At 33.6% G+C, this 72,089-nt stretch overlaps 5 protein-coding genes across 8 annotated transcripts in view; 1 reads left to right on the top strand and 4 right to left on the bottom strand.

Moving 5' to 3' along the window:
* LOC107886917 (indole-3-acetic acid-amido synthetase GH3.6) overlaps window positions 1–1,590 on the bottom strand; it is a 2,473-nt gene extending 883 nt beyond the window's left edge. The window contains exons 1-2 of the mRNA XM_016811017.2: window positions 1,029–1,590; window positions 6–934 (exon numbers count right to left, since the gene is read on the bottom strand). Coding sequence (XP_016666506.1) covers window positions 6–934; window positions 1,029–1,360 — 1,261 coding nt within the window. The 5' untranslated portion in view covers window positions 1,361–1,590. The remainder of the gene's footprint in view (window positions 1–5; window positions 935–1,028) is intronic.
* A 15,696-nt stretch (window positions 1,591–17,286) lies between these two features.
* Window positions 17,287–18,114, bottom strand: LOC107887776 (uncharacterized). The gene has a single exon (XM_016812005.1). The coding sequence runs from the start codon at window positions 18,112–18,114 to the stop codon at window positions 17,287–17,289; it is 828 nt and encodes a 275-aa protein (XP_016667494.1).
* A 30,188-nt stretch (window positions 18,115–48,302) lies between these two features.
* LOC107886919 (G-type lectin S-receptor-like serine/threonine-protein kinase At4g03230) lies at window positions 48,303–52,729 on the bottom strand. The gene is made up of 8 exons (XM_016811019.2): window positions 51,016–52,729; window positions 50,345–50,809; window positions 50,111–50,269; window positions 49,787–50,004; window positions 49,485–49,695; window positions 49,144–49,381; window positions 48,919–49,069; window positions 48,303–48,822 (listed from the first exon to the last, which is right to left on the bottom strand). The coding sequence occupies exons 1-8, from the start codon at window positions 52,412–52,414 to the stop codon at window positions 48,514–48,516; spliced, it is 3,150 nt and encodes a 1,049-aa protein (XP_016666508.2). The 5' UTR covers window positions 52,415–52,729; the 3' UTR covers window positions 48,303–48,513.
* Window positions 52,730–54,510: 1,781 nt separating this feature from the next.
* Window positions 54,511–59,312, top strand: LOC107887777 (uncharacterized). The gene is made up of 5 exons (XM_016812006.1): window positions 54,511–54,689; window positions 57,426–57,729; window positions 57,819–58,121; window positions 58,954–59,053; window positions 59,200–59,312. The coding sequence occupies exons 1-5, from the start codon at window positions 54,511–54,513 to the stop codon at window positions 59,310–59,312; spliced, it is 999 nt and encodes a 332-aa protein (XP_016667495.1).
* A 2,189-nt stretch (window positions 59,313–61,501) lies between these two features.
* Window positions 61,502–65,791, bottom strand: LOC107886920 (G-type lectin S-receptor-like serine/threonine-protein kinase At4g03230). Of its 4 annotated transcripts, none has more exons than XM_041089034.1 (8): window positions 64,478–65,791; window positions 63,608–64,114; window positions 63,303–63,446; window positions 62,979–63,178; window positions 62,693–62,903; window positions 62,311–62,548; window positions 62,023–62,173; window positions 61,502–61,972 (listed from the first exon to the last, which is right to left on the bottom strand). In XM_041089034.1, the coding sequence occupies exons 1-8, from the start codon at window positions 65,703–65,705 to the stop codon at window positions 61,964–61,966; spliced, it is 2,688 nt and encodes an 895-aa protein (XP_040944968.1). In that variant the 5' UTR covers window positions 65,706–65,791; the 3' UTR covers window positions 61,502–61,963. The 4 variants fall into 4 exon arrangements, with proteins under 4 accessions (XP_040944968.1, XP_016666510.2, XP_040944969.1 ...); XM_016811021.2 differs by having other exon boundaries at window positions 61,502–61,951; XM_041089035.1 differs by having other exon boundaries at window positions 63,303–63,443.
* Window positions 65,792–72,089: the final 6,298 nt, after the last annotated feature.

The raw sequence follows: 72,089 nt of genomic DNA, 5'->3' as shown, positions 1-72,089 counted from the left end.
CTTACCAGCATATGTTGTGACAACAAGCTCATAGTCTTGTCCAAGTTTGACATCAACAAGATCGACCAGTTGTTGTTTTTCTTTGTCATTCAGGGCGGTTGGTTCAGAGATGGAACCGGTTAACTCATCTTTCCTGGTCACCGGCAAGAACTCGAAATACGCCATGTTGGGAATAAGGGTGTAGGATACCTCACTAGGGTTGCAAAGTGGGTTGAGATTAATCCCGAAGTAACACTCGGATGAAGCGTACATGGTGCAAACAAGGGGGAGGGCGTTGCTGTAATAATCTAGTGCAGGAATGTACTGTGACATGGTTCCTGTAACGATAACATCTATGTACTTAGTCTCAGGCCACAGTCTAGTTATGATTCCTTTCCATGGCCCTTTGCTACATTCTGCCTCAACAAAATCAGCAAGCTTGGGGTTAGGTTTCAGGATTTTCATGACAGCTTCCCTTACAGATGGATCAGTGATTTTAGAGTCTATAGTTCCTGTTCGAATATCTTTACAAAGAAGACTCCAATGTTTTTCGAGGAACTGGATAGCTCGAATGAAACCAGAAGCGAAAACTGCACCGACCCGAACGACATCTTCGTTTTGAAAAAGGCCACAAAGCAACTGAGAGTACATGCTCTGGTAAGAATCTAGGCATAGAATGGTTTCCTTGGGGCTTGTATAGTTGGTGTAGGGATCGTTAGGGCTATTCTTAAAATGTGAGCTTTTATAATAGCTAGTTAAGACTGGACGAGCCACTAGTCCCCCTGGGGTCTTAGCTTCTGATTTTACGAACAAAAAATACATTCCTTTCCCTTTATCCAAACCTGGAAGAAATTGGCTCATCACAGGCATCAGCAAGCTATAAAGCAGCGATCTCCTCCCCAGTTCCTCTTCTATCGTCGGCATCAGTTTCCTCTCACCAGCAGATGTACCAGAACTACCATTAAACAATCCCATGCAACATCATCATCATCACAAAGAAACATATACATATAACTGAATAGTATTTGAATACCATCTTATGAACTCACCTTGTTAAGAACTCTGATATAGGTTGAGAGCAGAGAATTGGTGAAGTATCACCGTTGGCAATACGCTCAATATCTGGCTTTAAATCTTCATACGTGACGACAGGGATCACCTTCTTGAACGTTTCTCTATCAGTACACCCGTTAAGACCATATCTTTGCAAGTACTCAACGTTGGCGCTACGAGAGAGAATTTCGGACAGAACTCGCCTTTGCACTTCATCAGCATCAGCAGTAACATCTTCAATAAACTTTAACACCTTGTTATTGTTTTCCACGACGATATCATCAATGCAATCCGCAGAGTCGGATAAGATTTTGGGAGCTTCTGGCATGGCTTTTTTTGACACAGAAATAAACTATAAAAGCAAATAATAATATATTTAATGAATGAAAAGAAAGGTATATATTTGTGCAGCAAATGAAGTGAGACCAAGGAGATATATATAGGCCAATCAAGGTGGGTGTAACCCACTAATCCCTAGAAAATGTTTCAATCAAACAGTAATCAATGCACTAACCAAAATAAAAAGGCAATATCGTGTACAAATAGTATGCTTGTAGTATTTATTTTCGTCTTCGTTTTCCTATATATATATAAAGTCGAATTTGACTTTTCTCCATTACCAAGGAATGTTAAAGGCGTAAGGAAGGTGATATTGTGATATATTATTAATTAATAAAGTGCTGGGGTTGTAAGGAAAAACCAGGAAACAGTATACAAGGAAGAAATCTCCAATAAAGTGAAATCAATGATGGGAAACCGTAGAAAGTAAGTGATAGGACGGGGCAATCTTGGGTGAACTTGTGTGTATTGTTTTAAAGTACAAAAGTTTTGGGTACTGGGAAAAGCTAACTGGCCACATGCGTGCATGTATCGCGGGTGTTATTAAAAAAACCGGCAGTGGCTTCAAGCTTCTGCTTCAAGTAAGCTTACGTGAATCCCTCCACGCAGACACTTCAAGTTTAAGTATTTTCATAGGCACACCATTGTAAAATAAAATAAAACTCCTACTTTACAAGCTATGGATTAATTTGGTTTATGACCCTTTTTAGCATTAACTTGACAATGAATCAAAATATATTTATTTTGATGAGGAAATAGAGTAAGTAGTTTAAGAAATAGTGCCGTCCAAATCTTTTATCTTAGACATTCGCCTAAGAACTTTGATTATTTGTAGATACAATCAATTACTTGAGAGATTCACCACCTAATAAATGCATTATTAAACAAATACTTCCATTACCGAACACATAAAAAGTATTGAATTTTTCGTTTGCCATAGATTACATGTAAGCCATTGAAAGGATGTGGATGGCAATGTAAGGTCACTATAGAGAGTTTCATGTTAGCTGACAATCTGAAAATTGACAAGAAACAAACCAGGGGTCCCTTGCTCTCTAAATTAAGCTCAATCAACGCTTGCACGTGTTAAGGCTTGGAATTCTATAGAAGTTTACTGCTACTATACAGATAGCTAGCTAGGTAGACGACGGGGCTATATACTATCTTGTAACATACATAAATGACCACAAAAGCTATAATCAAAATGCACCACCAATGTAGACTTTGTGAGTGTTGTTGATTGATTGATGATCTTAACTAAATAGCCGTCGTCCAATTTGCAATCCCACTCAATTATATATGCAACTTATGTAATGCCCCTATATATGTATTCATTTTCATAATCATCAAAAATGTTTTACTATATATATATTAATTTAATTGGAGATTGCGTACACTTTGAGGAAATCAAAGATATGGAGATCATTTTACCAAAAAATATAGGAAAGTAACGTTACAGTTATTAGATTATCATATTGCCTTACATGCATGCATGTATATGTATATATGTGATAGAGTATGTGACACATATCGAATTTCCGATTTTATACTGCTTCATTTGTTCAATCAAATAGCTTGTGGACTCCTCTTTTATCATTTTTTTTTCTTTTTTGGTTATTTGTGTATTATTAGTTTATGTACACAATAATTGATTGTTCAAGTTTATTAGTTGAGCTAATCTTGACTTTTTAACATTTTCTGTTTCTCTTATTGCTTTTTTTTAAATGAAAATTAGTATGATAACAACTTGGTAGAACTAGGAAAGGCAAAGAACATAAATAAGTTCCATTCCTTTATATATATATATATATAGTTTTTTTCATTTTATTTTCAGAAATTTACTTTGTTAATGGGTTTTTGTTCAATTTGAATATACATGATCTTTTAATATTTAGAGATTAAATTTAAATATTAAAGTCTAATTAATAACACATTCAAATTTAATAGGAGTCCGGTTAATAATATTATCAATTGGAATTTAATTTTTGAAATTAAAAATAAAAGATTAAAATTCAAATATTTGAATATTACAATGATGGGGGCATCAATAAACCAAAGCAAAGATCAATACGATTAGTTGTAATAGCTTAAAACAAAATTTTTAAAAAATATATTTCTTTTGTTAATTAAGAAGGTAAATTAAGAATCGATTGGATAAGTGAAGTGAAAAAAAGTTATGTTCATTGACATTAATCTCAAGTTTCATCTATAAAAAAACCCTTAAGCCTCTATCTTTATTAAAAAAAAATAGAAGCAATTTACATGGGTTGATGGAATTATAGTGATGAAAACGTGAAGCTAAATATTAACAAGTGTTGGGTGTAGTTGTAAGGTATATTGCATTCTTAAGGAAATAATGTATGGTTGAAATTTAGAGATGAAATTGTTAGGAAGGACAATCCCGAACCTGAATATGGACAATAAAACTGACATGAAAAATACCAAAAACAAATTTCATTTCAAGATAAAATTTAAGAATTTAGAAAAACAAAAACTAGGCTTAATGCACCAAGGTGAAACAAATATGTAAATATATATAAAGTTTATGTTAAAAATAAATAAGGTTTTAGTTGAAATGGTAAAATTGATATTTTTAAGATATGATGTCTTAGGTTCAATGGTTTTAACTTATTTTTCAATCGAGTTAATTTTTAATTAACTTATAACATTGACTCAATCAAAGACAAAAATATAGTATTCATAAATAGATAATTAAACATTTTTTTTAGGTTTAAACGCCCAAAAAAAGCCCTCATAAAATAATTTTTAAAAAACTAATTAAGTCCCTAATAAAAAACTGCAATCAGTTGAGCCATTAATTAAAAGTTAGTAATCAACTGAGTCCTTGAAATATAATTTCTCGTCGAAGCCCTTGACTGGCCGTTTAAGTGATGACGCGACAATAATGATGGCAAGGGACAGGGCGGGTCAAATTTTTGCCTGACCCTGAGCTTAAAAAAATTTAACCCACCCTGAGCTCGGACTTGAAAATTAATTATATACACAACATTCTGATCCTACTTGACCTGAGTTCAAACTTTTTTTTTTTTGAAATTATGATTAATTAAATTCAAAAATTATATTTTTTAAAAAGACCATGCTTGAGATGACTAAGTAAAAAATATATATTATGTCATAGAAGAAAAGAAAAGTAATGAAAATGAGAGGGAGACTTGGAAAAATAAATTAAAATGGGAGGAGAAAGAAACAATGTGAAATGGGAGTAAAAGTGGTAAAATGGCGTTGGTAGTGATAAAGTTTAAGGATTTTTTTAACCTAATTAATATTAAATATATAAGGGTAATTTTGTAAATATCTTGAGGTGGGGCAAATTCATGCTAAACCCGATCCCGACCGGCCTCAAAACCTGATTTCAAGAAAAAAATCTGACCCTATCTAGTCGGATCAACTCGAACCACGTTGGTTTTGAAATTTTTTGTCATCCTTACATGACAATTGACATAGTGACTGACATAGAAGACTTAATTGATTTTTTTAAAATTTAGGAGCTTAATTGATTTTTTAATATTAAAATTATGAAAAACGTATTAATTTCTAATTTTTTAATAATTTATATAATTTTCTATAATTTTTAACATTTTTATAATATTTTAATAATTTCTAAAAGCTTTTTAATAAAAAAAATACCTCCCTTTTTTTTCTTCCTTCTATGTCGTACCTCAATCTATTTTTATCAACTTCCCTCAAATAATATCAAAGCCACTAAACACTAAACTCATTATCAATCAAATTCTTACAAGTCCGATCACCATCACACTTTAAACTCGTTATTTAATTATTATCTAAATTAAAGACTCCAAACCTTAAAAATAAAAAGAAATCTATAATTTTTTAATTTCCTTTTTATAAATTTGTAACTTTTTAATAAGTTTTATAAATTTTTAATCATTTTAACACGTATATATATACTTTCTTATACTTTTTATAATTCTTTCATAATTTTCATAATATATTCAAAAATATTTTATAATATTTAATAAATTTTATAATTTATAAATTCTCAATTTTTTATAATACTTTAATAATATTTAATCTTAAATAATTAAACAATCAATTAAGATATTGTAAAATGATTAAAAATTAATTAAGCCCTCCACATTAATATTTTTCAAATCAAACACCACATTTATAGCATCATTATTATATTTCATGTTAGTTATCACATTAATCACCTCGTTAACATGTCAAAAATTTTTAACATAAAATTATAATTAAAAGTCTCAATTAATTGCTAGATTACTGCAATTTTCAATTAGAAATTTAACTAAATTTTAAATTAATTTACAAGTAATTTTTTAACGTTTAAACCATTATTTTAATAAAATAAAAACTTGTAAAAGAAAAGAGAAACCGATTTAATTTTATTATCAACAACGAAAGATGAGTGACAATCAAGTCGTTGACTTGAATAATCCCCACATACCGCCCCCTTCTCCGGCTGTTTCCTTTGCCTTTGTCACAGTCGCTTTCACATCCACGTGTCTATAGTCCGTTGGCTTTTCACACGCGCGTGTCTTTGTTTTATAAAGAAAAAAAGGGTTTGCTTAAACAGGTGAAGAGAGTAGTCGCCCCACCGAGGCGGAGTTTGCCTTCTGCTCTGCTTACCTACACAAACAAATTACATAAGACGAAATGAATCTTTAATTGATAGGTTAAAATGCGTTGTTAGTCCCTGTACTCATATTGAATTTGAGATTTAATCCTTGTATTTTAAAAGTTAAAACTTCAATCCTTCCATTTTTTTCCAATTTAATTAATTTTCTACTAAAATTTGTCAATTTATTATGGTTATTTTCTGTTAATCATATGGCCTGTCATATGAGGATAGCCTAATGAAAATTCTAATTCGACAAATTTTGACAGAAAATACTTATAATCTTAATGACAAGATTGAGATTTTTAAATAAAAAAAATAGGAGAACTTAATTTCTATTAAATACATGGACTAAATCTTAAAATTGTCAAAATACAAGGACTAACAACATATTTTAACCTAATTAATAAAAGAGATATGTAATTTTACGTACTTACCAAATAAATATCCACTACCGGGAATGTTTTGGCTAATCTGCTTGGTTTAGGTAGTGAAAGCAAAATTTGTTAATAATAATAATATCCATAAGGACTTAAGTTAATCTCTCTTAAAAAGAAAAATAAAAAGAGTTGAGTTATTAATCAAGAATCCTAAATTTGGCATGCATATGTTATTATCCTCTCAAAACAATAATAGTAACACTATCCAATTATCTTACCTGAATCGGACAATTTAATAATATACAAAATGATAATTGTATTAAAAATTTAAGGGTAAACTTCACTCAATTATTGGTAAGCTTTTTTTAGTCACTCAACTGTGAAAGGTTATAAAATGGTCATTAAACTATTCGATTTTTTTTGTCACCCAACAATTCAGATTTTTCTTTTTTGGTCACCAACCGTTAAATTACTAATGGAAAGATAACTTGACAACTTTTAAAATTAGCATAATAGTAACTTTAACCCTCAACATTTATACGTGTCAATTAGTCTTGATTCCAAAAAAATTAACCCTCAACATTTATACATTGTGTAATTTGGTCTCTTATTTTTTAAACAGTTTTACTTCTATTAGTGACATTGGAGGTTAATTTTAAATGAATGAGAAAAGATGAAAATTATTATCTTAGATTTTTTTGTGTTTCATTTTTTGGTATATTTTCGATCAAATTTAGTTGATAAAGTAGAGATTAGCAACATGAAAAATAATGTCGTGTAATGCTCCAATTTTTAGTGGTATCAAAAAAGGTAGTTTTGGAATCTCATTTTTGTAAATCAAGTAAGTAATTATTAAAAATTAACATTTACTAGGATAATATAAAAATGTATTAAAGTTTGGTTAAGAAAATTTGTCAAATTAATAGTTAATTAAGGTCTATGGACTAAATTGTAAAAGTCCAATCGCTATAGAGTTTAAATTGTCAAAAAGCTTGAGGACTTAAATGACAATTAGATGAAGGTTTAAAATGGTAATTAATCTATTTTGCAATAGGAACTAGTGGAAGATGATGGAAGATTCCACTAATTCTTGATTAAAGATGAATTAAATTAATTAAAACATGATTAACTTAATCAAAACCAAGTTAATTAACATTTAAGCATAATATAAAAGGGCAAGATAATGGATATTTGTCATCTTTTTCTTCTTCTCTACCATCCAAACATAAAAAAAACCAAAGGAGAAACCTTTTGTTGCTTCAAAAGCATTCGACCATCAAATATTAAGGTGATTCCAAATCCTTCTCTTGTAATTTTTATGCATTTAGAGTCATGGGAGTTTGATTTAGCTAGCCTATGTACTAATTTCTAAAATTTGTTAAAGTTTGTGAAAGTTTTCATTGTTGATTTCTTGAATAATTAGGCTTGAAATTGATAGACATTTCTTCATAATTTTCAGTTCTAAAAACAAACATTGAAGAGGGTTTTAAGCTGGTTTTTCAATTTTTCTTCATATATGTCAAATCTTCACCCGTTTCTTGAAATTTTTAAGTTTTTGTGATTGTTACAATTAGGTCCGATTAATATTTACCTTGGTTTTTGATTTTATTGAAAATTTTGGAAGTTACCATTGATGGGTTTATATGATTTTAGTAATTAGATGATGAATTTGAGGTGTTGATGGGTATTTAAAAGTATTTTATTAATTTTAAGAAAACATGATTTAGAGATTAAATTGAAAAGATGTTTAATTCATGGAAAATTTTGAATTTTATGGAATTCATGGGATTTCTATTATCATGTATAAAAATTTCTAGGTTTGGAAAGAAGATTAAATTTCATGAATTTTATTTTCCAAGCCTAAGGATGAAATTGAAATTAATCAAAAGTATAGGGGCAAAATGGTACTTTTGCCTAAGATGTGAATTGGACTGAATTAAATTGATGTTAAACTTATTTATATAGATTCAGAAAGATCAAATAAGGAGTTAGATCGATGAAAAGAAAAAGTATCGGATTAGTAGATTTTTGTACACGAGCAAGTGTCGAGGTAAGTTCGTGTAACTAAATTGTGTACATTTATATGTTTAAATTAAACGTTGTATATGTGAATGTTGAATTGTGTAATTGTTATGTTTATGAAATTAATCATATATCCGAAAATGTCCGATAAATATTAAATCCCGTTTGAATACATGAAAATCGATTGGATACAGGGCTCTCGTATTGTTTATGGTCTTGCATATGTTGTAGACACACCATAGCTCAAAAGAGTGTCTTGTTATTAGCTCTCGTGAGCTTTCCGTTATATGGTTCTTGAAAGCTTCTCGTTATAGCTCTTTGGAGCGTCTCGATAGTTTATGATCCTACATGTGTTGAGGACACACCTTAGCTCTTATGAGCATCCTGATATATAGCTCTTCGTGAGCTTCCCGTTAAATTGGCTCTTTGTGAGCTTCTTGATATGGCTCGTTTGAACTTCCCGACATATGACTATCCAGAGCTTCCCGATTAATGGCTCTTCGGAGCTACCCGTTATAGGCTTGTATGAGCTTCTCGAATACAGCTCTTATGAGCTTTCTGTTTTAGCCCGGATAAGCTTCCCATTTATGTGCTTTTATAAGCACTCCTGGGTATGAGTTGAAGGGTTTACCATATTATACACTTCGTGTGTACTGCCTATGTATCCATCGATATTTTAAATGATTCAACGAGTAAAGTTTCGATATGAGATGATATAAATTCAAGATGAGTGACTATGAGAAATACTTGATATACAAAGATGTGATATGTACATGTTCATTGGAAACTGGAAGTGATAAATATATGTACGTGGAAATGGAATATTGATGAGCTCATCCATATTTCTTGGTATTAATATGAATTACATAACTAACATGTTTGATGAGGATGTATATGTGTTTAGGTTATTGATTACATTGATTTGGGTTTACTATGTATGCTTACTTTAAATGAACATGATTGGTAAGTTAAATTCCTGTTATATGAACTTACTAAGCATTAAATGTTTACTCTGTTTTATTTCCTCTGTTTTATAGTACTCGGAAGCTCGTAAAGGTTGGAGCGGGTCGGAGCAAGATCACACTATCCTTCAGCTCTTTTTGGTATAAATAGCAAACTTTAATTAGGATATAATGACATGTATAGGTTAAATTGGTCAAATGTTGACATACACATGTTTTGGTTGTAAATAGCCATTGGAATGGCTTATAATGGTCATGTTTTGATATATTTATATGGTATTATCATGTTTGAGGTATGAATTTGATTATGCATATATGCATTTGGTATCTAAGTAAGTATAAGTTTTGGAATGACATAATAATAAATTGTCTACTGGGGAGCCTAAGGGCACATTGATTATATGTGTAAAATGTCAAGTTTAAGACTTGGTTTTGGCTTGGTTTAAATGTCTTGAATTGGTTGGTGAATGTGTTAAAATCGCAAAATCACTGCAGATGGTCCCTTTTCTTCTTCAATTTAGGCCTATCGGAGGAGTTGTGACTTTCATGCTTTGATGTCACAATACCCCTTTCTAGGCAATGTTTTCACTCATATTCGGAACTCTAATGGCTCCCTACAACACTCAATCAACCGTTGAGTTCTCGATGGCACATTTGGCTATCTTGGGTCTAAAAAATAACATAAAATACATAAAAACTATATGTTAATACGAAACCTGAAAATAACTAAAAAGTAAAGAAAAGACACTTGAACTGCTTAAGAATAAACTCCTTAAGTGTAATGGGGAGCCTAATTTGGCATGTCAAATTACGACAGATAACCTATACACAAGTTTTAGTTCCATAATAAATTTATTAAAACACCAAATTCACAAGTATCAAACTACTTACCTTTGCCACATTAATTTTACTTACCTCATATTGCTAATGCCCAATTGTAGACTTAATAGAACATGTTAAGATATACGGAAATATTGATAAGATACACCAAAGTGGCATTATTCCTCACACGGACATATGGATATCACTTTGCACCGAAGTGCCACTCATTTGCACTGTCACTTGTACTGTAGTGCCGTTTTTACTTGCACCGTAGTGCCACTATCACTAGCGCACTTATTCACTTTCCTAATAACATTTCATTTATATCCTACTAGTTCTCATTTGTCTACATGGGCATTTCACACACAATATTCACCACATTCATTCAGTAACTAAAAATAGTTCCAATTTTACTTTTTTTTACAATTTAGTGTTTTTTTTCTATATATGATTAACTATCATCAAATTTCACTCAACATTTATTTCATCTACGTAAAATAATTCACTTAATACTTCATATCACTATTTAATTCACCTATTTATATTTTTCACTTATTACAATTTAGTTTTTGTTTTATAAAATTAATCACTTACACACATTTTCAATTTACCATATTAATACACAACACTTTCAAATACATTTTTAAGTTCTAATGTATCATATAAATATTACTAAAATAAATTATCATGTTTTTCATTTAGGGTTTAAATCATACAAGGTAAAAATTCTTAATATACTTACATCAAAATACTTGGATGGATGTTTCTTCTTCTTACTTTATTCCTTTGCAACTCCCTTGCCTTTATCCCCAATTTGTTCTTCACTTTTCTTCTCTTTCTCTTCAATAACATAATACACATGCATAGCATTCAATATCAAAACAATAATCACATACTATTTTTGTTGGCACAATTTTTGGATAAACGGGGTGAACTTGAATTTTAAAAATGAAAACGAAATGGGAATCGCCACCAATCCTTTTTGATAAGGTGTGATCGGGCCACCTTGAAAAGTAGTTATTTTTAATAAACAATTTAATTTTATTAAAACAACGATTTTGGTCCACGAAATTCAAAAAAATGGGTTCGGGAGTCGGTTACGTACGATGAAGGATTAGTACCCTCTTAACGCCCAAAATTGGTACCTAGTTGATTAATTAAAGTCTTAGTGTCGAAGATTGGAAAACTTTAAAGAGATTTAACATACGATCCTTTATTGAAATGTAGAAAATTTTTGGGAAGAGAGCATATTTCACGTTGATCGAGAATGAGAATTATATCTAGTAAATTAGGACACAATGTCTTGAATTCCCGATACGCGAATGAATGCCATAATTTACTTATTTAAAAGATACTTAGCTATCTCGGATTTAAAAAAGGTATCGTGCCCAGTAAGTTAGGACACGATCTTTTCTTAAGATCATTTAAAACTTGAGAGAAAAAAAAAAGATCATGCCCAGTAAGTTAGGACACGATTTCTTCTTAATTCTCGGGGTCGTTTAAAACGTGAGTTTGAAAAGATTCGTGTATTTAGATTTATTGTGAAAATTGAAACCCAGTAAGTTAGGGTACGACCTTCTCGAATCTAAACATGAGATTTTGCTTATTCAAAAATCATAATTTATGTATTGAATAAAATTAATCTAACACGAAATAGTAGAAAAAAAATACTATGTTAACACTCGTAACAAAACAATAATGAATACGATGATACAAATGATAAAAAGCAAATCAATTATACCATAACAAGTGAATAGATGAATAATTAGGACAATCTTTTAAAATAATAATAAACATATGCACAAATAAACAAATAAACATCGAGTAAAACAAAACAAAACAAATAAATAAATAAAATAAAATAAAAAGTAAAAAAGGGTGTGTATATATATATTTTTTTAAAATTATAAAGGCTAACAAGTATATATAAATTATGAAATATATGTACATACATGTATTATAAAAATGTATATATGTATATGTATATTTTAAGATTACAAAATATATAAAAAGAATATATGTATGTATACTTAAAAATTCTTAAATATAAAAGATATCTATGTATATATATGAGTTATAAATAGAAGAACATATACATGTAGATATATATATTATAGAAATGCATATATACATATATGACAAAGTTTGAAATAAAAGGGACATAAATAAGAAAATAATAATAGTATCAATATAATAAGACAAATATTTTTGATATTTACATAAATAATAATATAATAACAATAACAAATGATAATAATAACCATAATAATATCAAATTTACTAATATTATTAATAAAATAGCTAAAATAATAAAACAAACAGGCTAAATTGAATTTTGAGACGAAATTCGGGGTTTAAAATGCAAATAAAAGAAAAAAGGGTCCCAGGGACCAAAGTACAATGCGCTCAAAAGGGTAGAGGGTCAATTTGGAAAATATCCCAAGCCCTATGCATAGGGTTTTGGCGCAGACTGAAATGAAATACGCGAAAAATTACACGGCTAAATTTAAGAAAATAAGAGGGACGACATTGCACGACAGCGCGAAAGCGGAAGGACTTGGCGCATAAATATCCTTCTTTAAGAAAACACGCAGATCCTCCCCCCAGGGTCGGGTCACCGCGCGGGTCAGGGCCAAAACGGCGTCATTTTGGCACCTGACCCTGAATAGCAAAACGGCGCCGTTTAATATCTTTTATTTAAAGCAAAAAAAAAATTTCTTAATGTTTTTTTTTTAAAAAAAACTTCAGAAAAAGAAATGCCCTCTCCACTCCCCTTTCTCCGGCCGAATAGGCTACCATCAGCCCTGCCGTAGAAGGTGGTCGGAGGCCTAATAGACGATTTTTTTAAACCCCGCTTCAGGGACCAGCTGAGGGCCAAGCCCTCATGGCCCTAGGGCCGTAGAAAGAAAACCCCAAGCGCCACCTTTCCCGTCTGATTTCGGTGACCCGAAGGAGGGCTCCGGCAACGACACTGGTGGGGCGATTCAGGTATGTTTTCCTTTCCCTTTTTCCTCTATTTATTTCGTATGTAAAAAAATAAAAAAAATGAAGAAATAGACCGAAAGAAAAAACCAATCGGAAAATATAAAAGGAATCACCTTTAAAATTGTTTTCTTTTTTATTTCTTGAATGTTCGTGGAAAAAAAGAAGAAAAAAAAGACCCCCATTACAGTGATGCGATTTGGCTTTTATAGCCAACACTGAGTTATTTATACTATTTTCCTTGCGTGCTTTTGTTGTTTGCGTGTCTTGCAGGTGACGGCGCAAGTGGGGGACGACGACGTGACCGTGGTAGTGGCAGACGCGCGGCGGTGGCGGCTGATAAGTCAAGGGTCAGAAGACCCTAGGTGCGGCGCACCTAGGGTTAGGGTGGCTGCTTTGTTTCTTCTGAAAATGGGCTAGGGTATTTTGGGTATTGGGCTTTAGATTTTTGGCTTGAGGTAGTTAGGCCTCGGGTTTGGGTTAGTAATTGGGTTAATTTGGTTGGGCCATGGGTTAAAATTTTGTAAATGGACAAGGACTGTTTAATAATTTGGGTTTATTTTTTGGGCCGGGCATAATCTAAGCCTTACAGCTGCCCCGCTTTGCTCATTATCGTGTAACGAAAATAAAGAAAAGATTAAGAAAGACCAATTTTGCCTGGTCTCGCCCATGCTTAACTTGTTCTGGTGCTTTTCTTCCTCAAGTAGCCTCCTTCCGATCTACTGTGCCTTGTTACTTCGATCCACTCTACTGCCACTTCAGAGAGATATAACTTGTAGCTTCAATCCACTCTGCTGCAACTTCAGGGGGACAAAATTTGTGATTTTAGCCTGCTCCACTGCAATGTCAGGGAGATAAGGTTTGTTGCTTCAACCTGCTTTGCTGCGACGCAACTTCAGAGGTAAGATTTGCTATCTTCAGTCTGCTCCACTGCAACTTCAATGAGATAAGACTTGTATCTTTAACTTGCCTCACTGCAACTTCATGGGGATAAGGTTTGCTATTTCAACCTGCTCTACTGCAACTTCAGAGAGAAAAAGTTTGATATGATCTGCTCTATTGTAACTTCAGAGAGATGAGATCTGTTATGGTAGATTTAATCTGTTCCACTAAAACTTCAGCGAAATAAGATTTGCTATCTTTAATCTACTCCTCTGCAACTTCAGGGAGATAGGATCCATCATTTTAATCCGCTCCACTGCAACTTCAGGGAGGTAGGATTAGTAACTTCAATCTGCTCCACTATAATTTCAGGGAGATAAGACTTGTATCTTCAACTTGTCCCACTGCAACTTCATGGGGATAAGGTTTACTATTTTAACCTGCTCTACTACAACTTTAGAGAGATGAGATCTGTTATGGTAGATTTAATTTGTTCCACTGCAACTTTAGGGAAATAAGATTTGCTATCTTTAATCTGTTCCACTGTAACTTCAGGGAGATAGGATCCATCATTTTAATCTGCTCCACTGTAACTTCAGAGACGTAGGATTAGTAACTTCAACTTGCCCCACTGCAACTTCATGGGGATAAGATTTGCTATTTCAACCTGCTCTACTGCAACTTCAGAGAGATGAGATATGTTATGGTAGATTTAATCTATTCCACTACAACTTCAGGGAAATAAGATTTGATATCTTTAATCTACTCCGCTGTAACTTCAAGAAGATAGGATTTGTGGTGATTCGATCTGTTTTCTACGGAACATGACCTGTATAATGAATCTAAGTATGCCTAATGATTAGGATGGCATGATAAAAAATGAATCAAATGCTCCTAACTAAACATGTATGAATGATGTTTGCACGAATGCAGAATGTCACTTTTTCGAGAATGATCTCTTTTAACGCTTAGGTTGTCGTTGCTCGAAGGTTATTAAGGTTTTATCACTGATGTGCTATAATACCTTCTGGCTGGCATCTCCAAAGAAACACTTAATTAGATTGCCCCCCACTGTAAACTTCAAAGTTCAATCTACTGGGATGCAAAAAGTTGTACCATCATCCTCCCATTGTAACCCAATGGTAAAAAAATATGGCTTTTTCTCAATCCTCTCCTATCACAATTCAAGGATATAAAATGTGAAGCTCTTTGATCGTACATCATTCCCAGGGTGTCGTACCAAATGTTTATGCACAACTGTAGCACTTTCTCTTCTGAGAAACCTCTCCTTATCACTCGGTGATCATTGCTTGTTTGTTCATTAAAGTCTTATCACCGACACAACATTTTGTTCAATCAATGTTTGGTGGCAACAAAAACCCAAAAGGATAGTCTTAATTTAGACTTTTCCTTCTTAGATATTTCAAACTTTAAACTAGGTGTGTTCCAAACAATAGTCCTCTTTCAGGTTCCTATATTATTTAGAAACTTCTAGAGTAATATGCAAAACTTCCCTTGTGAAAGTATTCAATCCATTAATCGTTATTTCAATGAAAAACGTTTGAAAAAAATTGTCACAATGGACAAGATGAAATTTTATTGAGAACAAAGCTTGAGATGAATAAGTTAATCAGGATAGCAAATTTTGCTAATATACGAAATAAGTTGAAAAAGATTATTACAATGGACAAAATGAAATTTTATTTAAAGCAAAGCTCGAGATGAATAAATTAATCAGGATAACAAATTTTGCTAAGATTCAAAAAATGAACAAGATAAAAACAGGTGCCTCGAATATCGTAGCATGAGTTTCTCTAAACAAACTTATTGAGACCTTTCTAAGTTTGACATGTGTTTGGGAGATCTATAGTACTCTGTCGATGCCCCAAGATGTCACTTTCCCTTTCCTGTTGATTCAGGTATAACAAGATCACCACGTGCCCTTATCTGAGCAAAATTTGAGCTGCTCTGATCACTTCACGTCCCATTCTGATTAAAATTTGGGCCACACTTTTTGGGTTTTCAACTCACCCCTTTTGGTCTCAAAGCGCCTTTTGTGAGTTTTCACTTTGACCTCTCATTTTCTTTTAATTTTTATATCTTTTTTTTTCAAAGCGCCATTTGCGGGTTTTCACTTTGGTCGTTTCCTTTCTTTAGGTGAAGTACTTCTTAACTGAGTCCGATTTTACAGGGTTTGGCAGGCTTTTACCATCTATCTCACTCAAGATCAAAGTTCCTCCAGAAAAGGCCCTCTTTACAACATAAGGTCCTTCCCAATTTGGCATCCATTTTCCTCTAAAATCCTTTTGTAGAGAAAGAAACTTTTTCAACACCCGGTCCCCTTCATGAAATTCCCTTGGATGAACCTTTTTGTTGTAGGCTTGCATAATTCGTTTTTAGTACATCTAACCATGACGAATAGTTTGTAACCTTTTTTCTTCTATTAGGTTCAGCTGATCATATTGAGATTGAATCCATTCGGCCTCATCTAACCTTAGCTCAGCTAACACCCAGAGGGAAGGGATCTCAACTTCAATAGGTAACACTACCTCGATCCCACAAACTAGAGAAAAATGTGTTGCCCCAGTAGAAGTCCTAATAGGTGTTCGGTATGCAAGAAGAGCGAAAGGTAATTTCTCATGCCAGTCCTTGTAAGTTTCAGTTATTTTCCCTGCAATTCTTTTGATGTTTTTGTTAGTTGCTTCCACGACACCATTCATTTTAGGGCGATACAGTGACGAATTATGGTGCCTGATCTTGAACTGACTACAAACTTCCGCTATTAAGCTGTTGTTCAAATTCAGCGCATTATCAAATATAATTCTTTCAGGCATTCTTTATCGACATACAATTTCTTTTTTCAAAAACTTACTAACTGCTGACTTCGTGACGTTAGCATATGAAGCAGCTTCCACCCATTTAGTGAAATAGTCAATAACAATAAATATAGAACGATGCCTATTAGAAGTCTTTGGTGATATTAGCTCGATGACATCTATTCCCCAAATGGAGAAAGGCCATGGAAAAGTTATAACATAAAGAGGTGGAGGAGGTGCATGGATTTTGTCACCATAAATTTGGCATTTATGGCACTTTTTGGCATAATTAATGCAATCTCTTTCCATAGTGGACCAATAGTACACAAATCTCATAATCTGTCTGGCTATTGTGAAGCCGTTGGTGTGCGTTCCACAGGTACCTTCGTGGACTTCTTCCAAAATTTTCTCGGCCTCTGCAGTATCCACACATCTCAACAATACTTATCCTTTCCCCTTTTATACAAAATCTCTCCATTTAAGACATAATCAATGACTGGTCTCCTCAATATCCTCTTATCATTTTCCATCGCCTGGTCGGGGTATTCACGATTCTTTACATATTGCAGTATGTCTTGGTACCATGGATGGTCATCATTTTCCTCATCCTTAATACTGTAGTAAGGAGCTGGAGTCTCATAAATGCTGATTTGAATAGGCTTCATGCCTTTTGATTTGTTCACTTTGATCATAGATGCTAGAGTGGCTAAAGCATCAGCCATCTGATTTTCGTCTCGTGGTAAATAATAAAAAGTGATACTATCAAACTCCTCAATTAATTTCAGAACCAACTTTCGATAGCTGATTAACTTTGGGTCTCTCGTTTCCCATTCTCCTTTGAGCTGGTATATTACCAATGCACAGTCTCCGTATACCTCTAGTATCTTAATTTTTCGCTCTATGGCTGCCCGAATGCCCATAATGCAAGCTTCATATTCAGCCATGTTATTGATACAATCAAAATCCAATTTACTGGTAAAAGGATAATGATCTCCATTAGAGGACACAAGGACTGCCCCAATTCCATTGCCTACAATATTCGAAGCTCCGTCAAAGTTTAGCTTCCAAGGGTGATATTCGTGGGAATCCTCTTCAGTGGTTGCCATATACATCAAGTCTTCATTCGGTAAATCAAAATTCAGAGGTTTATAGTCTTCTAAAGGTCTGCTGGCCAAAAATTCTGCTATCGCACTCTTTTTGACAGCCTTTTGATTTACGTAGACTATATCAAACTCGAAGAGTAGGATCTGCCACCTAGCCATCCTCCCTTTGAGCATGTATTTCCTCAATCTCCGTGTTGTCTAGATCAAGACACAACATAATTTTTCAATGGGCGAATATCTCATTTCACAGTTAGTAAATTTCTTACTGAGATAATAGATCACTTTCTCCTTTTTCCCCGTCTCATCATGTTGACCTAGCACACATCCCATGAAGTTGTCGAACACCGTTAAATACAGGATCAGTGGTTTATCTGGCCTAGGCGGCGACAACATTGGAGAATTGGACAAGTACTATTTTATTTTGTCAAAAGCCTCCTAGCATTCTTCATTCTACACATCTGGATTATGTTTCTTCAGAAGACAGAATATGGGGTCACATTTCTCGGTCAGTTGTGAAATGAACCGAGCAATATAATTCAGCCTTACTAAGAAACCTCGAACTTCTTTCTGAGTACGTGGTGGAGGTAAATCTCAAATTGCCTTGACTTTGTCTGGGTCGATTTCGATCCCTTTTTCACTGACTACAAACCCAGAAGCTTTCCTGACCTAGCTCCAAAGATACATTTGGCTGGATTGAGTTTGAGTTGGAACTTTATTAATCTTAAGAACAACTTTCTTAAGACTTGCACATGTTCTCTTTCCGTCTGGGATTTTGCGATCATGTCGTCAACATATACTTCAATTTCCTTATGCATCATATCATGGAAGAGGGTTACCATGGCTTTTCGGTATGTGGCTCTCGCATTTTTCAACCCGAATAACATCACTTTATAATAGAAAGTTCCCCATAGGGTTACGAAAGTGGTTTTCCTTATATCTTCAGAATGCATATTAATTTTGTTATATCCCGAGAAACTGTCCATGAAGGAAAATAGTGAGTGCCCTGTCGTGTTGTCCACCAGGATGTTGATGTGAGGCAGGGGAAAATAATCTTTCGGGCTAGCCTTATTTAAATCTCTATAATCTACACACATTCGTACCTTCCTATCTTTCTTAGGGACGGGTACAATATTGGCTACCCATTCCGAGTATTTGACCACTTGTAGGAACCCAGCATTAAATTGTTTTTGAACCTCCTCTTTTATTTTTAGTACAACATCAAGCCTCATCCTCCGGAGTTTTTGCTGAACTGGCTTGCAATCCTCTTTTATAGAAAGTCGGTGAACTACAATGTCGGTATTTAATCCAGGCATATCATGGTATGACCATGCGAAGATATCTTTGAACTCTTAAAGTAACTTAATGAAGTCTTGTTTTGCTTTTTCAACTATGCATGTTCCAATCTTCAGCACCTTTCCTTCCTCTAGGGTCACAATCTCCACCGTCTCCTTGTGAGGTAAGATTTGTTTCTTCTCCTACTCTACCATCCTCAATAAGTTGGAGATAGGTTACAATATATGTTATCTTCAAAGTCAAGTGATCCCTCTAAACACATATCCCGTTCAAAATGATTTTTCGAGTACATATTAGAGTTACTCATATCATTAATATCTGGGGACCTGTTATAGGTACCAAAGAATATACAAAGAATGTATGAATTTAAGAATACTTATTTATGTGGTATGATCATGAATTAATGAAAGAATGATTTGGAAAAAAAATCCAAGAGAATGAAATAATCCAAAATAACTATTCGTGCAAAAATAATGAAAGAATCTTGAAAGAATATCTGCTAAAAAATAATCGCAAAGATATATTTCATTAAAATAACGATGTTCAAACACAAGCCCATCTCACAAAAAGTTTCCATTGTCTTTAGGCTAAAATAGCAAGCATGTTTTGAATATTACTCTGATAAAGCTCTAAAAACTTCAGGTATTTCTTCTGCAGTCCAATTATTTAGAACACTCCCAGATTCATAGGGACGAATATCTAACATAATCCCTTCTTCACTCGTATCTTCATGTGCGGCATTGATGCCCTCTTTCATTGGCACACTTCTCTCAAGATGAATGATTCCCCCTGATACAAAGGTTTTGGATATGTGAGGAATTATCATTGGTTCCCATTTAATTTCCTCTCCACTTAGGCGTGCCCTTCTTCTTTCTTGCCTTTTTTCCAGCTCTTTTCTTCTCTGCTTTATGTTTGGCTTATGTCCTAAGCCAAAGCGATATTATTTTTCCTTCAGCGCTGGGACCTCAATTCTTCCTTGGAGACACCTCCCTTATCGTTTTCCGGGTAAAGCTCCTTTTCCCACCAAAAATTGTAACCCTATCTTCGTAGTCTTGGATATTTTCGGTATTAGAATTTTACTCCCCTCAGAAATAAATGTTGCGTTTACAAACTCCAAAGATCGAAATGAGCATTCAACTGCTTCATCATTAATTTCCACGTATGACGCATCATTAGCTACAGCTACTATGATGTCTTCTTCGGTGTTTATTGTCACTAGCCGACCTTCTAACACCAACTTCCGCTTTTGATGTAACGATGATGGTATAGCCCTCGCCGAATGTATCCATGGCCTTCCTAATAGGCAATTATAGGAGGGCTTGATATCTATTACGAGAAATTCCATCTCGTAAATAGTTGGGCCGATCAATAAGAGTATCTCGATTCTTCCCATGACATTCCTTTTTGTGCCATCGAATGCCCTCACTATATTTTGGCATGTCTTCATATGCGAACTATCCACAGGCAGCCTGTTAAGTGTGGATAGGGGCAATACATTCAATGTTGACCCGTTATCTATCAAAACTCCTAGCAAAGTATACTCATTGCATCAGGTGGTAATATGCAAAGCTTTAGTAGACCCCATGCCTCCAGGTGGTATTTCATCATCGTTAAAGAAGATAAAATTATCGGCACTTCTGTTGTTGACCAGCTGATCTAATTTGTTGACAGAGATGTCATTGGCCATATAAGTCCCGTTCAGCACTTTCATCAACGCCCTTCGATATACCTCTGAACTTAAGAGCAAGGCTAGCACGGATATGCGAGCTGGCTGTTTATACAGTTGTTCCACAACACTATACCCATTGTGTTTCAAGAATTTGAGGAATTCCTTGGCTTCTTCCTCTTTCATTGGCTCAATAATAGGTAACACAGGCTGGGCTATTTTTTCCTCATTTTGCTCTGTTACTATAGCATTTCCCTTTACCGGCTCGACCGAAAAACTTATCAAGTTGTAGCGCTTTCCACTACTCGTATAAGAACCCATGCCTTGATCCTCTTTAACAGTACTGGCTAAAATTTCCTTTCCTTGAACAGTTGTGTTGCACTCATAGTTCCATAGGACTTTCTTGTTATCTTTGTAAGGGAAGGCTGCAGGATTTTTAATTATTATCTTTGACGTTACTGGTACTCCCGCCCCTTTCTTCCTTGGCTGCGAGATAATGACTACAAGAAAACTTATTTTTGAAACCCCTGACGTTGGTTCCGACGAGCATATGCTTCCTCCTTCCTCGACTTCTTCATAGAACTCCACTCCCTTATCGTCCATCATGCTTTAAAATAAGGCTCTGAATTCTGTACACTCCTGAATCTCGTGTGCTTTTTCGTGATGGAATTCACAATAATTTCACGTCTCTCTGCATCTCTCATCTAAATTCGAACTGATTAACCTCATTTCCACCATTTTCTTCTAGACCCATTTCAAAGGGGTTCTTATTTTCGCAATATCTGCCTTGATTTTCCTCTCCATGTTCCCATTTATCATGTTTACCCCTTTATCAGCATGGTTAGGTAATGGATTTTCCACACTCGATGAATCATCGAACTTGACAACACCCATACTGATGAGCCTTTCAACCACCTTTTTAAAAGCAGTACAATTTTCTATTGAATGCCCCGTAATCCTCACATGATAGTTGCATTGTGCATTAGCGTTGTACCATTTGGGGTACGGAGGTTGTAAGGGCTTTAAGTAGAAAGGAGAGACAATATGTGCATCAAATAAGCTTTTATACAACTTCTTATATGGTACCAGAATTGGCGTGTACTGAGGCTTTTCCGTGTTCTGTCTTGTGTCGAATTCCTATCTTGATGAACCTTGTTGATTACTAGCCACATTTCCTGGTTGGTTCACATTAATCGATTTCGAGTAACCCTTATTATAAGTGCTCATGTTGTTCACATGTTTCTCATTTTTCCTTGGAGCCATCCTTCGGTTACCTTCTCCAGCATCGATTCTCCCACTCCTTATGGCGTTTTCAATCATTTTTCTATTCATGACTATGTTAGAGAAGCTTTTCATGGCACTTCCCAACATATGAGTGATAAATGGTGTCTTCAGTGTGTTAATGAAGAGATTGTCATATCTCTTTCTAGGAGATGTGGCTGAACTTGAACGGCAACCTCCCTCCATCTCTATGCTTATTGCTTGAAACTTTTGTTTAGATTTTTCTCCTTATTTTGCAGGGTAATGCTTGTGCTAAGTCCCTCCATGAACTAATCTTGGTACGACTTAATTGATTGTACCACTTAGATGCTGCCCCTGTGAGGCTATCTTGAAAGCAATGTATAAGCAGTTGGTCATTGTTAACGTATCCAGTCATATGCCTACAAAACATGAAAATATGAGCTTCTGGGCAATTGGTCTCATTGTATTTTTTAAATTCTAGCATTTTGAACTTGTGGGGAAGTACCAAATCCAGGACCAAACTTAAGTCTTTAGCATCAATCCCCTGATAATTTTTAGTACTTTGCATTGCTTTGAATTTTTTTCGAGCCATTTACATATTTCCTCCAACTATTTTGGCAATTCTTCTTTTGTTTTCTCTTTCTCATCCACTTCGTCGAAATCGGGGATGATAAGATTGGTAGGGTTCTCTCTGGGGTTAGAACCTAATTCGGCTTGGAAGTTTATTGGCATTGAGGTGCCAGCCTAAAACTGCTGAGGCCTAATTGTAACAGAAGACCTACGTGGGTGTACATCAGCTTGGGGCTGTACATGTGGAGGAGTAAAGCCTGGAGGGTAGAGGGGTTCATCATTATCTTATTCTTCATCATTAACTATGGGGTCCTTTCCTTTGTCATTTCCCCCAGCTAACAGTTGTGTTAGCTGAGTCATCATGCTCCTTTGAGACTACACCATCTTTTCTGCCAAATCTTGCTAAATTTTTTCTAGTTGCTCTTACATTTGGTCTTGCATCTCTTTTTGAAGCTGTTCAAGTTTTTCTAATCTTTGATCCATGTTCTTCGATTTTGCCTGAGTACCATAAGGGTGTTGGTTTTTCAAGTTAATTGAAATAATTTTATTCAATTAGGATCTTTTAATGGTCGTTAATGCATATGATGCGATGCAATGCATAAAATGAATGCAAAAAGGCGTCAATTCTAATTCAATTTCATTTTGAAAACTTTACTAGAAAATAAACTTCTTTACATAAGATGAATTACAGATAAGGCTTAGCCCTAATGCTTAGTACTCTAATCTTCTTAAGTAACGAGGCTAACTCTTGTCCCCGATCTGATTCCAACTCATATTTCATGCTCAGCATATCGACTTGCACTGCCAAAGTCTGCAGGTGATCAACTACCTCTCAAATCTGAACCACGGCTTCTTCCATAATATGATCTCTATTTCTGACTTGGTTCTGCAAGTTGTGCAGCTGTTCAATCTAACGATCTTTATTAGCTTCCAGGTACTCAATCCGGATCTCACAATTTTGTAGTGTCGTTTCTAACTCTTCTATCATTTCTCTCATTTCTTCGATCTTGCTCAAGCTTGCTTTCAATTCCATCACAGAATTCCGATGTCGATGTCGATGGAGAGAACCTCATTTCGTGTCTAGACCTCTTAAAACTTCCTTTCCCAGCTATCGGCCTTATCCTTTTCTTCTTGAATCTTTTCACACCACTGCTCCGAAGTTTTTCCCAACCTAACAGTTCTCATCGATAAGCCCAGGTTCTTATAATCTGTCTTCAAGCTATCTAGATCCTCTACAGCTTTAGTTTTCCCTTTTCTAAATATTTCTGCCTCGAGTTTCTAAACATCCGCATCTAATATCAAGTTTATATTTTCTTCTTCCATTTGCTCTAATTTCTTTTCTAATTCTGCATTTCTTCTTTCAAAATATTGTTTTATGATTTCTAGTTCAGAAGGGACGACTCGCAAATGTTCCTCTATCGACTGACTATTTTCGTGACTTGGCTCGAGAATATTATCATTAATTTTTCTAACCCACCATTCATTATACTCAAGAGTTGTCATTGGGCTCACGGCTAATCTCTTCATCCGACGAGTCTGGTTCCACGCATTAGATATTTCTCAAATTTTCTTTTTATAACCATCACCTTTGTATGAGAATTCACACTCGGTTAGTCCGTGAGTTACGGGTATAAACTGTTTTAACATATACTGCATAAGCACTAGCAACGGGGCATAACCAACAGCTCCCCAAATTCTCAGCAAGGGAACCTAGTCAAAGTCGCCGCATCGATACAAAATCTCATCTGGAAGCAACCACGGGGCTCTCCATTCGACGTCCTCTTCACGCAGATTCTGCAGAATTTCCATCCATTTTTTCTCCAAGATGTCATCCCTCCACAGTGTAGCTACTATCTCTTTCAATGGTGAATAATTTTCAGAGAAGACCCGATACGAAACCTTATCAACCTTTTAGAAGTGATTGTGGAATCATGCGAGTAAAAGCTGTGTACATCCGATGAATCTACCTTCACCCGCTCTCTGGCAGGCATTTTACAACCACGGGGCTCTCTGCCAAAATCATTGGGACCAGTGTAACCCTCTTATCAAGTCGATCAAACAAGTTAGTGACTGCCTCATCAATATGTCTCAAAGCCTTGGGGAATACAACTAAGCCGTATATGCTCAAAGCAAAGACGTCTACCCTCTTCCTTGTATCTGGGTGTGCTAAAATTATATCTTTCAAACTCTTCCAAGGAATACACTTGCTATCCACCTTCTGTTGGATTCGAGCTGTAACCCACTGCTCACTCATCCCGGTTATGTTCATCAGCCTTTTTTTTAAGAAGGTTGGTAAATTTACAGCTCTCGAGTAGACTCTATCAACTTGAATGTTTGAACATCGAAGTAAAGCCATGCATTCTTTTACCGTAGGTACCAAGTCGACTTTTTCGAACGTGAAACAACTGTAGGTAGGGTTCCAAAACTTTACGAGAGCCCAAAACAGACGCTTGTCTACCTTCATATCTAGCAGATACGGTAAATCCCCGTAATTTGAATAGAATAGCTGTTTGACCTCCTCGTTTCACTAGTTCTAGATTTCCTTCAACTCTTGCAAATAGTTCTGAGTTACACTAATAAGGGTAAAGTCCCATAATTCTAATACATATCCTTCAGCCAAATTATTACATTTCTCGTATTGTGTCGTTTCTGACCAAGCTCGAACGGCGGCATTGTCTTCCATCTTATCAAGAAACCCCTTTTCCATGACAAGCTTTCTATATAACAACCGAATATGAACTAACATATTTTATGATGAAGTGTCATGTAGTTGAAATATCATGCATTCCAAGTAAAATAGAAAAAGTCAGTATCAGGTATAAACAAGCAATCCAGGACAATCCAGAAACAATAAAACACATATTCGGGTATCTAACAAGATTAATATGTAGTTCTAGCTAGGGTGAGTTCCTACGGTTCACTACATGCGACTTGGCTTCTAGGGCAAAGGTACCCGAACCGACAGATTCCTCGATCCTCACCCATTATAGGCTCATATAGACCGAGTTCAGTTAAGGGGAATACATTTTCCTATGGCCATGCGGAGATGAAAATCTCACGAACACATAGGTACGGATGTATCCCGAAAGCGATTCACTATCCCATGCGGAGGTGAAAACCTCACGAAGGCGTAGTTTCTCACTCCCACTTAAAAGGGTGTGATCAACGGTCATGCAATGCAATGTGCAGAAAGATACCAAAATTTAAACTAACACAACAATTATAAACCACAATGAAGAATATCATAATAAAGACGGATGAAATGCAACGAGAGGATCGTATATTTAAATCAAGTTTTTAATTTTGACAAAAAGACAAAAAATAATCAATCATGGCTTGACTCTCTTATTTTACTGTCCCCAGCGGAGTCGCCAAGCTGTTGGCACCATTTTTTGATAAACGGGGTCGACTTGGATTTTAAAAATTAAAACGAAAATGGGAGTCGCCACCAATCCTTTTTGATAAGGTGTGATCGGGCCACCTTAAAAAGTAGTTGTTTTTAATAAACAATTTAATTTTATTAAAACAACGATTTTGGTCCACAAAATTTAGAAAAACGGGTTCGGGAGTCGTTACGTATGAGGAAGGATTAGCACCCTCGTAACGCCCAAAATTTGTACCTAGTTGATTAATTAAAGTCTTAGTGTCGAAGATTCGAAAACTTTAAAGAGATTTAACATACGATCCTTTATTAAAATGTTGAAAATTTTTGGGAAAAGAGCATATTTCACGTTGATCGAAAACGAGAATTATATCTAGTAAATTAGGACACAATGTTTTAAATTCCCGATACGCGAATGAATGCCATAATTTACTTATTTAAAAGATATTTAGCTATCTCGGATTTAAAAAAGGTATCGTGCCTAGTAAGTTAGGACACGATCTTTTCTTAAGATCGTTTAAAACTTGAGAGAAAAAAAAGGATCATGCCCAGTAAGTTAGGACACGATTTCTTCTTAATTCTCGGGGTCGTTTAAAACGTGAGCTTGAAAAGATTCGTGTATTTAGATTTATTGTGAAAATTGAAACTTAGTAAGTTAGGGTACGACCTTCTCGAATCTAAACACGAGATTTTGCTTATTCAAAAATCATAATTTATGTATTGAATAAAATTAATCTAACACGAAATAGTAGAAAAAAAATACTATGTTAACACTCGTAACAAAACAATAATGAATACGATGATACAAATGATAAAAAGCAAATCAATTATACCATAACAAGTGAATAGATGAATAATTAGGACAATCTTTTAAAATAATAATAAACATATGCACAAATAAACAAATAAACATCGAGTAAAACAAAACAAAAATAATAATAAATAAAATAAAATAAAAAATAAGAAAGGGTGTGTATATATTTATATTTTAAAATTATAAAGTCTAACAAGTATATATAAATGATGAAATATATGTACATACATGTATTATAAAAATGTATATATGTATATGTAGATTTTAAGATTACAAAATATATAAAAAGAATATATGTATGTATACTTAAAAATTCTTAAATATAAAAGATATCTATGTATATATATATGAGTTATAAATAGAAGAACATATACATGTAGATATATATATTATAGAAATGCATATATACATATATGACAAAGTTTGAAATAAAATGGACATAAATAAGCAAATAATAATAGTATCAATATAATAAGACAAATATTTTTTATATTTACATAAATAATAATATAATAACAATAAAAAATGATAATAATAACCATAATAATATAAAATTTTCTAATATTATTAATAAAATGGCTAAAATAATAAAACAAACAGGCTAAATCGAATTTTGAGATGAAATTCGGGGTTTAAAATGTAAATAAACGAAAAAAGGGTCCTAAGGACCAAAGTATAATGCGCTCAAAAGGGTAGAGGGTCAATATGAAAAATATCCCAAGCCCTATGCATAGCGTTTTGGCGCAGACTGAAATGAAACACGCGAAAAATTACACGGCTAAATTTAAGAAAATAAGAGGGACTACATTGCACGATAGCGTGAAAGCAGAAGGACTTGGCGCATAAATATCCCTTTTTAAGAAAACACGCGGATCCTCCCCCTAGGGTCGGGTCACCGCGCGGGTCAGGGCCAAAACGACATCGTTTTGGCACCTGAACCTAAATAACAAAACGACGATGTTTAATATCTTTTATTTAAAGCAAAAATTATTTTAAAAAAATTCACTTTCTCAGTGTTCTTGCAGGTGACGACGCAAGTGGGGGACGGTGATATGACTGTGGCGGTGGCGGCTGACAAGTCAAGGGTCAGAAGACCCTAGGTACAGCGCAACTAAGGTTAGGGTGGCTGCTTTGTTTCTTCTGAAAATGGGCTAGGGTATTTTGGGTATTGGGCTTTAGATTTTGGGCTTGAGATTGTTGGGCCTCGGGTTTGGGTTAGTAATTGGGTTAATTTGGTTGGGCAATGGGTTAAAATTTTGTAAATGGACAGGGACTTTAATAATTTAAGTTTATTTTTTGGGCCGGGCAGAATTTGGGCCTTACAATTTTCATGCATTAAAATGAAATTAACATGAATTCCTAAAACAACTCCATCATCCTACCTCATTTACTTAAAAGCCTTAACTTTTCTTCTCCAACTTTATCTATTAGCCAACTTTGTCTATTAGTTAACTTTGAAAGAAAATAAGTTCACTATGTAGTTGTCCTCTTAATTTTTACTAGCAAATTATGGAGAAATTTGAACTTTGAAATTTGGAAAGGGTTAAAAATGGTAGGGGAGGACTAAAATGAAAGAAAAAAAAAGCTTGAAGTAGATGGGGAAAGAGAGACGTGAGTGAGAAGCTAAAAAGATGATGATGATACACTCCTTTTCTTTTCATCTGTCTTCTTCTACAACTTTCTAAACAAAAATCTATCCATCTCTTTTTATTATTATTAGAATAAAGTCTAATCATCATCATTTTCATGTACCATCATGGTTAATTTGCTCTTTAAGTCCTCCCTTTTTTTCCCATCCATCTAATTCCATCATATCTTGCTTTTAAGTTTTACAGTATAGCCAAACACTTCTCACTCTATTACAATTTAGTTCATTCCTTAATTTAATTTCTCTAAATTCAAATGTCTTTTTAATTTTCTATAATACTTAATTATCCTCTCCACTAATATTAATATTTCTATTTTTATCTTCTTTGAAAATTTTGAACACATATCAACCCGAATTGACATTGTTCTCTTCTAAACAAATGTGAGGATGTTACAATTTCAAGTTGCAAGTTATCACACTTTTCTCACGTATCTATGTGGAATGAACTAAGAACTGCGTGGTGTTGCTTGTCTTGGATTTTAATCTAACCATTAGATATATTTGATGATAAAATAAGGTATAGGTAGCCTCAAAGAGCAATGAAAGCATTGCAGATTAGAAATCTAACAATTAAGAAAAAGAATAAATGGTCCAAATGTTTGGCTAAAAAAAATACAGGCCTTCTTTTGGATAAAGAGCTTTTGTTTTTAACACATTCAGAACATCGGTCTAAAAGATTTTTTTTTATTCATACGTCATCAAGTGAATGATGCCAAAATATTGTCAGTATTTGTGAAATCAGGACTTTTGGAACACATCAATCTAAGTCTTTTGCTTTTTAATGCCGGTAAAAGTGAGTTCTTTTTAGTGTTCACTCCATGCTCTCTCTTTTTCGGTTAAAGATCTAATTTGTGAATATTTTTACTGTTTTTATAAATTGTGATAGATAAATGACAGTATCTATTATCGTTAAAATTCTATCGACCACCAGTAGGTTCTCTTGAAAAGTAGGTAGACTTTCGTTGACTTCTTAATCTATTTCATTTTGAGAGTATCTCAAAATATTAAATAATTTCACGAGTTGGTTTGGCACTCATTTTGCCTTAAGTTTTATATATATTTTTATTTGTTTTCTATTTTTTAATAAGCCTTAACTTTTAAAAGTTTTTGTGTGCTTTTATAGCACATTTTTTACTTTTACTTTTACAAGTGATTTCAGGGATGATTTTATTGCTATCCTCTCCAGTTTGGTAGATGTTTGGTTTTTTTGCCGATTTTTGCCTGCCACATTGGACCATTCGATGCTGATTTTTTATCGTATTAAGTGCTTGTAATCACTCTAAATATATCTTACTTGAGTTGTGCAGAGCCAATTGTCAACGTTAAATATAGAAAATAAATATTTAAGTTTTTTCAATTTGATACTTGAACCTCATGTGATGGCCTGATGGTACTTAGACAATTGATGCTTAGACAATAATTGATGGTGAACACCCTTGTCAAATAGGCCATCACATGGGGTTAAAATAAAATTTTCACCAAAAAAAATAGAAAAAATAGTATTCAAGTTTATTGTTCAAGTTTTACTTTGTTATTATAATTCACCAAAAAGAATATTTAAGTTTTTTTTCAATTTAATACTTGAGTTTCTTTTTCATTCGAGTTAAGTACTTAAGTTTCATTTCAATGTTAATTTGGTTATTGAGTGTTTTTTTCTCAATTAAGTATCCATGTTTTTGTATTAAAGCATACGTGTCAAATATTCATTGGACCATTTGGTACCGTTTATTCTAAATGCTAAATGAAATATTGAAACCAAATTCAGGTGAAGAAAATTTCGATCATAATTTGTTATTGAATACTAGGGTTTTTGCTTCATATAAATTATCTTTTAGAAAATATTTTTTAAAAAGAATATAAAGATTGAACCCCATGTGATGACTTGATGGTCAAATGTGTTCACCATCTCAAGTGTAGCATGGGTTCGAGTCCCGCTAGTTATGTTTGCTATTCGGGTACAGGCTTTACCCTGTTATTATAATTCACAAAAAAATAAAGACCAGGAATATTTTTAGAAAAAGTAGAGAAATATGAGTTCTGTTGTTTGGTAATTTTTTCGGAAACTTTTATCCTTACAAATTTCAAAAGGGCATTGAATTGCCGAAAATTTAAACATTAAAATTTGGTGTTTAATATCCAACAAATTTACTACTTCAATTATGATTATGAAAAGTTTACCTTTTCTTCTTCCAATTAATTATATATATTTTAAATATTATAATAATTAGTAAATATTATTTATATCAATATAATTATTGTTAAAATAATATTTTTAATTTATTAAATTAATGTATTAATTATTTAAAAGTTATTTATGATTAAACTATTAATTTTTAATATTAATATTTCATATAATTTGTTATGAAATATGCTAAATAGTTTTAGTTTAATAATAATATCAAAAATATTATATTAAATTTGAAAAACACAATAATATTATTTAAAGTATTATTTTAATATTAATATCACATTAATCATATGGCTGAGATAATAGAGAGGAGAGAGATTAAGAAAGTAGTTCACATGAAAACTATGGAAAGCCATAAATGAAAAGGATAGTGGTGAGCTAGGAGTGATCCTTGAGTAAGGACAAACAAGGAAGTTGTAGTTGGAGGAGAAGATCCTCTCTCCATACTAGAGGGAGCATTTATACGTGAGGGTGACCTTCATTTGACGAGGGATTTTGACACACGTAAGATATAAGTCTCATCATGGTCGACTACTAGACAAATACAATAACTTTTAAGAAGGTGGAGATAAGATCATAGTATGCAAGATCCATGTGTGATATGAAAAGAAAGATCCAACACTTGTTCTTGGCAAGATAGCTTCAGAGGGTTACAGGTGTGCAATATACGTGTTTTGAATTCCCAACTCTAGCGAAGTACCGCCCCTAGCAAAGTGAGGTTGTAATAGTGAAGCCCGATTGGGTGAGGTACTAATTATAACACACAAATATTTAAAATATCATAAAGTATTATAATAATAATTAAATTTACTAATATTTATAGTATTAAAATATTAATATTTTTCTATGATGAAACATTTATTATTAAATAATGATGAAATATATATATTATTAAAATAGTAACATAAAATATTTTTTTGATAAAAATATCAAGAATACTATTTATTAGCAAACAAAATATTTTAATATGATTTGGTTACTAATCTAAATCCGAATGCTCGCTCGTTATGCTTGGAGTATAAAATATTCAAACTCAAATCGGGTTTGATCACGAAGAAACCAGAAAATTATTGTTTAGATATCGAAATTAAATTGTATATTTTTACAATAGTAAAAATATAATTTTACTATTTTAATAGCTTATATCTTTATAATTTTAAAGAATTAAATAAACTTTTATCATTTTTGGAGAGGTAAAGTATAAATTTATTATTAATTTAAAATTTTATAAATTATAAAAATTTTAAATGAAAATATTTTTACTTCAGAGGAAATGGGGACACGCGAACCCCCGACTCCACCCCTTTTTAATTTGACAAAGTCTCTTTTCTTCAATTCTATAGTATGTTATTATTATTTTATTAAATAACATCACATGAACATTGAATATATAGTACTATATTCTAATTTTTTAAAAGAAATGTGCTACCTAAAAAAAATATTAATTTGTTTATGTTTAATAACATAACATATAAACTTACTAAAATCTTAAATAAAAAAATTCGAGTGAACTTTAATAGATTTGTGTTAATCATTTTCAAAAATAGACACGTTTAGGCAATATTTGAGATTTACATTTTCAGTTGAACCAGACTTTAAAACTCTATACATTATATATTCCTTCAATTCAAACTTGATCTAGTTTGATGTCTGTTGAACTAATTAATAAATCGACTAAGGCAACTGCACCTATCAATTAATAGTATAGTTATAGTGAACACAAATATCATTCCCTCGATGACTACAATTATTAGTAATTACTATCTTTCTATTATCTAACCTAATAATTAAATGAATCAATTAAAACTAGAATTAACTGACTAAATTAACTACGAGTGTGTCAAAGAAATAAAGCACGAAGATAATCAAATATCGATCGATTGACTAAACAATAGCTAGGTAAGAATCCACTTAAAATCCATCTAAAATTCTCAATCTAATTTATGTAATTTATTTACTTAGTTTCCTTGATCCTTAGAAATACCTAACTTATTCTAATATCTCTTTCGAACATAAAAGCAACTAACTCTAGGTTGATTAATTGAAATTTATTTCTAATTAAAATTTCTATTATCGCATTACTTCATTTTATGAGTTCCCTTATTAGATTTGTCTCTAATCCGATAGATTTATATCGTCTTATTTTTAGGATTGCATGCAACTCCACTCGACTATGCAAGATCTAATCACAAGGGTCTATTCAACCTCAAACTCATGCACATCAAATATGAATTAAAACTCTAGAAATATTAACCCAAGAACAATTTAGAATTCATTGTCGAAAACAAAAAAAACTAAGATTTTATTGCATAAAACTGGAAATCAAATACCAGAATTCATCTTAGGGTTCATCCTCCCTAAGTATTTAGAAAATTAGTTCATACTTGCAAGAAGAAACACCAAAAATACAAAATAACCATTGAAATAAAAGAAACTCGTGATAACTTCCTCGAAATTCAGCTTGGAATCTTCAATCTTGTTGGAGAATTGTTTCAAAATCAACTTTCAAGGTGTTCTTTTGGGTAGTTTTCGTGCTAAAATAAGACGACTGCTATTTTCTCCTTTTATTTTCTTATATATCCTTTCTTAAAGTGCCAACAACCTACAAATCAGAAATCCTTGATGGTATCGTACACGGTTCTAGAAAGTTAAACACCCTGGCCATACGCCTATGTGGCTCACACGACTCTGTGAAACATTGCTGCTTGTGTCTAGCTTCTAGACTACTCCAATGTTTTGTTTTTTACTCCTATTGCTCCTAAGGGCTCCATAAAGCTTCAAAATATGAATTTAAAAGATTAGGAGTATATCATTTACAATCAACACCACTTAATCACCCAAAATTGCACTAAGATTGAGACTACAATATGTTATTTTTGACACTTATCATAATCAGAGTTATAAACATCTTTATTGAAAATTGTATTTATATTCAAGGTCAAATATGCATCGAATTTATACATAAAAAAATAAAGAAATTCGGATAATATACATGGAGGATAGTTGTCTAGCTGGTATGAATGCAGAGACTTATGGGAGAGGACAAAAGCAAAAATCAAACACACGTACATGGAGATGATATAAAGCTGATAATTGAACCGTGTTGAAATTTTGACACCCCAACTACTGACTACAAAATTTGTCCCATATTTCCGAACAAGACAATGAATGAAACATCAAATATGCAATGGCACACGCCATGAACGCCCATGTTGTATCAATGATCCTTAAGGCAAAGCTATCCATGTGAATATTGGGTGGAAGATCAATCTCCTTGGGAAAAAAAAGCCATGCTTAACGGGTGTTGTCACATTTCCGGCAACTTTTTATCTTTCTGGCAAAGCTATCCATGTGAATGTGAATGTGAATGCTAATCTCTGTCTTTTCCGATCAACATGATCCCCTTGCTAACTTCCAATAGGCATTTTACCCTTCGATATGTTCTACTGTGGATGCTGGGTGGGTACCTGTCTATATCTACCAACTGTTACTAAACCCTTTGTCTGTCAACTGCAATAGCATTTTTAGGCCACCATTCATGTCTTTCCTGCATTTTGTTTTATTCGATATTTTCAGCTAAACTATAAAAAACCAGGATTTTGTGTTTCTCTGTTTATGCATGCCGGTCATTGAAGATTAACGAAAGCAGATTCCCCATATATGGTGCTGTTGGTTTGGAATTTTTGGTTCAGTTTGGCTACTCTCTATATTGATATGCTATGAAAGCCAATGAAGCACATGAAACCTACACGAATTCTCCACCAAGGACAACGACAATTCGTATCCTCCTTCCAGTAGAGTCCACCTCCCTTTCAATAGAAATTTTTTCCAACAACTAAATGCGCAACTCATTCTTTTTTTATGTAAAAAAAGTTTGTATCAGCAAAAATATTTTATAATATTATCAAAATTTAATTCATTTTACATAAAATTTAACGTAAAATGAGTTAAATTTTGATAATCATCATAAAATAAACAATTATAAATAATATAACTATGTATAATTCCCCAACTATGCCTGGGAAATCATTTTATATATTTTTTAAAATTTACAAATAATAATTATGTGGACCAAAAGTAATAAATATCAATAATGAAATATTAATAAATTTAATTAAAATATATATTTTTTTGTCACTCGTAGTGCACGTATATATATATTTATTACTTTTAGGAAATATTAGAATGCTATCTCTAATTTCGTTTTTGGTATACATATAATCATTTATATCAATTGAATTTAATTAAATTAAAAATATTTTTAAAATAAAAGATTAAAATGACAAATAACTGTGTTAGACATAGATTGTTTTAGATCAAATTATGATTATGGCCTCTCTATTATATTTAAATTTAGGATTTAGTATCTATACTTTAATTTAATATAATTCGGTTCCTCTATATAATATCAGTAGTTAGTTGAAATAGTTGATACTATTAATTTTTTTTAGTCAAAATGTTGATGTCGTTTTTTTCTTAAAAATACCCTTTTCCACTTCATGCAGAAATATATATTGCGGTAAAAAGTTTTTTTTAATAGAAAATCACGTACTTAATTTAATTGGACCATTTTTTTCTATGTGTCAAGCACACATATATTATGTCTAATTTTAATTCTGTAAAATTAAATTAATTATAAGAACATTTTAATAATTAATTTAATTTGTGTGACAGGTTAAATATAATCTCAACTTTCTTTGAGTTTCGATTGTTCCAACCATATGGTGCAACATTGTAGAATTCTATAACGTTGGTAGTGACATTACAACATTTCTAATATTACTAACAATGAGTGGCATTTAGCAATGCATTATTACTACTCGAGTTGCAGGACGTCATAATGTGACATAACCTCTCTATGATAATATTATAATATAATAAATATATCCTCTCTCTCTTTTCATGATATTTAAATTGAACACAACTCATGGAACAGTCATACTTGTATAGTCTAATATTTTATTTCTTGAATCCCGAGTTGACTAAAATAAACAAATGAATCTGATATCTCATGTCAACTCATTTATGCATGACCATGCATTTCTAGTCCCATTCAATTAATGACTCAAGATACTGCTCTATTATATAGGAGGTACAAATCATGTATTGATCATTCATATTCCGCTACATAGCCTGTGGTATGCCCAACAAAAGTTTTTTTTTATAGTACAACCATTTACAAAAGGCGTTTGACCGTGGTGAGGATAAAAAAGAACTTATGAGAAATTAACCGAAGGTTTCAAAGCATGTAATCATGTCACTATCTTTAAGGTTCTATTCACCCTACCTATACTTTGGTGTGCAAAAGAGTTACTAGGAAAAGAATTACGTTTTGAACATTGAGCGGAGTAAGGGCGAAGCTAGAAAACTTTTTTAAGGGGGTGAAATTAAATTTTAAAATTTAATACTCTATATCTTTACAAATTTTAAAAGATTAAATTAAATTATTATTATGTTTAGAGGGGCTAAAGTGTAATATCTTTACTAATTTAAATTTATTATTATGATTTTTATAGAACTCAGTAATTTTTTATATAATTCTGTGTCTTTTTTGTTGTTGCAAATGAAAGTTCATTTTCATGTCTTTTCATAAAGACATAACTATCAAATATGCTTTTTTGGATAGTTACATCTATTATCAATAAATTTAATTATTCAATATATACATTTGAATAGTTATAATTCTTTGTTAATTAACCAAGTAACATAACTTATCACTATAAATAGTGAAAATTCTTGATCAATAATTAAGTATAATATTTCAATTTTTAAGGATTGAAGTGGATTGGGATATAATAAATTTTCCCCTTTAAAATGCTGAAATTGTTGTTAAAATTTTGTAAAATAAAATATTATAATATGTTTCCAAATTGATGCAACTAATTGCACTAGATTTCACCTGTGGGTCCAACTATTCGCTATCCCTTCCATAGGGACGTGGTCTTAACTTCCTTAATTATTATTTTTCAACAATTTGTTTTTTATTTTAAAGATTTAATAATTTTAATAAGTAAATTTATAAAAATATTATACAAGTAATTAAAATAAAAAAAATTAAAATGTTAAATATCATCCACCGAATATATAAAAATAATTTATCATTGTACTGTTGAATTTCATGTAACTGCTTTTTTTACATTCTAGTATACATCAATTTATTGTATTTAATGAAATCAGAAATAATAATTTGACCACGCATGCCATAAACTTGACCTAAACGCATAATTAACATACCCTAAGCCATCTTCTATTAGGTAAAAAAGAAAAGAAAAGAAGAAGAAACAAATTGAAATATCTTTGAATAATCAAATCAAATATTAAAAAGGAATATTGGCATTGGAAGTTGATTTTCCTATAATAAGAGGGGGACTGTGGGTGCAATTATCAAAGGCAAAAGGTAGGGTCATAAAACGCAAAATTGCTTATGAAATGGAATAATGGAAACAAGGTCCCAATAATGCTGCTTGGATGTTGGGTAGGAATTAATACTTGATCCAAATTTTAGAGTGGTAATGACATGGTGGATCACCAAAAACAAAAACAAAAAAGAGTCCAAAGGTTGACAACCCTTTTTCATTCCACTTGGATAAACAGAGATTGTTTGTTCTTTTATTCAACAGTTTGTCCAACATGATTGGGTTTTCTTTTTCTTGGTTTACATTTTATTAATCGAGTTCATTTCCAATAAAATTATTATCTCTAAACCCAAACCAATTCAGATGGAACAAATAACCAACCCCCCCTAGAAATTTCACATTACCCTTAAGCTAATAAACAAGGGTTGGCGTCGAGTTGTATCATCTGCTTGTCATTTCATGCATGCAAATTGGCTGGCAAATGGGGCCATGTAGCTCTCCAAATATCGCTTGCCACCTTGGACTTGCATAATAATATCACTAAAAAAGATAAAATTGCAGACAGGTGGGGAGCACATTAATAGGGGAGTTGAGAATGTAAACACAGGCTTACAGCTTATAACAACGGTGTTTACCTTAATGGGGATTTATGAATGACCCAAAATTCCAATTAAAATAGAAAAAGGTGGCGGACATGGAAAGCAAAGAAAATGAAATGAAGGTCAGGGTTTATATGGAAATGGGGTCCAAATTGCCGCACGAAAGAAACGAAGAGAGAGGTGAATAAAATCTTTGTGTCCGCTTGATATTTGAACCACAAGTGAGGAGAAAGTGAAGGGAAAAGGCATGATTATTATGTTATTGTTGTTTGTGTTGTGCCCTTTTGTCCCCCTGCCTAGAGACCATGGATTTGATGCATTGTCTTTTATTATTGTCATGTCTGTCACACTCTCAACCATCTCCTGTTTTACTTGTACTGTTCAAAATGAACATCTTTCAGGATTTTGATCCGTACACTGTATATTTGGAGATTTTGATGGGCACAAATAGTTGCATGCATTTATCGCCCGCTTGCCTAACCTTCGTGAATTTCATGGAAGCCCTTTGTTCTTTTTCACTAGAGGGCCTAAAACTTATAATTTTGTTGAAATATTCTTTTTGAAATCAATTGGTTAAATTTACCTTTTAGATTTTTGTTCAATTATAATTAGATAAACTTACTAATAGCTATAAAATAGAGATGAGCACAAATGTTTAATTACCTAATCCAAAAGCTTTTTATTATTATAGAGCCTTGCACAAAAAGTAATCTATTATAAATCAACAAATACAAAAAGTTACTCACCACGTTACAATTTCACTTTTATACTCAATTTAGTTGTAATCTGAATAATAAGAACAACTTTCATACAATAAAATTGCACTAATAAGTTCCTAAAGTGAACATAATAAGTAATCTCTTGACCTCCTACTAAAACTGAAACAAACTTGCATTTAAATAAGCATAAATTAACATACTTAATTATAATTAATGTGAATTTTTATCTATTTAAAAATAGCTTTTAATATGATCTTCAATAAGAACTGAAATTGTCGAGATTATCTTAATGTAGTCTTATATGAAAAACAAAATTCATCAATAACAAAAGTAGATCACATTGAAAGTCTTCAATATCTTATTGTTTTATTTATTTTGTTCCACGCTTTCAACTTGGCAATACAAAGTCCTCAAAGAAGTTTAATTAAATGTCCAATATTCTTTTATCAAAATATGTCAATCAATTATAGCAAATTACATTGACATGTTAGATGCAAGCTAAGTTGCAACTGGAGTTGCATTTGACCCTTGTAACTCGCACTAACAAAATCCGAGTCAATTGCATATAATGGAACAACTTGGGAGGTAAAGATAACACAGTTGCTAAGATGCTCATTATCTTCTTTTGAGCAACTTGATGAATCTTTATCACTTTAAGTAACACAAAGTGACTTCTTTTTCTTCAATGTATTGACACAATGAGCTTGAATATGGAAAAAACCTTGACACCCATGGTATTGTATCCCCTTCTATTTCTTTTTGGGTGTGTCCTTGTTGATCACAACTACTTACCCTTTGCCTTGATAAGATTTCTGTTTGCATCAGATCTTCTATTTATCTTGGTTAACTTTTTTAAATGTTCTATTGAAATTTTGTGTAAGTAGGGTTGAAATTTGCAATGCAATATCCTTGGAGACCCTCTCATCCATGGACTTAATAAATTCCTTCATCCTTGCCTTCTAGTAGGCACAATTCATACCATCCAACATAGGAGGTCTCAAAACTAATGATCCATCTCAATAGCAAATCAATGACAAAATCTCCACTTAATGCGTCAAGTGTCTAACTTTGATACCAATTGAGAATTCGTTGAATTTGCCTTTTAGATTTTTGTTTAGTTGCAACTGGACGAAGTTACTAACAATAATAAAATATGGATGACACAAAATTTTGATTACATAGTTTGGAAACTTCCTACATTTATGGGCAAGACATCATTTAAGTCCAAGTTACTTACCAAATTGCAACATCACTCCTATACTTAATCTAGATCGCTCTCTCGACTCAAACTTTCCCCTTGAAAGCGTGGTTGTGAATTAAATAATAATAACTTTTGTACAATGATTTTGCAGTTTGAAGTTCCTAACATAAATAGAATAAGTGTAACAGTTCGTTTTCAGTTAAATCAGAACAGTGATTTCGGGACCACAAATTCGAGTTCGTAAGAAAAAAATTATTTTAATATTATTTCATGATTTGAATTATGATAGAAATATTGTATGAAAAATTCGTAAAGAAATTTTACCGATTACATGTTTAATTTATTAGAAAGGACCAAATTGCATAAAATGCAAAAGTTGAGTTCTAGTAGCTATAGGTATCAAATAGCTATGGAATTCAAAATTGGAGGTCCTTATATGGAAAATATACCATTAAAAGGAGTTAGTAGATAATTATGATGATTCATCAATGGAAATTTAAGAAAAGAAAAAGGACTAAATTGGAAAGAGAAATAATAAAAGATGATAAAAAAAATCTAATATCATCAATTATCATCATCTTTCCTAGCTATGAAATTTGGGTTTTGAGCAAACTTATTTGACTCAATTAGATATGTTTTCTTGTCCCGTTTTTAGTAATTTTTATATTTCTAAGATTGTAATAGCTTAATCAAGTTATCTCGAGGATTAATTTGCAAAGTTATCAAAGTACTAGGGTTTTTCCATGGATAAGTATGCATGAATTATAAAGTTTTATGGTAGAGAATGAAAGGTTGTTGATAGATAAATAACTTTTGTAAATGGAATTTTGATAAAATTATGATTTAGGGACTAAATTGAAAAGATGTAAGATTTATGGAAATTTTCTGAATTTTATGAAATACACGGGCTGTTATAGTTATATGTAAAAATTGGTTAGGCTTGGAATAAGTATTAAATTGCATGAATTTCATTTTTCGAGCCTAGGGACGAAATCAGAATTAATTAAAAGTATAGATGCAAAATGGTAATTTTTCCTAAGATGTGAATTGAATTGAATTAAGTATGAATTGTATTAAATTGATGTTAAATTCATTCGTATAGATTCGGATTGACCAAATACGAAGTTAGATCGAGGAAAAGAAAAAGTATTGGATTAGTAGATTTTGCATATACGAACATTGTCGAGGTAAGTTCATGTAACTAAATTGTATAATTATATGTTTGAATTGAATATTATGTATGTGTGCTGTGTAATTGACATGTATGAGAATCAATCACATAATCGATAATGTCCGATAAATATTAAGTCATGTTTGGATAAATGAAATTCGATGGATACAGGGTTCCAAAGTTGGTTGCGGTCATGTATATGTTGCGGACACACCACAGCTCAAAAGAGCGTCCCGTTATTAGCTCTCATGAGCATCCCGATAAATGGCCCTCTTGAGCTTCTTGTTAATAGCTCTTCGGAGCATCTTGATCGGTTGTGATCCTGCATGTGTTGTGGACACACCGTAGCTCTTATAAGAGTCTCGTTATATGGCTCTTCATGAGCTTCTCGATTAAAGGCTCTTCGTGAGCTTCTTGATCAATGGCTCTCCAGAGCTTCTCGATATGGCTCGCTTGAACTTCTCGATATATGGCTATCCAAAGCTTCCTGATTAATGGCTCTTTGGAGCAATTCGTTATTGGCTCGCATGAGCTTCCTGAATATGGCTCTTATGAGCTTCCCATTATACAGTGTAACACCCTTAACCCGTATCCGTTACCGTAACAGGGTTACGGAGCATTACCAGAGTTTACAGATCATATAACAGACATTTCATATCATTTAGCAATCATATCATAAATCAATCAAAATCAGTCATATTGTCCCTCATGTGAGCATTCGAGGCCCAAAATACACATTAGAAACAAGTCAAGACTAAATCGGGTACTCAAAATTTTTTTTAGAAACATTTAATATTTTTAACACTGTAGGGGTCACACGGTCATGTGACTCACACGGTCAAGAGACACGCCCGTGTCTAAGGCCGTGTAACTCATTGACTTGTATTCTTTTAAAAGATACAGGGGACACACGGTCGTGTTACCTGGCCGTGTGTCACACACAGCTGAAACACACGCCTGTGTCTCTACCAGTGTGGACAAAAATAGGCCATTTTACAAACCATATTTCTCACCAATTTGGTATCAACCTATAATTAACATTACGTATATCAAGAAGCCATAATTAGGCATCCAAAACAAGTCAAAATAAGTGAATTCGAGCATTCAATATATTCATATATATAACTAACTTATATGCATTTTTGTACGCAAAGTTTACCAAGCTAATTTGCTTTATTTTAAACCAAGTCACTTACCTACCAAAACATATCATTTGGTGCCAAAATGTATTTCAATTACTAACATATTTAGGTATATATATACCTTACATATTAAGGTACCGGTTCATAATAAATTCATCTCATTCCAAATCACGTGTATAAAATGCACATTTAGCTAACATTTTACCTTTCACCATACAACCATAAACCAAACCACACATCAACCATATAAGACAAATATGCACAAACCAAAATGTGCCAAAACATAAGCCAAATAAGTGGCTAATCTCAACAAAATACATATAGACCAACATTAATCAGATTACCTATACATGCCATTATAACCAAAATCAAAACATTCGAAAGTACTAATAGAACCGATGGATAGTGTGATATATCTCCGACAAGCTTTCAACCCGATCGAGCTTCCGATAATCTGGAAAGTAAAGGAAAACAACTACGTAAGTAATGAATGATTAGTAAGCTCGTATAAACTTTAATTATATAAATTCATTTCAAATATGAAATTTATACATATCAAGAATAATCCAATATTGATATCGCAATACTCGTGAAGTTATATTCAATAACTCACAAGGTGAATAAATCCACAGTATCACTTATACATATTATTCCTAGCATAGTAGGATTTTAAACAACTTTAACTCTTCCAAATTTCTTTATTTTCATTTGCATTTCTTTACTTTCCACACTCATTCCATATGCATAACATGCCAGTCATAAACATATCATTCAACCATAGCCACAAGCTAGTGCATTTAAACATAATCTTTTTTGAATTAATCACATGATAAGTCATTTCAAAAGAAATTGCATAACTTAAACCTTACCACTCTTTCATGAGCACTAGCATATTTTTTCTTGAGTACTTACCATTTCAGTGCATCATATAAATAACATATTACCATTCAACCAATAGCTTGGCACTTGCCTAAGCATCAACAACAACACTTGTTAGCGTACTTGCACATATTTCATATAAATTCAACATTGATAAATTTATTTTCTCGACATGTCACACTTGAGTTTATTACTCGTCTCAACTTACATAATTTCCTTGTATCGTCATATTAAAAGTATTCATATATGTACATATTGTGATACATATCATTCTCTTACCATTTCTTCATAAACATATATCACTCATTTCATTATATCAATATATCATGTACCATCATTTCCATGTATTTCGTATAAATATCAAGAAACATGTATGAACTCAATAATAATCAAATTTTCATATACATATACTTTCCACATTACGTGTCCATATAACATGTACAAATCATATCCATATATTTCAAATTTATTTCCGTAATAATTCGTCTCGAATTTAGATTATCTCATACCAGAATTTTATCCATTGAACTATTTAAATATTAATGGATACACGGGTAGTACACACAAAGTGTATAATTCTGTAATCCGTCAATTCATATACATGTATGCTATTGCCAACATGTAAACGGGAAGCTCTTTCGAGCCATATAACGGGAAGCTCATGTGAGCCATGAAATGGGAAGCTCATTCGAGCTGTATAATAGGAAGCTCATAAGAGCCGTAATTAAAAAGTTCAAGCGAGCCAATATCGAGAAGCTCCGGAGAGCCATTAATCAGGAAACTCACAAGAGCCAGTTATCGCGAAGCTCTGAAAAGCCAATTATCGAAAAGCTCATAAGAGCCATAAACGGGAAGCTCGCAAGAACCATATAACGGGTAGCTCCATAGAGCCATATATCGGGACGCTCATAAGAGCTACGGTGTATCCACAACACATGTAGGATCACAACCAAATCGGGATGCTCCGAAGAGCTATTAACAGGAAGCTCGCGAGAGCCAAATATCGGGATGCTCGTAAAAGTTGTGGTGTGTCCGCAACAGATGCAGGATCACAACCAATCGGGAACCCTGTATCCATCGAATTTCATTTATTCAAACGAGATTTAATATTTGTCAGATATATGATTGATTTTCATACATGACAATTACACAGTTCACATACATAACATTCAATTTAAACATATAAATATACAATTTTAGTTACACGAACTTATCTGGCTAAATTGCAGAAATACTAAAGTTCAAGGATATTTTGGTAATTTTCTATTTTCCTCGATTTTCCACCCGATCTTGATCTAAATTAATAATTTAATTCAATATATTAATTTAGACGATAAAACAATTCATTTCATGCAATCTGGTATTTCTGACATTTTTGTAAAATTGCCCCTAAAGTTTTACTTTTATTCAATTTAGTCCCTAAACCCAAAAAATGCAACTTAACCATTTTTAATACAAATCCAAGCTAGCTGAATATTCATGGAATTATATACAACCCATTTTTGCAATTATTTCACATCAAACCCTTCTATTTATATTATTTCAATAATTTAGTCCCTAATTGAAAAATTCATTAAAATCACTTAAAAAATACTTTTAAATTACAACTAATATCTTAAATTCATAATTTACCATCAAAATTCATATAGATTCGTCAATGGAAACATCCAAAATCTTTAACAGTTTCAAAATCGAAGGTATGGGTTAGTTAGACCTAGTTGTAACGATCTCAAAAACATAAAAAGTAAAAGAAACGGGTGAAAGATGGCTTATTATGCATGAATTAAAGCATGGCCGAACCTTGGTTCTTCTTGCCATGATGTTTCAGTGGTTTGGAGAAGATGATAAGTACCAAAATATCTTTCTCCCTTTTTATTTTACTTATTTTAATTTAATTCATCAAATTACCATATTACCCTAGTTAATAATTAATTTAAAACACCAAATATATGCTCATATTTTTCCATCACATAAATATATGGCACAATTACCATCAAAAGAAGGTTTAATTTCAAAAATGGTCCTTCAATTTAATTAAATTCTAACTAAATAAACTTATTTACAATTTAATCCCAAACTTATTAGGACTAAAAGAAAAATTAATCCAAAAGCTAGTGGAATCAATCATAACACCGTCGCTTGGAAACTTTGACCATGGTTTAATTACCATTTAAGTCCCTTTTCCTTTATCAATTACCCATTTAGTCAAATAGTGATTAAATTTTACATCTTTTACAATTTAGTTCTTTTTAATTAATTAACTATCGAAACGTTAAATTTTTTTAACAAAACGTTAATACCACCTTAATGCCACTCCGTAAATATTTATAAAAATATTTATGGCTCGGTTTATAGAAACGAGGTCCCGATACCTCACTTTCTAAAATCACTTGACCTAGAATTTTACCACTCGAACCTAATAATTCATTATAAATTATAAATTACCAATTCTAAAATATTTTTAAAACCATATTTGACTCGTAAATATTAAATAATAAAATTTACGAGCTTACTCGCCAGATTTGGTGATCTTGAACCACTATTTCTGACACCACTGAAAATCAGGTTATTACATACAGCCCGGATGAGCTTCCTGTTACATGGCTCATATGAGCTTCCCGTTATATAGCTTGAGAGAGAGCTTCCCATTTATGTGCTCGTATGAGCATTCCCGAATATGAATTGACGGAATACAATTTTGTACACTTCGTGTGTACTACCTATGTATCCATCGAATAATGAATGATTCAACGGGCAAAGTTCTGACATGGAATAATATGAATCTGAGATAAATTGTTACGAGTACATATACTTGAAATACAAGGATATGATTTTTACATGTTTCATGAATACTTGATGTGAAAAGTATAAGTATATGGAAATTGATTATTGATGAGCTTATATATGTTTCTTGATATTCATTAGAATTACATGACTAACATGCTTGATGAGGATATGTGCTTAGGCAATTGACCAAATTGCTTTGGATGTATTTTATATGCTTACCTTAAATGTAAATAAATGGTAAGTTAATTTTCCATTATACGAACTTACTAAGCTTTAAAGCTTACTTTGTTTTATTTCCTCCGTTTTATAGTAACTCGGAAGCTCGTTAAGGTTGGAAGCTGGTCGGAGACACATCACACTATCCATCGGCCCAATTCGGTATAAATAGTAAATTACGTTTGGTTATAATGGCATGTATAGGTTAACTAGCCAATGTTAATATGAAAATGATTTTGGTTGTAAATAGACATTGGAATGGCTTGTGATGATCATATTTTGATTTGTATGTAAATGGCCTTATCATGTTTAATGTGTGCTAGTATGGTTAAATGATGGATAATTTTTAAACATATTGATAGTTGGTTTGAAATTGGTAAATTAGGTACAAATGAGTTTATATATGCATATGGTCAAGTTGGTAAGTAAAGATTCTTGAATGGATGTGGTAAGATGTTAAGTATAAAACTTGATTTTGGTTGGATTTGAATGTCTTGTATTAGCTTGAAAACATATTTAAGTGTTTATGTAGGTGGAAGGCAAATTTGGGTAAGAAATATGGCTTGGAAATGACCTTATTTTGTCCACACGGGCATGTGTCTCAGCCATGTGTGACACACAGCCTAGCATATGGTTATGTGTTTCAGCCGTGTGTCCCCTGCATCTTTAAAATTCAAAACAGAATGCTCAGAATTTTTCACACGGCCTGGCATACGGGTGCGTGGCTTGGCCCTGTGAGCCCTGCACCTATTTAATGCAAATTTTTATGTTCACACGGCCTAGCACACGGGCATGTGACTTGGCCGTGTGACCCAAGTCAGAGAGTTACACAGGTACTAACACGGGCTAGGGCACGGCCGTGTTCCATATTTCGAATGCCCACACGGCCTAAGACACGGGTGTGTCACTTGGCCGTCTGAGCCACACGGCCTGATCACATAGGCGTGTGTCCCTTGCACCTTAGAAAAATATTGAGATTTTGCAAAAAATTCTCTGAGTACCCGATTTAGTCCCGACTTGTTTCTAATGTATGTTTTAGGCCTCGAGGGCTCATATAAGGGGCTTTATGAATAATATCAGACGTGAATGTTAAATAATATGAAATGTTTGTATTTGATCTGTTTATTCCGGTAATGCTCTATAACCCTGTTCCGGCGACGGATATGGGTTAGGGGTGTTACAATAAGTGTTCCGTTGATCTCCTATTAAAAATAGAATTAGCCTACCATTAAATAAGCATAAAGTAATTTACCTAAAGTCAATGTGAATATCTAATAAAAAAGCCTTTGACATGATTTTCGTTAAGGACTAGAATTGTCGAAAATATCTTAATGTAGTCTTCTATGAAAAACAAATATCTTGAATAAGAAAAATAGATTACGTTGAAAGTCTTCACATTTTCAGCTCAACAAAATGTTGAAAGAAATTTAATTAAATACTCCAATTTTAATAAAAAAATGTGAAAGTAAGATGAGGTATGAAATGCAAAACTAAAATTACATTTTGGTGCACTAATAAAGTTTTGGATAGAATGATGGCAAAGTCAAAGTGAATAAGATAAGAAGTTCCATTTTCACTGTACATCACCCCTCCATAATATTTTCCACCACTCCCATTATCTTTTTCAAAACATAAGAGAGTAATAAGATGATTCTTGGCTTCAACGAACTTACTTCCAATTATCGGCTAAGTAATTAGTGTAAAATGTGGGGCATAACATTTTTGTAAGATTAGATTAAAAAAATCGAAAAAAAAAATTTAGATTAATCAAATCGAATTGTTATTTTTAAATCAATTTAAATAAGTAATTTAGTTTATTCAAATTGAATTTTTGCAATTAGATATAACCAAAAAATTTAATAACAATTTGGTGAAATACCTCTTGAGTTCACTCCAATTTCAAAATTGTCATAAAAAATATAAAATAATTCAAAATAATCTTTAAAAACTCAATATATATATTTATATAATATTCAAGATTTTCTTTAAGGAATTTATAAAAAAAAACTTAAAATTTCAAAAATTTATTTATTTATTCAAACTGATAAATTTTAGGATTTAAACAGATAAGTCATCAAATATATATGCTTTCAAATTTATGTGCTCTAACTTATAATTTAATAATACTGACAATAAAATTTTAATCTAACCTATTTAATCCCTTTTTAATTTAACTTAAACAAATTTATTTGAATCGATTTAGATGAATTTTGTTTCAGGTGATAAAAAAATTTTCAAACTAAACAATATAGACTCATGAACAAAAATAATTTAAAATTTTTTACTCAATTTAATCCAACAATTACTCCTTTACCATCGTACCATTGAACTCAATCTCTCTGCGTTGCAATTTGGAAATTTAATCGTTTAGGCTGCACTGTGTATGTACCCATAAGAGTATGGATTTGCTATTAAGACCACCCAAACACTTTAGTCAGGCCCAGAATACGATTTGAATTAGACAGGTTTCAGCAGACAATCACAGATACAAATGTTTGGCTGACAGCATATTTGATATCTGGAACTTAGAATTTTGGTAATCATGAAGAAATAGGGTAAAAAAAAAAAAGTACTTACATTTCATTCTTAAACATAACAATTGCAAAATCAATGGCAGTACGAATTATTAAATGATATAAAACTAGAAATAAATAAAATTTGATTCTCCAAGTGGCTTCTTGAGAACTACCTACCATGTTCCAAGGTAACGGTTAGCTCATTTTGGGAAAATGTCTCTGGTTTGCTAGATGAAGAAGCTTTGCTAGAAGGGCATCGCCTGACTACGAATGCCGGTTGTTTTGGTGCCGGAACCGATGCATTCTCGCTGCCGAGCATGAAAACTACCTGTGACATGGTGGGACGATCACCGGGGTCTTCTTGTACGCACAGCAGTCCTACGTTTAGACACTTTAGCAGCTCGTCTGCTTTGCAACTCTCACGCAGTGCCTGGTCCAGTAAATCCATTGCCTTGCCTGTTTTCCACATATGCCATGCCTGGGAAGAGTTGTACAATATGCAAAGATGGCAGTAAGTAGAGAATAAGATCAAATATTGTAGGAGGGTGAGTGAAATAGAACATAAATAACTTACATAACCTAGAAGGCTCAATGACTGTTCAGGCTGATAAAATCCGGTGTTCCTCTTCCCGCTGATGATCTCTATTACGACAACACCGAAGCTAAATACATCTGATTTGAATGAGAAAAGGCCGTCTAGTGCATACTCAGGCGACATATATCCACTGCAACATCAAAAGGTAAGAGACTATAAACCAATATGATTGTACAATAGGAGTCAAGTAAAGGCAAAGCTTACTAAGTTCCAACTACTCTATTTGTGTTTGCAGAAGTTTCTTTGCCACCAAAAATCCTTGCCATCCCGAAATCGGAAATCTTTGGATTCATCTCCTCATCTAGTAGAATGTTGCTTGTTTTTAGATCTCTGTGAATTATTCTCAGCCTTGAATCTTGGTGGAGATATAGAAGGCCTCGAGCAATTCCCAATATTATACGGTATCGCATATCCCAGTCGAGTAGAATGCATAGCTTCCGATCTTGTTAAGGTATGTCATTTCCATTGAAGAACATATCTTTAGTGACTGCTTAGTTTCTGTGAATACATATATATAATATTCGATAAATACACATTTGACTCACCAAATATGAAGGAGTCTAAGCTTTTGTTAGGCATATACTCATAGAGTAGCATCTTTTCATCTCCTGCAACACAATAGCCCAATAGTCTAACGAGATTCCTATGTTGAAGTCTTGCAATCAGGACCACCTCATTTTTGAATTCCTCTAAGCCTTGCCCTGAACCACTTGAGAGCCTCTTTACAGCAATCTCTTGCCCTCCGGGGAACTTACCCTGGTAATAGGTTCCAGTTTCACGCATTCCTTTATAACCAAACAAAGCTAGAAGATGAAATTTAAACAGTAGTAGAATAAGAATCTATTACCTTATAAACTGGTCCGAATCCCCCTTGCCCCAGCTTGTTTGCGTTTGAGAAGTTTCTCGTTGCAGAAAGAATACTTTCTAAATGAAAAAATGGTACCTCTATTCCGTCTGTATCATCTTCTTTAAACCGCCCTGAATCGATTAGGTCTTTGACATGTCTCTCACTGGCACTGCCATATAAGTGAAGTGCAGATTTTCTTTGAATGTTTCCCCATATCCCTGAATTTCAAGTAAACATTACCCTTTTAACCATATAGAATAGCCATTAAAAAAATTGTAATTCAAGTTCTGAAACGAAAGACAAGAAAATTGGGGTGCTAGTTACCTTCTCCCTCGACCTGTTTTCTTCTCTTCAAGTAAACATAACCAATGGCGCTTGACACAATGGTTATAACGATTGCGCTAATACAAGCTATTACCAGAGTTAGAGACAAAGCGATCTTTCTGGTTGAAGACTTGTATTTCTTTTGTCCATAGCCACTATCTGCAGGAACAGTGAAGGACCCTTTTAAGTTTTGAACTATTTGAGGACATACTGAAAATAATGGTGTTATTCTACCTTCAGTGCAATTCACACTCAAGTTATCCCATTGAAAGTTTGTATTGCAGAGGCACCTTTTCTTTCCATTGCTTGTTCCATTACAAGTTGAATTTGGCCAATCTTTGCAATCTGTAGGTGAAGAGCAGGTTGGTTCCAATGGAGGATCCCAGCCTATCTCTACTTCATCTGCAGTACATCTGCTAGTAACATGAAATGGTGATGGCTGCTTGAACCGAAATAAATCATCACCTGAATTTCCAGCCTTACAATCGTTTGCATCGTTGGTTTGAATGATGAATTTTCGTGTTTCTGGACTTATGCTTGTGACCCTATAAGTGCCAATAGGAACATCGAAGGTAACTTCCCCTGAAGAGATGTTGCAGTGAAAATTGAGATACATGGCGTCACCACATTTTGGTCCAGTGCTAAGTGGATATGGAATCAGGTTTGTGCCACAAGTCTCACAACTTCTTCTGGTTGATTCTGCAAACATAAAACGACTTCAAATTTTATCTGCATGTTTTCTCAGGGATTACATTTTCACACAATGTTGACTATGGCCTGAGAGGCTTCTCATAAATCTATATATTGCATCTAAAATAGAAAGGGGATAGTCATAAAGCAAAATGTACCATTAACTTATCAAGGATTATGAATTCAAGCGAATTTGGGAAGGAAAAGAATTGTACCTACATCAGAAACGGGTAACCGGACATTAAGGTTACGGCCACCTTCGTACTCTTCCTGGATATTGTTGAGATCTTCCAACCAAATCCAGCATGCAGCAAAGCGGCTACCACCTTGTTGCATATTATCAGGTTCTTCATAGGAATACGCCTGGCACTGACAGTTGCTAAGGCACTCAAATTTGCATTCCATTTCATCCTTAGCATTAAACTGAGAGTCTGGATTCCCCACTTCCATCATATTCAAACTCAAGAACGTATCGATCTTAGCCTTCTTGTTGCATATCCTCGAGTTTCTAGTGCATCCATCAGAATAATCCTGGTTATTCCAATTTGCAGGGGAGCTAGGTGCAAAGCCAGGCAAACATTTACACATCAAGTCATTGTTACTGTTGCAGCTACCGAAATTTCCACATGCATTGTAGATACTGCATTTATCTCTAGGCTCAGCCCAAATCACGGACCAGATCTTCCTGGAATCCCACTTGAAATACTGAATTTGACCGGAGAAACTGATAATCATCCTTGTATCGCTGTATAATGACGAGGTAAGATGTGGCATGGACTCGTTGTGGAGTACAACAGTGGTAAAATTTGACAAAAAGAAAGAAATTGCTGATGGCATGGCTGAAGGCATCCCATCAGGGCCAATGAATTTACCAGAAACACCACTTTTCCAATACCTTGTTGTTCTTTTCCAAATAATGAACTGGTTTACTCTTTCTTGGTCTATCTGAAATGTGAAATTCCCTGGAGCTGGATCATCAAAACTTTTCCAAGAAGTTAGTACCATATTTTCATCCATTCTCATCCCTGGAAGAAATGTATCAGTGGGATTATGAAAACTCTCCCATATAATGCTTTCTGAGTGGCTTTCTTGTTCTTCATTGAAGAGCACCAGGTTCCCAGTATCTGTCAGTTTGGCTTTTTTATATCCAGAAGGCACTGCTTTAAGATTCGTTGACCAGAAAGATTCCCCATTTCCATTCAGCATCTTGAGGTTGCCATCTTCTCCAACAACAAAGACTCCACTATCATCTAAAAGTGGCTTGTCTCTATTGGCAACCCATACGACCGTTTGCGGGTTTGAGCCATAATACCATATCCCCAAGTATCTCCTGGTGTTGGAGCTTCCATTAGGAGGAAAAAATCCAAGTTCAAACTTTTTTCCTGGCGAAACCAGGCTATCTCCTTCACCATCACTGATCGAACTGTTTGATGTTATGGTCTCTTCAGCAGAAGAACAAAGAATGTAACTGCAAAACACAAGTGTGTGCAAAATTAATGAGGGTAGCATCTGTCTTAACAAACGATTCTTGCAGTAATGATTTTTGTTTTGAGTATCAAAAACTAGGGAGACAATCATTAGCTTAGGAACCACCTGTTGTGTAGAAATTTTCATATTCTCTTCTCTATGTAACAAGTGATGTGCTGTTGTTTTCCATTATCTAAAAACGCCCCCACCAAGCACAAGGCAGCTAATACTGTTCAGGAAATCGACTGTCAAGGATGATGGTGAAATATTGTCGCATATAGCTGGAATAGGATTTTTAAAAAGTGAATTTTCCCTTGTGATTTTACTCTTATGCTTTTCCAGGTACCACCGCCAATTGTATTTCGGATTCAATGTTGTTAGTCTAAAAGTAGTCCATTGCTGGTCTTTAAACCTGAAAAAAAAAACCCTCATAGGGTGTGTTTGATAGGGCTCCAAATCTCGATCTCAAACTATGAACACACCTTTATTTGGGAAACTTAAAAAGTTGAATTCTGGTGATAGAGGGGGTTGGCAATGGCATAGGTAAGAGTGGGATCAAAGGTGATTGGATGGTTTGGGCCAAGAAGTCAAGGCGCTTGGATTTTTTGGTCATTAGAAGGGACCCCCTTCACTTTAATTTGTGTTTTTTAGTCTTCTTCTGTGATTAAGATATGATCACTGATTTCGCGGGACTCCATGCACTTCCTCTTTTCACCATTTTAGCTTTATTACATTATATTAGATGAAAGCGACCCCATTTAGACTATATTGTCAATGTTTATGGCTTTTTTTTTCAAGTGTGGCAGTCGCTTTCATGATCCAATACCAGAAACTAAAGCAGCAAGTCGTTCAGTAAGAAATGGCAGCTACGTTGCAGGAAACATGGGGCCAAATGACTCCAAGCACCTCCCTCTTTCTTCCCCTTTCCTCCTTTCACCGTTTTTTTTCTGCTGCCAAATTAAAATTAAGATTTTGAGGATAATAAATCGGATTATAACTGAATTTTTTACTGAATTGAACAAATATTTTAAAAAAACTATTTTCAAAAGCTCCGATAACCCTGCTAGGTCATCTCGATGACTAATATGATCTTCTAAATTTGGGTCTAATGTGTAGGTCGGATTGGGGAGATTACAGGAATAGTGAGTGGTGTCAGTGTTTCCCAGAAGCGACTGTTTTTCATCTTCCTCGCTTAAAATCAGATCATAAACCCATCTTGTTATCCATGAACTCCCCCAAACAAGCTCGGAATAATAGGCCTTTTCATTTCTTAGCCCCTTGGGTTAATCATCCGTCTTTTGCACAACTTGTTCGTGACAATTGGAGATATGGGGCGGACATATCGGGTAATCTTGGCTCACTCACTACGGAACTAAAAAGATGAAATTCTAAGGTTTTTGGTCTTATTGTTAGAAAGAAACACTGGCTTGCTCATCGTATTGATAAGGTTCAAGCTGCATTAGACCGGAGGTGTTCAAGTTTCCTTTTGGAACTTGAATGTAATTTGCGTGTTGAGTATGAAAAGGTCCTTGATGAGGAAGATTTACTATGGAAACAAAAATTGAGAATAGATTGGATTCAGTTTGGAGACTAGAATACGAAATTCTTCCATAATAAGCACTCGTTAGGCAAAATTTAAACAGAATTTCTACTTTAAAAGTTGGAGATCTTTGGTGTAATGACATTGAGGTTCTTTAAGAGGAGGCAGTCTAATACTTCTCTTCACTCTACTCTTTGATGATCAAGCTCTTGGCTTGTTCCCTTTACATGGTTGTTTCCCGACTTTAGATTCTGGCTCTCTAGATTTTCTAGCTTTGGATGTCACTAATGAGGAAATTTGTAATGCTTTGTTTAGCATGGGATCCTTGAAGGCTTCGAGTTCGGATGGAATCCATGCTTTGTTCTACTAGAGTCAATAGGATACAATTGGTTCAGACATGTGTAATTAGGTGCGTGGAGTTTTTCTAGTCATACCCTTAGTCGTAGCATTAATAAGATTTTTTTGGTTCTTATCCCTAAAACTAAAAATCTTAACTCTTTGGCCCAGTTTTGTCCAATTAGCCTTTGTAATGTTTTATACAAGATTGCCACAAAGTTTATTGCAAATCGGTTCAAGTCAGTCTTCCCTTCTCTTATTGCACAGAACCAAGGTAGCTTTGTGGTAAGAAGGCAGATTATTGATAATATTATCATTGCTCAAGAAATTGTACACTCGATGCGTAAAAAAAGGGAAGAAAAAATGAATGGCCATTAAAGTAGATTTGGAAAAAGCCTATGATCTCCGTTGGGATTTTATCGAAGACACTTTAGTAGATGTTGGTTTTCCGTCAAATTTGTCTAGGATAATCATGAAATGTATTACAACGGTTTCCATGCAAATTATGTGGAATGGGAAGCTTTCGAATGAGTTCTCCGAGAAGGGGTATTAGGCAAGGTTGCTCTTGGTCTCCTTACATTTTTTTTTACGTATGAAGAAATTGGGTCAACTTATCCACAGAATAGTTGAGGACAAGACTTGGAGACCAATTGTGCTGGGGAAGAATGGATCACCCATCTCACATATTGTTAGGATCGTCCCGAATAAGCAACGAACAAGTAAAAATAGTAGAAGAAATTGAGAAGATGAACACACAAATTTAACGTGGAAAAACCCCTTAAAAGAGGATAAAAAACCACGGGCAAAGATAATTTTACTATAATGGCAAAAGAATGAAGAGTACAAAAGATGGAGATAAAAACTAAACCCCGAAAACCCGAAAAACAAAGAACCCTCAAACGTAAACACAAAATTCTCTGAATGTGTTATGAGTTCTAATCTAATGGGTGTCTCTTAATTCTAATATTGTAAAGGAGCCTATTTATAGGCTAAATTAGTAAGTCAAATAAACTATACTAATAAATGCTAAATATATTATACTAATAAATACTAAATCTTCTAGAAAGAAAATATATTTTTGTTTAACTTGACTTGCAAGCAATCTCTTAGAATTTGGGTCACACAATTCTAACAATCTCCACCTTGACACAAATTCTTTCAATGCCATCTTTGCCAAAACCCGCCACGGGCCTATCTTGAACTATGCAGGGAATTAACTGAGTCGAATCTATGCTTAGAAGCTGGAAGACTTCTAGCCTTCGACTTGTGCACTGCCAAATCAAAACTAACCCGGGTCTGATTTTCACGAATACAGTGCCCTAACTTTTCAAAACCTGCATCCAAAAGAGAACCTCTCTTCAACGAAACGGTCATACCTTTTTCCCTCCTATGACCAAGTTGCCTCCGCTTCAAATGAGTTGACTTTGACTCCGTAACGGACGAGGGACGTCCGATTTCACCGGTCACTGTAGAACCTTCCAGAATATAAAGACTGACGGTTCTTTTACCTTTTAACAAAACGAGAGCTCCACGAGATACTTTAATGTCGCTCGACTCGATGTTGATTCTACATCCTTTCAAGTCTAAAATACTCAAGGAGATGAAATTCTTTCGTAAATCAGGTACATACCTGACATCTGAGAGTGTCCTAATCGTCTCATCGTGTATCCTAATTTTAACAGTACCAATACCGATTATTTTACTATATGAATCGTTTCCCATGTGCACAACTCCACCTTCAACTGAACTGTATGTGGAGAACCATTCTCTATTAGGACACATGTGGAAAGAACATCCTGAATCTAGGATCCACTTAGACGTAAGCTTGGAATTATCGCTCGTTGACACTAACAAGAAATCATCATCGCCTTCATCGACCAAATTAGCACCAGCTACATCTTCCTCGTTACTCTCAGCAGCTTTTTTATTTCGCAGTTTATAACAATCTACTTTGACGTGACCTAACCTTTTACAATAGCGACACCTTTTGTCTCGTTTCTTTGATGCTACCAAAACGGAAGCTTGCCTATCTGCTTTGCTATTCAAACCAAACTCATTGTCGAGTTTGTCTCTACTCAACAAATGACCCTTCACATCTTCGAACAAGAGTTTGTCTCTGCCATAAATCAGGGTTTCCCTGAAAGACTTGTATGAAGAGGGTAAAGAGCATAATAACAGCATAGCTTGATCTTCATCGTCAATATGAACCTCAACGTTCTTTAAATCATTTAAAAGAGTGATGAATTGACTGATGTGATCTTTAAGAAGCTCACCTTCGTTCATGCGAAACGTAAATAGACGTTGTTTCAACACTAAACGGTTAGCCAGAGACTTAGTCGCATAAAGAGTTTCTAACCTTTTCCACAAGGCGAATGAGGTCTTCTCCATCAATACCTCCTGCAATACTGTATTCGCGAGGCACAACTGGATTGCAGACAAGGCCTTTTCATCAAGCTCTTCCCATTCTGTTTGATTTAGATTCTCAGGCTTTTTCCTTGTAACAACCTTTTTCAAGCCATTTTGAACTAGAATTGCCATCATCCGAACTTGCCACAGATTGAAATTTGTCTCACCATCGAACTTCTCAATTTCAAACCTTGTTGCTGCCATCTCTGAACGGGCTGATCTATGAAAGTTAAACTAGCTCTGATACCACTTGTTAGGATCGTCCCGAATAAGCAACGAACAAGTAAAAATAGTAGAAGAAATTGAGAAGATGAACACACAAATTTAACATGGAAAAACCCCTCAAAAGAGGATAAAAAACCACGGGCAAAGATAATTTTACTATAATGGCAAAAGAATGAAGAGTACAAAAGATGGAGATAAAAACTAAACCCCGAAAACCCGAAAAACAAAGAACCCTCAAACGTAAACACAAAATTCTCTGAATGTGTTATGAGTTCTAATCTAATGGGTGTCTCTTAATTCTAAGATTGTAAAGGAGCCTATTTATAGGCTAAATTAGTAAGTCAAATAAACTATACTAATAAATGCTAAATATATTATACTAATAAATACTAAATCTTCTAGAAAGAAAATATATTTTTGTTTAACTTGACTTGCAAGCAATCTCTTAGAATTTGGGTCACACAATTCTAACACATATCTTTTTCGCGATGATCTTTTCTTATTTGTAGAAGCGAATATTGATTAGGCAAAAAGAATTAAGGATGCTCTTAATACTTTTGGAGCTGCTTCGGGACATAAAGTTAATCGGCTTAAAACCACTGTGTTCTTTTCTAAGAATATTGATTCTAACTATGCTAATGCTATTTGTAGGGTTCTTGGTTTTCGTCAAACTGATGATTTGGGGATATATTTGGGCATGCCTCTTTTTCATCGACAAGTAACAATGAATACCTTTAAATTCGTTATGGATAAGGTCAAACGAAAGTTGAACAACTGGAATGCCAAAATGCTTTCTATGGCAAGGTGGGTCACTTTAGCTCTGTCAGTTTTGTTGTCTATACCCAATTATTTTATGCAAACTTTGAAAATCCCTTCTAGCATTTGTGTAGAAATTAAGAAGATTGCTTGGGGATGTATTTGGGGGAGTTCAGCGGCTAATCAAAAACCGCATTTGGTAAGGTGGGGGATTGTTGTCAGCCTCTGTCTAATGGGGGATTAGGTATCTGATGCCTTAAAGAACAAAATGATTCTTTTGTGCTTAAGTTGGGTTTTAATCTCCTTACTAACAAGCAAGCTTTGTGGGTTAAGGTGCTCCGAGCCAAGTATAAGCTTTTTGAGGACCGCCCTGAGGATATTTTAGGTAGTAAGTGTTCTTTCGTTTGGAGATCGCTTGCTAAGGTTTGGTCCCTTTTGCGCCAAAGTCTTCTTTGGTCGATTGGTGATGGGAATCTTATCAAATTCTGGACAGATAGTTGGTTAACGGAGGTGGGTCTTCTTATTAATTATTGTCTGGATCATTCTCTTATTGATGAATCTGTCACCCTTCAAGAGGTAGTGACTAGGAGGGTAACTAGAATTAGGATTATATACAGTGTTTTTTAAATAATGATATTCTTACTTATATTGTGGGCATACCGACTCCAAATTCCTTAGTGGGTCATGATGCTATTATTTTGAATTGGGCCACTAAAAGTAATTTTATTGTAAAAGTAGCTTATAGTATGCTAATGAAAGCAACCTAAACCAACTAGGGGTTAAATGGAAGCGTGTTTGGTCTTTGATTGGTCCACAACATGTTCGTCATTTCATTTAGTTAGTATTTAAATGTCATCTTTTTACTAATGCGGAACGTTGTAGGAGAGGTTTATCAAAGGACCCTTCGTGTAAGCTTTGTGGAAGCGTTGAAGAATCTTGTATTCATGTGTTATAACACTATTGTAATGCAAAAGAAGCGTGGGAGCAGATCATCCCCTCGAGGCTATCATCTCAAATTTTCCCTTATTCATTGGAGGATTGGCTTTCTGCTAATTTTATGAATGAACTTGATTTAGTCTTTCAGGATGTGGATTGACCATCTTTATTTGTTTGCTTGAGGATTTGGAAATAAAAGAATTTTTGTATGTTCCAAGATGCTCCTTTTAACATAATCAGTGTGATCTATTCTTCGTGGTGTTGGGCGAGATCCATTAAGCAGAGGCATGTCAATTCAGGTAGAAGTACTATAAATCGTATTAGGGATCAAAGGTAGGTTTCATCGCCTACTGGTTCTTTTAAACTAAATACAGATGGCGCTCATAATCCGAGTTCGGGACTTGCCTGTTCAGCAGTAGTGGCACGTGATGAGCATGGTAGATGGATGTGGGGAAATGGAAGAAACATTGATAGATGTAGTGTATAGCAAGCTGAGCTTTGGGCTATTTGTGAGGGTCTCCAATTAGCATGGGAAGCTAATTGGGAAAATGTTATTGTTGAGACTGATTGTGCTCTAGCTATCAAAGGTATCCATAGTGATATCAGATGTCATTCAAACGGAGATTTGGTGATGCGAATCCAAGAACTGTGCAGATGCAAGAGGAGAGTAGTCATTAAGCAAATACCAAGGAGTTGAATTATAACTCTGATATTTTGGCTGACTTGATGAAAGGTTTTCCTATTGGTGCTCGAATTTTTCATGTTGCTCCTTCATTGGTTGATAATCAAATATGGTTAGACAGACGTTTTCTGTTATCCAACCCTGTTGCTACTGTTAGTTCATAATTGATTTTTCTTTTTATTTTGTTACCAGAAAAAATATTTAAAGCAATATTAAAAACTATAGTAAACAAATTAAAAATGTGGGTATAAAAATAAAAATTAATATTTATAAAATATTAAAAGTCCCCTTTAATTAGGGGGTGTAAATGAACAGAACGTTCGGTGAACTGTTCGTGAACCATTCGTATAACGTTCGTTTATATTTGTTTATTAAGCTAAATAAACGAGTATGAACAAAATTTTTATATTCGTTTAATAAACGAACAAACACAAACAGAGGTGTGTTCGGTTCATTTATGTTCACGAACAAGCTTGTTTAAAAGTTTGTTTGGTGGCTTGTTTATAAGCTCGTTTATTTATTAATGATATTTTCTTATAAAAATTCCATTAGTATATATTAATAAAATTATCTTAAAACTCGTTTATTGTTCCATTAATATATATTAATAAAATAATCTTGGTCTGTATTTTTTTCATTAATAATATAATTATTAATATTTATATTTGAGTATTTTATATCTAAACAGTATATATTTGTGTATGTATTTATTGTTTGTTTGTTTATTCATTATTTATTAACATTTTTCGTGAATATGATCAATTAAGTTAAATGAATATATTCATGAACATTAAACAAACGAACATGAACACGCAGAATTTTAAATAAACGAACGTGAACAAAATTTTGAAATTTTTAACGAATACAAACTGAACACGAATAAACTTAAAAATAAATAAATGAATATGAACAAAAATTTATTCGTTCAAACTCGATTCATTCACAGCCCTACCTTTAATGACCTCAGAAGGAGTTGAAAATGTATAATATATAGATGAAAGAAATGTAAGAACAAAGGCTAATAATCCTGGTTGCGTACATAGAAGTTGAAGCAAAATGGAGATGGGGTACTTTTGAGGCATCCCGAAACTCAGGACCCATGGTATACGGAAAACTCTTGCTACTTGCTAGACAACCCATTACTCTATAATATATATTTTAATCCAAACGACTCATATGATTTTTGCCCATCACGGTGTTTGAATTTTTTTTATATTTCTGATTTCTCTCTTAAATTCCTTTTAATTATTTAATTAATTTGGGTTAATCAGCTCTTAATTATTTTTTTACCAAAAATATGTTAAATAATTTAGTGTCTATAATAATTGATTTTGATTGAGATAACTTGAAAAACAAAAATGAGTTTGTGAGTGAAAACATTTTTAATTCTGCTTAGAAATTAAGGAAGCATGTGTTTCAATACGCTCCAACTTATGTCTTATAATAATATCGATATCAATTAAATTAAAATTCAATTAACTATTATTAAATAATTTTTATATCCAATTAAATAATTTAACCTTTATTTTCATTAACCAATCTCATTTCTTTATTTTAATTTGATTTATCAATTTCCATCACTAATTTACTTCAAGACATAAAAATCGATAAATATATTTGAAAGGTACTTGTATTATAGGGATTTAATCAAATTAATTTCTTTACTGTTAAATAGATTAATTTAGTTCTCGTACTATTAAAAAGAATTAAATAAGGATAAATTAGAATAGAGTTAACATTTATTATTTTAAAAATATCATTTAGTGTTTAACAGAGTTAATATTTTTGAAGTTTTTATAGTTCTGTAAATAAAATTTTTTGTTTGGAATTGGACTGCAATTGAAAAATAATAATATCAAGACACTTTTTTTTCACAATAAATGTTAACTCTATTACAATTTGGACTTATTTTATTCTTTTTAATAGTATAAGGACTAAATTGATCCGTTTAACAATAGAGGGACTAATTTGACCCAGTCCCTATAATACAAGGACTTCCCATATACTTTAACCTATAAAAAACATTTGAGGTTTTTATTTTATTTTTTAATAAAATTATTTTTTTAAAATTGTAGTTGCAATAAAAATGTTGGAAATTACTTTTTATCAAGATCAAAAAATAAAATTACATAATTACTTTTAGTGCATAGTCATATTTTCGAACTCACTTCGACTTCTTTTTTTTAGAATTTTTTTTACATAAGCCCTAAATATTTTTCTTAAATAATTTTTTTATAAATAATTATATGTGGATGTATATATTAATATATGAGCTTTGATTTTTTTATATTGTTTTAAAATTATATGATGGACATTGAATGAAATATAAGAACAACATACATAATAATAGTACTTCTCCTAAATGGGAATCCTCCTTTACCACAAACAAATATACATGTTAAAAAAGGGAGAGAGAAAACCAGATTAACAAGATTCATGAGAAATACTGAAAATGAATAACAATAACAAACAATATTTGATGTCACAATAGCCTTCACCATCATCGGCCTTCATGAAGAGTGGAAGTGATTTCAGTTTTAGATTCCGCCTTACTAGACATAGAAGCAGTGCTAGAAAGTGTTGTCCTTGTCACAAAAGCTGGCTGCTTCGGAATAGGAAGGCTCGCAGTTTCGCTACCCAGCAATACAACAACGTTGGACATGGTGGGGCGTTCGCTGGGATCTTCCTGCAAGCATAACAGCCCAACATGCACGCACCTCAACACCTCACTCGCATTGCAACTTGACCGCAGTGTAGAGTCCATTAAATCCAATGGCTTGCCTTCCTGCCACAGTCTCCATGCCTGCAACATCATTTAGAATTGCTGTTGGCAAAGATATATGGACTGGGGTAGAAAGATTCATCTCTACTTACATAAGCAATTAGGCTTGGGGTATTTTCCACATAATAGAACCTCATGTTCGTTTTCCCGCTAATGATCTCAAGCATCACTACACCAAAGCTGAAAACATCTGATTTTACTGAGAAAACTCCATCTATTGCATATTCCGGCGCCATGTATCCACTACATTTTAAAACAATCTTTACGATTAGAAATGCATTACTTTCGTGTGTGTGTGTGTGTGTGTGATTTTGGGTTGAAATCAGCTGGAGAAAGGAAACTGATTTGTCCTGCTGTAAATAAGAAAATTTGAAACTCACTATGTTCCAACTACTCTAAGTGTGCTTCCTTCAGTCTGTTTCCCTTGGATCATCCTTGCAAGGCCGAAATCAGATATTTTTGGACTCATCTCTTCATCTAGTAATATGTTACTGGTTTTCAAATCTCTGTGAATGATTCTCAGCCTGGAATCTTGGTGAAGATAAAGCAATCCTCTAGCAACTCCCAGAATAATGTTGAACCGTGTCCCCCACTCCAATTGCTGGCTAAGTGATTCATCTTCAAATTTCCGAATCCAAGACCATAACATATATATCAGTGAGTACTCTATATATAATATATATATATGGTTTCTCTATGATTGCAAAACCAAATAGTCAATCAGGACTGAATAAGACATTAGATAAGGTTTCAGAGGCTAACCAAAAATGAAAAAATCTAAGCTTTTATTGGGCAAATATTCGTACAGTAGAATCTTTTCCTCCCCTTTTATGCAGTAGCCTAACAGCCTTACAAGATTTCGATGTTGAAGTTTAGCAATCAACACAACTTCATTTTTAAATTCCTCCAAGCCCTGCCCTGAAACACTTGCAAGCCTCTTTATAGCTATTTCTTGACCTCCTGGAAACTTACCCTGGGTTCATATTCATATTAGCCTTTTTTTAAGATAATAGTACCATCAAGAATAAACTACAAGAAAAAGAAATACCTTGTATACCGGCCCAAACCCTCCTCTTCCAAGTTTTTTTTCATCTGAGAAATTGTCTGTTGCAGCTAGTATGCTTTCAAAATCAAAGAAAGGTACGTCTATGCCTGTCCCGTCCTTTCCTTCCAAATGGCTCGACTCCATTAACTCTTTAACCCCTCTTTCAGTGTCATACCGATGAAGATGAGCTTTTCTTTGTTTTGCTGAATTCAGAAGAAACAAACATTATTGTGGATACAACCACCACTCATTGTTAAAAACTAACTGTATTTGGTGGAAGACACTGGATATGGATAGAATAAAAGGTGCTCCACAGTCCACACTTACCTCTCTTCTTTACCATTTTTGTTCTCCACAAGTAAATAGAAAGAATGGCACACAACAGGGCCATTGCAATTGGCAGAGATACTATGAGGTAAAGAGGGAGTGTCTTGCTTTTATTAAAAGAATCTCTTAGTTGTCCAGTAGCTGCTGCAAGACCAGTTCAAAATAGGTCAATAAATTTCATGCTAGGAGTGCTTCAGAGGTACCACCACCTTTAGTGGCATACTGGCATACAGACCAAAACTAATTTGCCACTGTTAGAGGCAAGTGCTATACCAAAATCTCAATGCATGAAATTTAATCCTAACCTGGAGAACAGGTTAAACCCAAGCCATCCCATCGAAAGGCACTATTGCAGAGACACCGTTTTTGTCCTGTTCCAGTTATATTGCAAGTTGAATGTGGCCACTCTTTGCAATCAGCCGATGAATTACAGGTTGGCTCTAATGGTGGCTTCCAAGTGATTTTCACTTCAATTGTACTCTTCAGTGGCGAATCATTAGTAAAGTTACTACTGCAACTGCTGGTCACATTGAATGGTGATGATCGATTGAGCTGCAGAATTTTGCTTCCCGACGAATGCATAGCATGACAATTTACTGCTTCTTTGGCCTGCATTTCAATATCAAATATGCTTGCCTTTGGATTGACATGGGTAACCGTGTAATTGCCACTAGGTGTCATGAAGCTTAGTTGGCCTGTAACCATATCGCAGTCGAAACTGTAGTACACAGGATCACCGCAGTTTGGTCCAGTGCTTAGGGGATAAGGGACCAAGTTTGTGCCACAAGGTAAACAACTTCTTGATGTCGGTGCTGCAAAGTAGAATAGATATTGTTAAATCGGGCTTATATTTCAGAGTTGAAGGTAATTGGTCCTGCAAGAGGTGAAAATTGAAAATTTGCCTTTAGAAGTTGTGTGTGCTGGTGTTTTTCCTTTCTGTTCTGGTATCTTAACCTTTAGGGTACATCAGATTGGCAGGAACAACAATATGCCTTTTATGCTGCATTTCAAAATAGTTGAATTTTCTTGAAGAGATCCTTTAGCTGATTTGTTTACATCAAAGTAATATCTATCAAGATTCTCAATCTATGCTATGCAAGCTGCCCATAGAATCTGCACTAAACTAGCCAACAGGAAAAGAGTACTGATCTATGCTTTGTGAAGAGTAAAATTACCGATATCAGACACTGGCACACGGACGTAGAGATCGTAACCGTCATCTTGATCCTCCTGAATGTTTTTGAGTTCCTCTGTCCAAGTCAAACATGAAAGTTGCCTGTCAGTCTTACTGGCATTTACTGTATATGCCTGGCACTGATTATTACTGAGGCATTCCTGATTACAGTTGTCTCCATTATTCATAATGAATGGTGATTCTGTATATTCCAATTTCATCCTTTTCAAGCACAAGAAGTCAGTTCCATATGATGTAGAGTTTCTGGAGCAACCATCCACAAATTCCCCAGCATTCCATTTCTCTGAGATTTTAGGTTTGAAACCTGGCAAACATTTGCATGGTAACTTGCTGTTGATATTACAAGAGCCAAAGTTCCCACAGTAATTGTACTTGCTGCATCTATCTTTCGGCTCCCACCACGTCAATGACCAATCTTTCATGCCCCTATCGAACTGCCAATATTGCAAATCCCCGGTAAAATTCATCACTATTCTTTCATTTTTGTGAACTTGTGTGTCATCCTCTGTAATATTCAAGTTGTTCACTAGTTCAAAGATTTTACCTGACTCCCTCCATGATCTCCAGTAAATGATACTCTTGTTCATGACAACAAGTCGATTTGCTTGCGGATCCTGCATGAAAATGAAATTTCCAGGTGCTGGATCATCTTCACTGGTCCATGAAGTTAAAACTAAATTTACATCATTCTTCATGCCAAAAAGAAATGTATCTGTTGGATGCTCAAAGCTTTGCCATAGTTTTCTCTCCAACCCATCAACATCAACATCATACAGAATTAAGTTACCAGTATCATTGAGCTTCGCCGTAATATTCGAACGTTTATACTGACCTGTATGCCAGTAAACCTTCCCTTTCTTGTCGGATAACTTGAGGTAACCATTTGCAATATGTAAAACTCCACTTTTATCTGAAAGCGGTTTTTCTCTATTAGCAACCCACACAACTGTTTGTGGATTGGAGGTGTACCAGATCCCTACATATCTCTTCACATTAGAGCTTCTAGATGGGCCAAAGAACCCCAACTCAAATCTATTCTCTGCTGAAACAAGAGTTTGTCCATCAACTACACTACTTTTCATTGTTATAGTATCTCTAGCAGAGCAGCCATGAAAAGAAGACAATATGACAGAGAGGATATGAAGTACTACTGACCACCTAGAAGTTCTTATCATCATCGTCTTCTGTACAGCATGACTTTCCTGCATACCATCGCTCTAAACAATACCAACAGATATGGGCTTGACGTACAAGATAATTATCGGTGGACTAAAACGAGTCAATAGCTAAATTCCAACTAATATTCCTCACTTTACAGATGCTACTTGTAGAAACTTTTTTTTTATTAAAAAAACGGGATCGATTTTTATTTTGAAAATGAAAATGAAAATGGGAGTTGCCACCAATTTTTTTTGATGAGCTGTGATTGGGTCACCTCGAAAAGTTGTTGCTTTTGATAAACAATTTAATTTTATTAAAACAACGATTTTGGTCCACGAAATTCATAAAGGCGGGTTCAGGAGTCGGTTACGTATGAGGAAGGGTTAGCACCCTCGTAACGCCCAAAATTGGTACCTAGTTGATTATTTAGTGCCTTTAGTGTCGAAAATTAAAAATTTTGAAGAGTTTTAAAAAAAATACGATCCTTTAAAAAAACTTGAATAACATGGGTTGGAATTTAGGATTCTCTTGTTCTGAAAGAATACCACATCCAGCACGTTAGGATACGATACTTTAAACCCTCTAAACCAAGATCACCTTATGGTTTCCAAAACCCATACTTCGAAATTTTAAGAGGATACTTGGCTATTTGGTCAAACGAGAAATCGAAACCTAGCACGTCACGTTTTCTCGAATTTCCAAATGCAAAATATTACCTTATTTAGAAAAAATTTCCTTTTAATGTATGGTGTTAATATGCTTAACGGAAAAACAAATGTGATAATGTAAGTAAAATAATACGAGCATAAAAAAAGATATATAAAAAAATTCAATTATATATATACAATAACAAGTACATAAACAAATAAAAACTAAAACATTTAAAAATAATAATGGACATATAAGTAAATAAATAAATGAAATCAAGTAAAACAATAATAACAATAACGAAAATAAATAAAATTATAAAAAAATATCTAGTATGTATATATATAACAAAGTTTGAAATTAAAAGATATAAATGAGTAAATAATAATAATATTAATAATAGAATAGTAAATAATTTATAGTTTAAAAAAAACACAAAAGATATAAGTAATTACATAATGATAACATATAATAAAACAAAATATATTTAAAATTTAGATAAGTAAATATAAATAGAAATATAATAATAATAATAATAATAATAATAATAATAATAAGCTAATAGTAAAATATAATAATATAATAATAATGAAAAAGTAAATATAAAAAGAAAATATAAATATGATAATAACTAGATTAATTAATAAGAAATACAAAAATAGCAAAAGAAATGACTAATTTGAATTTTAAAACAAATATTTGGGCAAAATCAGGAATAAAACAAAAGGGATGGACCATTTTGAATGTGCGAATAACAAGGAGGGACCAAATGAGAAATAGGCCCCACCCTCGAAAACGCATAGTTTCAAGGTGGACCAAATTGAAAACCGAAATAAATTATAGGGAAAAATTAAAATGAGAGAAACTTAATTGAAAATAATGAAAAACGCGAAAGGGCTAAACGCGAAATAGCCCATTAGTCAAAAAAACGCGGATCCTCCTGAGCGGGTTGGGTCAACACACAGGTCAAGGATGAAACGACGCTGTTTTGGTGCCTGAGAGGCTTGCCCAAAACGACGTCGTTTTGGGGGCCTATAAAAGCCAAGGTTTAAACAAAAAAAAATTATTTAGTCTCTGGTTTCAGAAAAAAAAGGGCTGAGAGCTCTCCCTTCTCCCTCTGGTTGGATTCCAAGGTCCGGCAAAGGGGACCGCCGTGGAGTCGCCGTACGGCAGCTAGAGTTCGAGGTAATCAATTTTTTTAAATAATATATTTTTATATATATAAACTTTAAAAAAAAGGAAAATATAGATAAATATTTCGAAAAAAATAGATAGGAAAAATAAACAAATAAAGACCTTTGCTCCTTGTTTTCTTTTTGAATTTGATTCAAACTTCTTCTATTTTTTATTATTCCCACACAAAAAATCCCTTTACAATGGATTTATTATGGCTTTTATAGCCATTTTACAAGGTTTTTTTTAACATTTGTTGTCATTTCTCTGTAGGTCAGTGCCAGTGGTGCAAGTGGCAGGTGAGCAGCAGAGCTAGTGGTGGCAGAGGGTAGGTGTGGCGCTAGTAAGAGGAGGCAGAGGGACGACCCTAAGTGCGGCGCACCTAGGGTTAGTTTTTTTGTTTTTTTTTTTTGCTGAAAGTGTTTGGGCTTAGGGCTGGGTCAATTGTTTTTTATTTGGGTTGTTAATGGTTTAGGTTTGTTGTTTGCTCTTTTTTTTTGTTTTTTTTTTGCTTGCCTGGGCCCGGGTGAAATTGGGCTTGTACAGCTACCCATCTTTGCTAATTGTCGTGTAACAGGAATGAAGCAAAGACTAAGAAAGACCAATTTTGCCCGGTCTCGTCGATTCTTGACTTGTTATGGTGCTTCTCTTCTTCAAGTAACTTCATTTCAGTCCACTGCGTCTTGTTGCTTCGATCCACTCCACATCAACTTCAAAGAGATACGACTTGTAGCTTCAATCTACTCTGTCGCAACTTCAGGGGACTCGATTTGTGATTTTAGTCTGCCCCACTGCAACTTCAGGGAGACGATACTTGTAATGGTAGATTTAATCCGACCTACTGCAACTTCAGTGGTATAGGTTTCATCATTTTAATCTGTTCCACTGCAACTTCAGGGAGATAGGATTAGTAGCTTCAGTTTGCTCCACTGCAACTTTAGAGAGATAAGACTTGTTATGGTAGATTTAATCAGTCTTACTGCAACTTGAGAGGTATCGTTTTAATCCGCTCCACTTCAACTTCAGGGAGATAGGATTAATAGCTTCAATCTGTTCCACTGCAACTTCAGGGAGATAAAGTTGGTATTTTCAACCTACTCCTACTACAACTTCAGGGAGATAAGGTTTGTTATCTTCAGTTTTGATCTGCTTCGCTGCAATGCTAGGGAAACAAGATTTGCTACCTTTAGCTTTAATCCGTGCAACGCCAAGAAAAATAAGATTCGCTGCCTTCAGCTTTAATCTGTTTCACGACCATGCCAAGGAGATAGGATTCGCTGCCTTCGGCTTTAATCCGCTCTACTTCAGCTTTAATCTATTCCACTGCAACGCCCGGGAAACAAGATTCGCAACCTTTAGCTTTAATCTATTCCACTGCAACGCCGGGGAAATAAGATTCGTTGTCTTTGATCTGCTCCACTATTGCTTAGGGAGACAGGATCTACAATCTTCAACCTACTCCACTGCTGCTCAGGGAGATAGGACAGGTGGCTTCCCTACTACCTTGGGAAGATAAGATTCACCGTCTTTGATCTGCTCCACTACTGCTTAGGGAGACTGAATCTACAATCTTCAACCTACTCCACTGCTGCTCAGGGAGATAAGGCTGGTGTTTTCGATCTGCTTCACTGCCAGTACAGGAAGAGAAGATCTACAATCTTCAACCTACTTGTAATATCCAAAAATTACTACTGTAATACTCCGAAAATTACTACAGTAAGAAAGTAGGTATCATTGATAGTAAAATAAGGAAATAAAGTGACAAAAAGGGAATTTTTTAGTTATGGCAACATTGGGAATTATATTATGACATATTAATTCAAGAAAGGATTAAATCGCAAAAGTGAGAAAAGTTTTATTGCCCAAGAGTAAATACTCAAAATTTGAGGGATTAAAGTGTAAATACGAAAAAGTTGAAGGACCAGTAGTGTAAATATTTTAAGAGTGGAATAATCTAGAAACTAAGGAAAATGGATGAATTAGGACCAAATTGAAAAGGTGAAGAATTTTGCGGGACTAAATTATAATTTTACCAAATTAAGTGATGACTCAAGGATGAAATTTCAAAAGATTATAAAGGGCAAAATGGTCAAATAGAGAGAGAGTTCTAGAAGGTAATGATGATGTTTGTGATATTTTTAATTAATTAATTATATAAATGTTATTTAATTAATATTTTATTAAGATTTTTAGTATTATTTTATTATTAAATGATTAATATAAAAGGGAGGAAAGATGATGAAAAAAATCATCATCTTTCCATGCACCCAACGTTAGAACAGAAGAGAAGAAAGAAAGTTTTGCTTTCTTTACAATTTGGTCCTTTCACCAAAAATTCACTATTTTTACCTAGAAATCAAAAGAATTTCCATAGTTTCCAAGAGAGAAAAATAATAAGGAGACAATGGGGAGCTAGAATGTCAAGTTAGATTCAAGAAATAGAAGCTGGAGGAGAAAGAAAATCAAGTTAAAGATTAAAATCAATAGCACAAGGTAAGAACATCAAGATTTCAATATATTTTTAAGTTTGTTATTGTTGAAAAAGCATGGAAATGATGTTATAGTAGAGTTTTCTTAAATAAATTCTTATGTTCTTAATATATTAGTGAAGGGAAATAAGTGAAAATGATGGGAAATATTATAGAGAAAGGGAATTAGGGAGTTATAAACTTAGTAATCAACATCTTGCATTAAAATAGTTTTGGACAACAACAGTAAGTTAACTTTGAAAAATCACCATAAATTTTGGAAATCGAATTAGAGGATGAAAAAAATATTGAATTAAATATTATTAAGTATAGTTTCTCATAGAAGAAACGGTGTAAGTAATGGAACTGTAAATCATGAGATATAATAAATTTTGTGAGACAAGGTCAGAATGAATTCGGGTTCCCCTATTCTAAATTTGGAAAATCATAAAAAAATTGAATAAAAATAATTAGAGACTTAAATTTATATTTTTAAATCCTGAATGAGTCTATTTTTAATAGAAACAAATGGTAACATTATCCGAATCCTGTACGAGGAGATAATTAATTTTTAGTGCAGAAGGGTCGGAACTGTCAGACAGCAGAATAGGGATGACTTTAAAGAATAAAATATACTTATTGGATAAACCAAAAATTTTGAAAATCTTAAGGTAAGAATATATGTGAGCCTAGTTTCATAGGAATTTAGCGGATCTTAATTTAGTGTTTCGTAGCTCAAGATATAAATAATTTAGTGACTATGACTCAAGTGGACAGCTTTGAATAAACAAATAAATAAATAGTGAAATTATAGATAATGTTACATATAAGCATGCTATATACATTAAGGATGTGGAATGGAGAGGAGGAGGAGGAAAATAAATGATTATTCAACTAGCATGAGTTCTCATTAAAAATGGTCAATTTGCATGTTTTAGGTTCAATGACTAAATTGAATAAAAGTAATATTTTAAGGGTAAATTAGTGAAGATGTCAAAAAGTGACCAAATTGCATGAAATGAATTGTTTTATTATTTAAATTAATAAATTGAATGAAATATTAATTTATATCAAGATTGGGTGGAAATTTGAGGAAAATAGAAAATTACCAAAATGTCCCTAAATTTTGGTATTTCTGCAATTTAGCCTGGTAAGTTCGTGTAACTTGAATTATATTCTTAGATGATTGAAATATATATATTGGATTGAGAAATTGATTTGAATTGTGAACATGAAAAATTGTGAATTGAATGAAAAAATGAAGCTTTGAATTACATGGGTAAATATTGGGTCTCGTTGGCCCTATTTGTTATGAATATAATATTTTGAGGATATGTTGTAAAGAATTATAAAGGCACATTAATAATTTGAAAGTTTTAATTCGGATGAAATTTTGTAACTCGGTTAAATACGTATGCAAATGTATGTCTTCTAGTAATGCCTCGTACCCTATTCTGGCGTCGAATATGGGTAAGAGGTGTTACAATGTGACATCGCCAGATTCGGTCATAACGCTTAGACCGGGTTTGGGGTGTTACACTACTCCACTGCTGCTTAAGGAGATAAGACTGGTGTCTTCGATCTACTTCGCTGCCAATACAAGAAGACAAGATCTACTATCTTCAACCTACTCCACAACTGTTCAAGGAGATAAGGTTTGTTATTTCGATCTGCTTCACTGTTAATACAAGAAGACAAGATCTACAATCTTAAACCTACTGAAACCTACTCCACTGCTGCTTAGGAAGATAAGGCTGGTGTTTTCGATCTGCTTCACTGCCAGTAAAGGAAGACAAGATCTACAATCTTCAACCTACTCCACTGCTGCTCAGGGAGATAAGGTTTGTTATTTTGATCTGCTTCATTGCCAATACAGGAAGACAAGATCTGTAATCTTCAACCTACTCCACTGCTGCTCAGGAAGATAAGGCTGGTGTTTTCGATCTGCTTCACTGCCAGTACAGGAAGGCTTCACTGCCAGTACAGGAAGACAAGATCTGTAATCTTTAACCTACTCCACTGCTGTTCAGGAAAATAAGACTGGTGTTTTCGATCTGCTTCATTGCTAGTACAGGAAGACAAGATCTACAATATTCAACCTACTCCACTGCTGCTCAGGGAGATAAGGCTGGTGTTTTCGAT

This window comes from Gossypium hirsutum, chromosome D02 (genome assembly GCF_007990345.1).
Source record: "Gossypium hirsutum isolate 1008001.06 chromosome D02, Gossypium_hirsutum_v2.1, whole genome shotgun sequence".
Lineage (NCBI taxonomy): Eukaryota > Viridiplantae > Streptophyta > Magnoliopsida > Malvales > Malvaceae > Gossypium > Gossypium hirsutum.
The sequence above is the reverse complement of the archived record's forward strand: the minus strand, read 5'-3'. Positions and strand labels throughout refer to the sequence as shown.

What these genes read in the sequence shown, in the direction of transcription:
- LOC107886920 (XM_016811021.2), bottom strand. Translation starts at nt 65,705, where the DNA reads ATGCAGGAAAGTCATGCTGTACAGAAGACGATGATGATAAGAACTTCT. An exon ending in TGTGCCAGTGTCTGATATCG is followed by an intron (nt 64,115 to 64,477) that starts GTAATTTTACTC and finishes TCTACTTTGCAG; the next exon opens with CACCGACATCAAGAAGTTGT. An exon ending in GGTTTGGGCCGGTATACAAG is followed by an intron (nt 62,904 to 62,978) that starts GTATTTCTTTTT and finishes ATATGAACCCAG; the next exon opens with GGTAAGTTTCCAGGAGGTCA.
- LOC107887776 (XM_016812005.1), bottom strand. Translation starts at nt 18,114, where the DNA reads ATGGCTAGGTGGCAGATCCTACTCTTCGAGTTTGATATAGTCTACGTA.
- LOC107887777 (XM_016812006.1), top strand. Translation starts at nt 54,511, where the DNA reads ATGGCCATTAAAGTAGATTTGGAAAAAGCCTATGATCTCCGTTGGGAT. An exon ending in AAGAGGTAGTGACTAGGAGG is followed by an intron (nt 58,122 to 58,953) that starts GTAACTAGAATT and finishes TGTAGTGTATAG; the next exon opens with CAAGCTGAGCTTTGGGCTAT. An exon ending in TTGTGCTCTAGCTATCAAAG is followed by an intron (nt 59,054 to 59,199) that starts GTATCCATAGTG and finishes ACTTGATGAAAG; the next exon opens with GTTTTCCTATTGGTGCTCGA.
- LOC107886919 (XM_016811019.2), bottom strand. Translation starts at nt 52,414, where the DNA reads ATGAAAATTTCTACACAACAGGTGGTTCCTAAGCTAATGATTGTCTCC. An exon ending in GATTCGGACCAGTTTATAAG is followed by an intron (nt 49,696 to 49,786) that starts GTAATAGATTCT and finishes ACCTATTACCAG; the next exon opens with GGTAAGTTCCCCGGAGGGCA. An exon ending in CATTGAGCCTTCTAGGTTAT is followed by an intron (nt 48,823 to 48,918) that starts GTAAGTTATTTA and finishes AACTCTTCCCAG; the next exon opens with GCATGGCATATGTGGAAAAC.